The following is a 72,089-nucleotide window of genomic DNA, read 5'->3' as shown; positions in this document are numbered from 1 at the left end:
CAATTGCAAACCAATGGTTTTAAGAGGGAGACATGAAAAACATTGGAGATGCGCATAGCAGGAGGAAGGTCAAGAGCGTAGGCCACAGGATTAACCCGTCAGAATATTCGAAAAAGGACCAACATAATGGGGAGCAAATTTATTGGAAGGCACATGAAGGTTCAAGTTGCGGGAGGACAGCCAAACTCTCTCACCAACCTGGTAGGAAGGTGCGGGCAGACGCCTGCGATCAGCCTGGAACTTTTGGCGCTGCATAGAACGATGAAGGCAATCCTGAATCTGCACCCACGTGGATCGGAGTTGCCGGAGATGCTCCTCCAAAGCCGGAATACCCTGAGACATGAATGAATCGGGCAACAAGGATGGTTGAAACCCATAATTCGCCATGAACGGGGATATCTTGGAGGAAGCATTAATAGCACTGTTAAGAGCAAACTCTGCCCAAGGTAACAGTTCAGACCAATTATTGTGGTGATCTGAGATATAGCTACGGAGGAACTGTTCCAGAGCTTGATTAGACCATTCTGCAGCCCCATTGGATTGAGGGTGATATGCCGAGGAGAAGGAAAGCTGGTTTTAGGATACAGTGGAAAGTATATCCTTAGTTGCAGGACCACTCAGTCTCACACCAAACCTTAGGTTCATAAGATTTAACAAGAACCCAGTTTTTGCTCATAGATCTGAGGGTCACTGCTGCATGGATACAGAGTGAGGAATATTTTATAGTTACTTTCTGTGGAGAGTATAAGTAGCAACAATGAAGTGTGTGTATACACAGCTTTAAAGCATTAAACTGCACAAGGTCAGAGCTGGAACATAGACAATTAATAACAGTCGCTGGGTGATATGAATTGCATGCCGAAATGTTTCTCAGAGAATAAGGCAGACAATGATATAGGCAAATCAGAAACAGTTCATCAACAAATGAGGATATGAAGAGTTCAGACAAACACTTGTAAGTTTGCAGTTAAGTAGTGGCCAGGGAAGCATATGTTAAAGAAAAGCACAAGTTCAAACTGGCAGTGCAGCAGAGGTCAATCAGAGCGTGCAGCGCAGTATGGAGGACATAGAATATTAACAAGCAGGGAGAAACATATTTCATATTTAAGAGTTCAGTAATGATATCAGCTGTGAGTATGAGGAAGTTACAGGACTTAGTACATTATGTTACCAACTTGACAGTCCTGATCAAGTAAAGGATACGGAGCTTGAAGGAGAGGTGCAACGGTAAGTCAGTGCTGTTCTTCTGCTCTGTGTGAGCTCGAGGTCTGGAGAGAGAGGGATGACGTCAGACGCCGCTCACAGCTGTAGAGTGAATCAGCTGAAGGCGTCTCAGCAACGCGTGCCTGAATTGCATAGAAGGTATGAGAACGGATCCACAGAAATTCAAGTAAGGTTAGAGAAACCAGAGTAGGCAGTAGCGTCAGGATACTTAGAAGCGGAACAATGAAATCCGGGTTCAAGGATAGCAGCTAGGTGTCTTTGCAAGTGCTCAGCATAACACTGAGTGAACACAAATTACCAAGCATAGGTAGGAAGAAGGAGGGGCCTTAAATAGGGATGCCACAAGCAAGGCAAGTGCTGTTAAAGGTACAGAAACGTAACAGCTGGATCCCCATTTGAGCACAAAAGGAACGCCAAAATCTGGAGACAAACTGGCTACCCCGGTCTGACACTATCTCCTTGGGTAACCCATGTAAACGGAAGACCTCCCGGGCAAAAATTGAAGCAAGCTCCTGAGCAGTAGGCAGCTTCATTAAGGGAATGCAATGTGACATTTTAGAAAAACAGTCAACCACCATAAGGATAGCAGTATTCCCATTGGAAACAGGGAGCTCGACAATGAAGTCCATGGAAAGATGTGTCCAAGGACGCTCACCATTAGCAATAGGTTGAAGAAGACCCACAGGAAGATGTCGAGGAGTCTTATTCTGTGCACAAACTGAGCAGGAGGCAACATACGCAGCAACATCAGAACGAAGACCTGGCCACCAGAATTGTTGAGTGACAGACCAAATAATTTGGTTCTTGCCTGGGTGACCTGCAGCTTTAGGATAGTGGTAAGTGTGAAAAAGTTTAGTTCGAAGATTCTCAGGAACAAAACACTTACCACTAGGTTTCTCTGGAGGTGCATTGGTTTGTGCAGCCAGGATTTCCTCCCCCAAGGGAGAAGTCAAATTAGTACGTATGGTAGCCAAAATATGGTCAGGAGGTATAACAGGAGTAGGTACAGACTCCTCTTTGGGCAGAGGCGAAAATTGTCGAGAGAGGGCATCAGCCCTAACATTCTTACTACCAGGCAGGTAGGAGACCACATAATTAAACCAAGACAAAAATAGCACCCATCTAGCCTGTCGGGGTGACAAACGTTTTGCTTCAGATAGATAAGCTAAATTCTTGTGGTCAGTAAGAATGAGCACTGGCATGCTAGTACCCTTGAGAAGATGCCTCCATTCCTTAAGTGCCAAAATTATGGCCAGTAATTCCCTGTCGCCAATTTCATAATTGCACTCCGCTGGATACAATTTCTTACAGAAGAAACCAAACTGATGCAAGGAACCACCAGGCTTAGGACGTTGAGACAAGAGGGCACCTACTCCAATCTCAGACGCATCGACCTCAAGAACGAAAGGCAGGACAGGGTTAGGATGAGCCAGAACTGGAGCGGCAGCAAAGGCAGTCTTAAGACTATCAAAGGCCTTAATGGCAGTAGGTGACCAATGGAGTGGATCATTCTCTTTACGGGTCATGTCTGTGATAGGTTTGACAAAGGAAGAAAAGTTTTTAATAAACTTTCTATAGTAATTGGCGAACCACAAAAAACATTGAATAGACCGAAGACCAACTGGGTGAGGCCACTGCAGAACTGCAGATAACTTGTCAGGATCCATGGAGAACCCTGCAACGGAGATAACATAAGCTAGGAAGGTTACTTGAGTCTGATGGAACTCACATTTCTTGAGTTTACAAAACAGGCCATTCTCACTTAGTCTCTGAAGAACCCGTGTAACATCAGAACGATAAACCTCAAGTGTGGGTGAGTGTATGAGGATGTCGTCTAAGTACACCACAACACACTGTTGCAACATATCTCGTAGGACATCATTAATAAATTCCTGAAAAACAGCAGGAGCATTACATAGGCCAAAGGGCATTACAAGATACTCATAATGCCCGCTCCTGTTGTTAAATGCTGTTTTTCATTCGTGGCCCTCCTTAATCCTAACGAGATTGTACGCTCTTCTCAAATCAAGTTTAGTAAAGACCGTAGTTCCCTTGAGGCGGTCAAAGAGTTCCGTAATAAGCGGAATAGGGTAAGCATTCTTAATGGTAAGACGATTAAGACCCCTATAATTGATACATGGTCTTAACTCACCACCCTTTTTCTTCACAAAGAAGAAGCCAGCCTCTGCAGGAGAGCAGGATTTGCGGATGATCCCCCACGACAGAGCATCGACAACATACTCCTCCATAGCACAATTCTCTGCAACAGACAGAGGGTACACCTGGCCCCGAGGAGGAATGGCTCCGGGTTTCAGGTCTATGGCACAATCGTAAGACCGGTGAGGAGGCAACGTACCAGCACGCACCTTGTCAAACACGTCTAGGAACTCTCGGTACTCCTCTGGCAATTGAGAACCGAAGAAGTGCACAAGACTTTAACTGGTTTCCGAAGACAAGTGGAAATACATTGCGGGGACCACGACAAAATTTCGGACCTGCGCCAGTCGAGACTTGGATTGTGCTTTTGGAGCCAGGGATAACCCAGAACAACAGGAAAATGCGGAGAGTTTATCACCTGGAACTGGAGGGTTTCAAAATGGAGAGCCCCAACAGCCATGGACAATGGAGCAGTTTCGAGAGTAATGAGTGCAGGCTGAAGGGGCCTGCCATCAATGGCCTCAATAGCAAGCGGAACGGACCGAGGCAAAACAGGAATGGAGTGCTTTGATACAAAAGCACTGTCAATGAAATAGCCCGCAGCACCAGAGTCAACAAGAGCCTGGGTGACTATGGAGGAGTCCACCCAGGAAAGGACAACTTTGACCAAAGGTTTCTCCTTAAGCAGTTCCGGGGACGAGGATAAACCACCCAAGGTCTGCCCCTGACAGGACCTTAGGTGTGAGCGTTTCCCGGCCGTGTAGGACAAGACTTCAAAAGGTGGCTCTGTAACCCACAATAGAGGCAGAGCCCCTCCCTCCTCCTAAAGGCCCTCTCCGCCATGGAGAGGCACGTGAATCCCATGTGCATCGGCTCAGCAGTACCTGGTGACTCGGGACCAGGAGGCATGGGAGGAGAGGGAGGCATGGGTGGGAACAAACACGTAGGAGACAACGGAACAGGAGGCTTCTGCAAGCGCTCCTTGAAAGAGGATCTCTCTCTGAGTCTGAGGTCAATTAGGATCAAAAAAGACACCAATGCCTCGAGATCCTCTGGTAAATCTCTGGCAGCAACTTCGTCTTTAATCGCATCAGAGAGCCCATGAAAGAAGGCAGCAACAAGGGCTTCATTGTTCCAACCTACCTCTGCGGCAAGCGTATGGAACTCAATAGCATACTGAGCAACAGATCTTGTACCTTGCGGAATGGACATGAGTCATTTAGCAGCAGAGGAGGAGTGAAATGGAACATCAAATACCCTTCTAAAGGAGGCCACAAATTCAGGGTAATTTGGAATCACAGGTTTATTAGTCTCCTACAAGGGATTAGCCCAGGCAAGAGCTGTGTCAGAGAGTAACGAGATGAGAAATCCCACCTTAGCTCTGTGAGAGGGAAACGCCTGAGGTAACATCTCAAAGTAAATGCCCACCTGGTTCAAAAACCCTCTGCACTGAATAGGATCTCCTCCATATCGCTGAGGTAGAGGTGCAGAACCGGACATGCTCCTGGTAGGCACAGGAGCAGCCATAACTTGCGGGACACTTTGGTCCAAATGTGCAGTGCGAGTGAGCAGGGTTTGCAGGGCTAGTGCAAATTGATCCAAGCGGTGATCCTGTACATCCATCCTGGAAATGATGGCAGGTAAAGGTGGATTATTAGTACCATCAGGATTCATGGCCTTTGCATAATGTCAGGGTGCCAGGAATCAGACTGAGATGAGAAGTGCAAAAATAATCACACCTTTATTAATAGCAAAAAATAATAAAAAGTCCACAAGTCAAATAACAAGCCAGGAATCAAAACCAGAGCTGGTAGTCAGACAAGCCGAGTCAGGAGCCAAAGCGAATAGTCAGACGAGCCGGAATCAGCAACAAGGAAAACAGCAGAGTCAGGAACAAGCCAGGGATCAGGAACCAGGAAGGATGTCAGGCAGACAGGTAATACACAGGAACTCTCACAAACAGGTCTGAGACAACGCAAAGGCAAAGCATACTGAACAGAGGCTCTTTAAATAATAAGTGATGACATCACAATTCTGAGACTGCATCCTGTCTCACATGGATGATGCACACCAGTCTGGCCATAAAAGGAAGTGCAGGAATTGAGCAGCATCCCCCACAGTGGCAGCACATGGCAAACACAACAAGGAAAAAACCCTGACATTCTGTGACAAGCACCACTGTTTAAGCTAGTGACTATAAAGAGTTGTTAAGATAAGTTCTTATGTGCATTCATTTGCTAGAACGGCTCACACCTGCACTCGCCTCTATATAAGGAGAGTTAAACCCCATGGCGGTAACTATGACTACGGGTTCTTCACCTGAAACGCGTCAGTGACGTCATCGGGCCCAGGTTGTAGCCGTTCTATCATTTTACACTCTGTAGCTGTTTTGGTATGCATTACCGCTGTTTTATCTGGTGTGTCTCAACGTTTTAAATTTCTCTAATAAAGTTGCTCCTTTTATCTATACGTTTGGTGCCGGTCTGGGTATTTTTGGATTATCATTCTGTGACAAGGACAGGTTTAAAACAATGACGATTAAATGAATGTATCACTCTGGGCACCAGGGACCTTGCTAGGTAGCTTTAGCCCAAGGATATATTTGATACCCCACACAACTTTTCCCCTCTCCGAAAACTCCACTATCAACCATACCTATTTCCAAACCATCACATAGAGTCACATACACAGAAAAACTCAGAAACATTCTCTCACTTATACTCACATAGAGAGACACTCACACACATACAGGAATAATTACTCACAAAAACTCTCTCTGTCTCACACACGCACATTTATACACTCAATCAAACACACAGGGGTCCATTTATCATTGTGTAGACGGACATGATCCGCTATAGCGAACCATGTCTGCCGCACATCGATAAATGCCGAAAGCATACGCTGCCCCCTGCAGATTCGCGGCCAATTGGCCGCTAGCAGGGGATGTCAATCAGCCCGATCATACATGATCTGGCGGATTGCTATACGCCGCCTCAGAGACGGCGTATGAGTTTAAGAGCAGCGGTCTTAAGACCGCTGCTTCTTAACTCTTGTTTCTGGAGAGCCTGAAGGCTCGCATGGAAACAAGGGGAACAGGGGCCATTCGGCCCTTGTTAAATAGACCCCACAGTCTCTCTCTATCACGCACACAGTAATACTGACATATAAACCCTCTGACTTGTACACTTTCACAGAAAAACATTCACTAACATACACAGAAACCCTCTCACACAAAAACACCAACACACACAGAGGAAACCTTCACTTACTCGCTCAAACACTCACGCACACAGAAACCCTCTTACTTAAACACTCACATACAAGGAAACCCTCTCACACATTCCCACACACACAGAAACCATCTTTTTTACACACACGTATAGACATAAACCTCTTATTTACACTCACACACTAACAAAAACCTTCTCACTTACACACACACACACATAGAAACCTTCTCACTTACACACTCACAAACACCAAAACCCTCTGACTTACACACCCACAATCACATAGAGAAACACTCTCATGCAGAGAAGCACTCTCACACACACACAGAAAAATATTCACACAGAAACCCTCTCACTTACACACTTTCACAGAGAAACTCTTGCAATCACAGAAACCCTCTCTCACACAAAAAACTTGCTCACACAGAAACCCTCTCACTAGCGCACTCACACACACAAAACCCCTCTCATTTACACACTACGTCATACATAAATCAACTCACACACACAGAGAAACCCAGAAACCCTGTCACACACACACTCACACACACAGAAACCCTCATATACACACACACAAACACTCGTGTACACCAAAATCCTCTCTCTCTCACACACACAGTATCTCTCTTGCACACAATTATATAGGTTGCACATATAAGCAGTAGCCAATTATTGTTGTTTTGACCTAGACTGGGTAAAAGGAAAACAATGCACATCTTAAAATATGATGACAATGACAACAAAGAATTAACCAGGGCATTCAAATCCTTGACTTTAATTACCAGTTGCAAGCACTGTAATTAACAGTAGAAAATTAAAATGCAAACCATGTGGCCTAAAATACAAATGCATAGTATAGCATATGCAAATCACCCCACATCATGCATCATTAGACACAAGTATATGTAATCTAGTTGCCTAACAGCTAAAACACACACACACACACACACATATATATATATATATATATATATATATATATATATATATATATATATATATATATAGCCATGGCCAAAAATATTGGCACCCCTGCAGTTCTGTCAGATAATGCACCACTTCGCCCAGAAAATTGTTGCAATTACAAATGTTTAGGCATTCTCATGTTTATTTATTTTGTTTGTATTGGTATGACACAAAAAAAGCCAAATCTGACACATTCCACGCAAAACTCCAAATATTAACTGGGCAAAATTATTGGCACCCTCAATTTAATATTTGGTAGCTCACCCCTTAGAAAAAATAACTGAAATCAATCTCTTCCTGTGACCATCTATGAGTTTCTTACACCTCTCTACTGGAATTTTGGACAACTCTTCTTTCGCCAACTGCTCCAGATCTCTCAGATTGGAAGGGTTCCTTTTCCCAACTGCTGTTTTGAGATCTCTCCACAGATGCACTTTGGGATTGAGATCTGGACTCATTGCTGGCCACTTCCGTACCCTCCAGCACTTTGTCTTAAACCATTTCTGGGTGCTTTTTGATGTGTACTTTGGGTCATTGTCCTACTGTAAGACCCATGACCTGTAATGGAGACCCAACTTTCTGACACTGGGCCCTACATTGCACCACAGAATTCTTTGGTAGTATTCAGATTTCATAATGCATAGTATAGCATATACAAACCACCTCACATCATGCATCATTAGACACAAGTATATGTAATCTATGTAATCTACAATAAATACTAGTTGCCTAACAGCAACATGTATATATATTAGGGCTGAAACAACTAATCGACTTAATCGATAATAATCGATAATGAAAATCGTTGTCAATGATTTTCATTATCGATTAGTTGGTCAGTCGATGAGTTGGGCTGCTTGCAACACGCAGCATGCATGTGTGTAGAGTGAGGAAGACGCGGCGTGGGACAGTTCACTTCGCTCACAACAGTTCACTTGAGCGGAGAGAGAGGTTGAACTTGAAACCAGTCCACATCTGCTCTAATAATATTTTTATTAATTTTTTGTGTTTTTTTATAAAAAAATGTTTTAACCGATTAATCAATTAATCGAAAAAATCATCAACCAACTAATCGATTATGAAAATAATCGTTAGTTGCAGACCTAATATATATATATATATAAATATATCAGAAGTCCCTCTAATGGCTCATGCACTCACCCATATCAGTTTAGGCATTTCTGCATATCAAGTCATGCATGAGCATCCCTTGCCTCCTTGTTGTACTCTATAAGCATTTTCTGAACCAGCTCCTGTTCTCCAGTCTTTAGCTTGTCCAGTAGGGTTGCCAGAACCATGTCTCACAGTTGGAGTGATACACATGACTCTGAGCAGCCTGCCCTAAGAACTGACACTATGTTTTATAGGAAGTGCGCCAACTTCTCCTACAGCTGCTTTTCCTTTTGTCATCGACAATTTGATGTCACAGGATAGAGGAGTCCTGCCAAGGACTTGGCTTGCTTTCACAGGGAAGGCTTAAGGTACCAACAGTGATATGAACTCCCTATAACAAAATTAGGGGGCGCAATAACTTACACACAGAAATAGATATATTATAGCAAAAAATAACAAATAGTAAATGTCCCAATCAAATTAATCTATATCGGTATTTCGAATATTGGTGACAGTGAGGTGTTCCAATGAATGAACTCTTCAAATAGAGGGTAAGACAATCTCAAAATCCCAAAATTCAAACAGAAGCAGCGGCAGATCTTATAATTCTCCACTGATATCTCTCACTCTGTTAATAAAATACAAATCAGAAGGCACACAGTGTGTTTACACAAGTGTACTCACAAAAGCTACAGCACCAAAATGTGCTGAGTAGAGCAGACTGGAATCTCTCAGTGTCCCAGCTCACTACCAGATGATGTGAGGTTGTCAAACCCCTGCTACTCTGATATAGGATGTATGTATTTACTCGTGCTTCAGAGTGGTAATATAATAAAATTTACTGTACAAAAAAGTTAAAAAACATTGACATACAATTTGTCATAGGTATTAAAACAAACCGCTATGCGTTTCTCAGCTACTAGAACAATTTCCTCAGGCGTGTACTGTTTACTTAAAAACACAAGCTTTTGTATTACATATATCCAATCACATCTCAAGTTGAATACACACCCCCTTGAAGGTGTTAAGTTTCAATAAAATGCATTTACTAATAGTGTATCAATATGTTACTTAACGGGACAGTCTACAATATAATTTTTATTGTTATAAAAGATAGATAATCCCTTTATTACCTTTTCCCCAGTTTTACATAACCAACACTGTTTTTACTTTTTACCTCTGTGATTACTTTGTATCTAAACATCTTCTGACAGCCCCCTGATCACATGACTTTTTATTTATTATCTATTGACTTGCATTTTAGCTGATTAGTGCTATTTTGTGCTGGCTCTTAAATAACTCCACAGGCATGAACACAATGTTATCTATATGTCCCACATGAACTAGCAATCGCCTGTTGTGAAAAGCGAAAAAAAAAGCTTGTGATAAGAGGCTCTCTGTAATTGCTTAAAAACAGGCAGAAATTTAAAGGTTTAAATGTTATAAAGTAAATAAATATAACAACGTTGGCTGTGTAAAGCTGGGGAATGGGTAGTAAAGGCGTTATCTATCTTTTTAAACAATAACAATTTTAGTCTTGACTGTCCCTTTAACCAAATACACAAGAAATATTGTCTCCAATGAATGTCTCCAATGAATGTCTCCAATGAATGAATCAATCTAATCCGCTGTAATATTATTGTGCTATAATTCGCATTCTTATGAGATACCACTTATCCTTCATAAATTTAGTTTTCTTAAATACTTTATCTTAATTATGGCGATTCTCTTTAGCTCCTGTATGTGCACAATATGGCAGGAAGCATATCACCCATAGGTCCTCCTTCTATTTCTACCTCTGTGTGTTGTGTAGTAAATATTGTATGACAATCCTATAAAGACTCCTCATACTTACTGCTCGTCATAGAGATGTCAGCTTGTTAATATGCTGATGTCTCAAACAATCACCATTGTGATACCATCCCTATATATCCTACACAAACTTACTTGTGATTCACCATGATGACAAAGAAATATTTACACGCAAATGGCTCACAAATTAACAAGTCATTTTGTTCCCCATTAATCAACATCCTTATACTATTCTTAAAAATTGCATAATATTGTCAGCCCACAATTTTATCTATTCAAATGTGCTGGCCGACCAGCCCCATTGTAACCATAGCCCCTTTGTTATCATGATTGCTCAGATGATTAGATGTTGGTTTATCTGATAGTTTATATATTGTCAGACTGACTTAATATTATATATTGCATATGCACAAGCCTAAAGTGTTATTTAAGAGTATTAAATATGTGCCTATAATATCCTATTTTCCTATTCACCTTGCCTAATTATACAATCTCCCTACCTCTTAACTTCACCATATATAATGATATAAAGCTAATAGTGCTTATCCCAACACTTGCTAATAAATATGTGTTCATCATATCTATATATAGATATATATAATACAAGATAATAGATAGACGTGCCTGTGTGTGATTCTCTTAACTAGTTCAATTTACTGACCAACAATCTTTGATTTAATTAATTTAGTGTCTATAATTGTTCATCATATCTATATATAGTGATACATATACTAGAAAATTATAAATAAATTTACCTATGTGTGATTGACTAGTCTAATTTACTAACTAATAATCTTTAAATAAATTAATATGGTATATCTAATTAAATATGTTGTGCTATTTGTACATCTAATTACTTATTATAAGTTTTTTATAGATTGTTGATTTCTTAATAAATCTCCCAAGTGATAACTATAACTGTATAATTCTACCTAAACCCCTCATAGTACATATACCTCTGACAATACAAATAATATCTAAAGCTAATATATATATACACTTCCAACAATATAAATAATATATGATACAGATCACATCACAGATTCATTAATTCAAGCTCATATAGGGCAAGATTGCAAGTCAGTTGCGAAAACTCTGTGGGCATTATGGGGTTTTTTCGCATTTGGGGTTGCGCAGGAATTACAAGTTGCAAAATAACTTATTTTCCATGTGCATTAAGTATACAGACAAATCGCATGCACGTTCACATATTCCCTATAGAAGTCAATGGAGAAGACAAATAGAAAAAAACAAAAAACACCAAAACCCTAATCTGTTGCGCAAAGCCATTTACGTATTCTCCTCAAAAAGTGTACATGAAAAGGTGAACATTTCATATTGCGAAAATGTTTTCATAACAGAATATGTTCTATTTATTTCTAAATAAATATTTCTCTATATATGTGATGACTTTTGGACAGATATAGCTATTTATAGCGAGATGTATATGAATATATATATATGTTTAGATATCTTGAGATCTATATGCGAATATCTCTTTGACAATCCCTCTGAGATATTGTTTAATGTGCATAAGATTGTAATGTGAAATATTTACATTATCTTCATAGTTAAACATATCTCTATACATATAAATCCATGTTTCTCTATGTATATGTATGTATGTCAATGTAAAATCCCTGCGTCGGCTTTTTATTCTAACACCCGAGATCTCGTATCTTTGAGCCCTTATAACTTTGTGTGCAGTATTTGAAAAAAATTATTTTAATTAGACAGTCAGCCAGATTACGAGTTTTGAGCACTATAGGGAAATTAACGTCTGCCACAAAGCGTAGTTATTTCACTCCCCTGTAGCGCTGCTATTACAAGTTTGAAAAAAGCAGGTTTGTGCGGGCGATATGGTGGCGTTGAGATCCATGCTTCACCCAAATACAAGCTCTGCTTTGACGTGCTCGTGCACTATTTCCCCATAAACATCAATGGGGAGAGCTGGCAAAAAAAAAGCCTAACACCTGCGATCAAGGAAACAAAAGCTCCATAACGCAGCCCCATTGATGTCTATGGGGAAAGAAAAAGTTATGTTTAAACCTAACACCGTATCATAAAAACCATGTCTAAACACCACTAATCTGCCGCCCCTGACATCGCCGCAACCTACATTACAGTTATTAACCCCTAAGCTGCAGCCCTTAACATCGCCCCCACCTAAATAAAACTATTAACCCCTAATCTGCCGCTCCCGATGTCGCCGCCACCTACATACAGTTATTAACCCCTAATCTGCTGCCCCTAACATCGCCGCCACCTACATTACAGTTATTAACCCCTAATCTGCCACCTCTAATGTTGCCGCCACTATACTAAAGTTATAACCCCTAAACCTCTGGCCTACAACATCACTAACACTAAATAAATATATTAACCCCTAAACCTAACACTAACGTAACCCTAATACCCCCTAACTTAAATATAATTAAAATAAATCTAAATAAAACTTACAATTATTACCTAAATAATTCCTATTTAAAACTAAATACTTACCTATAAAATAAAACCTAAGCTAGGTACAATATATCTAATAGTTACATTGTATCTATCTTAGGTTTTATTTTTATTTCACATGTAAGTTTGTATTTATTTTAACTAGGTAGACCAGTTAGTAAATAGTTATTAACTATTTACTAGCTACCTAGTTAAAATAAATACAAATTTACCTGTAAAATAAAACCTAACCTGCCTTACACTAAAACCTAACATTACAATAAAATTAAATAAATTAAATTAATCAAATACAATTATCTAAATTACAAAAAAAATAAACACTAAATTACACAAAATAAAAAATGAAATGATCAAAAATAAAAACGAATTACTCCTAATCTAATAGCCCTATAAAATAAAAAAGCCCCCCCAAAATATAAAAAAACCATAGCCTACACTAAACTGCTAATGGCCCTTAAAAAGGCCTTTAGCGGGGCATTGCCCCAAAGAAATCAGCTCTTTTACCTGTAAAAAAAAAATACAACCCCCAACAGTAAAACCCACCACCCACACAACCAAACCCCCCAAATAAAAACCTATCTAAATAAACCTAAGCTAACCATTGCCCTGCTCTTTTACTGCCCAAACCCTAAGCTAAAAATAAAACCCACCCAATAAACCCTTAAAAAAAGCTAACACTAACCCCTGACGATCCACTTACAGTTTTTCGAAGACCGGACATCCATCCTCATCCAAGCGGCAGAAGTCCTCATCGAAGCCGGCAGAAGTCTTCATCCAAGCAGGCCAAAGTCCTCATCGAAGCCGGCAGAAGTCTTCATCCAAGCGGGACGTAGTCCTCATCAAAGCCGGCAGAAGTCTTCATCCAGATAGCATCTTCTATATTCATCCATCCGGGGCAGAGCGGGTCCATCTTCAAGACATCCGGCGCGGAGCATCCTCTTCTTCCGTTGGTCAACGTAGAATTAAGTTTCCCTTTAAGGTACGTCATACTATTCTTAAAAATTGCATAATATTGTCAGCCCACAATTTTATCTATTCAAATGTGCCGGCTGACCAGCCCCATTGTAACCATAGCCCCTTTGTTATCATGATTGCTCAGATGGTTAGATGTTGGTTTATCTGATAGTTTATATATTGACAGACTGACTTAATATTATATATTGCATATGCACAAGCCTAAAGTGCTATTTAAGAGTATTAAATATGTGCCTATAATATCCTATTTTCCTATTCACTGTGCCTAATTATACAATCTCCCTACCTCTTAACTTCACCATATACAATGATATAAAGCTAATAGTGCTTATCCCAACACTTGCTAATAATTATGTGTTCATCATATCTATATATAGATATATATAATAAAAGATTATAGATAGATGTTCCTGTGTGTGATTCTCTTAACTAGTTCAATTTACTGACCAACAATCTTTGATTTAATTAATTTAGGCCTAGATTTGGAGTTCGGCGGTAAAAGGGCTGTTAACGCTCCGCAGGCTTTTTTCTGGCCGCACCATGAATTTAACTCTGGTATCGAGAGTTTAATCAAATGCTGCGTTAGGCTCCAAAAAAGGAGCGTAGAGCATTTTTACCGCAAATGCAACTCTCGATACCAGAGTTGCTTACGGACGCGGCCGGCCTCAAAAACGTGCTCGTGCACGATTCTCCCATAGGAAACAATGGGGCTGTTTGAGCTGAAAAAAAACCTAACACCTGCAAAAAAGCAGCGTTCAGCTCCTAACGCAGCCCCATTGTTTCCTATGGGGAAACACTTCCTACGTCTGCACCTAACACCCTAACATGTACCCCGAGTCTAAACACCCCTAACCTTACACTTATTAACCCCTAATCTGCCGCCCCCGCTATCGCTGACCCCTGCATATTTTTTTAACCCCTAATCTGCCGCTCCGTAAACCGCCGCAACCTACGTTATCCCTATGTACCCCTAATCTGCTGCCCTAACATCGCCGACCCCTATATTATATTTATTAACCCCTAATCTGCCCCCCTCAACGTCGCCGACACCTGCCTACACTTATTAACCCCTAATCTGCCGAGCGGACCTGAGCGCTACTATAATAAAGTTATTAACCCCTAATCCGCCTCACTAACCCTATCATAAATAGTATTAACCCCTAATCTGCCCTCCCTAACATCGCCGACACCTACCTTCAATTATTAACCCCTAATCTGCCGAGCGGACCTCACCGCTACTATAATAAATGTATTAACCCCTAAAGCTAAGTCTAACCCTAATACTAACACCCCCCTAATTTAAATATAATTTACATCTAACGAAATAAATTTAACTTATTAAATAACTTATTCCTATTTAAAGCTAAATACTTACCTGTAAAATAAATCCTAATATAGCTACAATATAAATTATAATTATATTATAGCTATTTTAGGATTAATATTTATTTTACAGGCAACTTTGTAATTATTTTAACCAGGTACAATAGCTATTAAATAGTTAAGAACTATTTAATAGTTACCTAGTTAAAATAATAACAAATTTACCTGTAAAATAAATCCTAACCTAAGATATAATTAAACCTAACACTACCCTATCAATAAAATAATTAAATAAACTACCTACAATTACCTACAATTAACCTAACACTACACTATCAATAAATTAATTAAACACAATTGCTACAAATAAATACAATTAAATAAACTAGCTAAAGTACAAAAAATAAAAAAGAACTAAGTTACAAAAAATAATAAAATATTTACAAACATAAGAAAAATCTTACAACAATTTTAAACTAATTACACCTACTCTAAGCCCCCTAATAAAATAACAAAGCCCCCCAAAATAAAAAATGCCCTACCCTATTCTAAATTTAAAAAGTTACAAGCTCTTTTACCTTACCAGCCCTGAACAGGGCCCTTTGCGGGGCATGCCCCAAGGATTTCAGCTCTTTTGCCTGTAGAAAAAAACGTACCATACCCCCCCCCAACATTACAACCCACCACCCACATACCCCTAATCTAACCCAAACCCCCCTTAAATAAACCTAACACTAAGCCCCTGAAGATCTTCCTACCTTGTCTTCACCATACCAGGTTCACCGATCCGTCCTGGCTCCAACATCTTCATCCAACCCAAGCGGGGGTTGGCGATCCATCATCCGGTGCTGAAGAGGTCCAGAAGAGGCTCCAAAGTCTTCCTCCGATCAGCCAATAGAATGCGAGCTCAATCTGATTGGCTTATTGGATCAGCCAATCGGATTGAACTTGATTCTGATTGGCTGATTCCATCAGCCAATCAGAAAATTCCTACCTTAATTCCGATTGGCTGATAGAATCCTATCAGCCAATCGGAATTCGAGGGACGCCATCTTGGATGACGTCCCTTAAAGGAACCGTCATTCGTCGGGAGACAACGGAAGAAGAGGATGGATCCGCGTCGCCTGCTTCAAGATGGACCCGCTCCGCACCGGATGGAAGAAGATTGAAGATGCCGCTTGGAGAAGATGTTTGCCGGTCCGGATGTCCTCTTCTTGCCGGATAGGAGGAAGACTTTGGAGCCTCTTCTGGACCTCTTCAGCACCGGATGATGGATCGCCAACCCCCGCTTGGGTTGGATGAAGATGTTGGAGCCAGGACGGATCGGTGAACCTGGTATGGTGAAGACAAGGTAGGTAGATCTTCAGGGGCTTAGTGTTAGGTTTATTTAAGGGGGGTTTGGGTTAGATTAGGGGTATGTGGGTGGTGGGTTGTAATGTTGGGGGGGGGGGTATGGTATGTTTTTTTTTACCGGCAAAAGAGCTGAAATCCTTGGGGCATGCCCCGCAAAGGGCCCTGTTCAGGGCTTGTAAGGTAAAAGAGCTTGTAACTTTTTTAATTTAGAATAGGGTAGGGCATTTTTTATTTTGGGGGGCTTTGTTATTTTATTAGGGGGCTTAGAGTAGGTGTAATTAGTTTAAAATTGTTGTAAGATTTTTCTTATGTTTGTAAATATTTTATTATTTTTTGTAACTTAGTTCTTTTTTATTTTTTGTACTTTAGCTAGTTTATTTAATTGTATTTATTTGTAGCAATTGTGTTTAATTAATTTATTGATAGTGTAGTGTTAGGTTAATTGTAGGTAATTGTAGGTAGTTTATTTAATTATTTTATTGATAGGGTAGTGTTAGGTTTAATTATATCTTAGGTTAGGATTTATTTTACAGGTAAATTTGTTATTATTTTAACTAGGTAACTATTAAATAGTTCTTAACTATTTAATAGCTATTGTACCTGGTTAAAATAATTACAAAGTTGCCTGTAAAATAAATATTAATCCTAAAATAGCTATAATATAATTATAATTTATATTGTAGCTATATTAGGATTTATTTTACAGGTAAGTATTTAGCTTTAAATAGGAATAAGTTATTTAATAAGAGTTAATTTATTTCGTTAGATGTAAATTATATTTAAATTAGGGGGGTGTTAGTATTAGGGTTAGACTTAGCTTTAGGGGTTAATACATTTATTATAGTAGCGGTGAGGTCCGCTCGGCAGATTAGGGGTTAATAATTGAAGGTAGGTGTCGGCGATGTTAGGGAGGGCAGATTAGGGGTTAATACTATTTATGATAGGGTTAGTGAGGCGGATTAGGGGTTAATAACTTTATTATAGTAGCGCTCAGGTCCGCTTGGCAGATTAGGGGTTAATAAGTGTAGGCAGGTGTCGGCGACGTTGAGGGGGGCAGATTAGGGGTTAATAAATATAATATAGGGGTCGGCGGTGTTAGGGGTAGCAGATTAGGGGTACATAGGGATAACGTAGGTGGCGGCGCTTTGCGGTCGGAAGATTAGGGGTTAATTATTTTAAGTAGCTGGCGGCGACGTTGTGGGGGGCAGGTTAGGGGTTAATAAATGTAATACAGGGGTCGGCGGGGTTAGGGGCAGCAGATTAGGGGTACATAAGTATAACGTAGGTGGCGGTCGGCAGATTAGGGGTTAAAAATTTTAATCGAGTGGCGGCGGTGTGGGGGGACCTCGGTTTAGGGGTACATAGGTAGTTTATGGGTGTTAGTGTACTTTAGGGTACAGTAGTTAAGAGTTTTATGAACCGGCGTTAGCCAGAAAACTCTTAACTCCTGCTATTTTCAGGCGGCTCACTTCAGAAACGACTCTAAATACCAGCGTTAGAAAGATCCCATTGAAAAGATAGGCTACGCAAATGGCGTAGGGGGATCTGCGGTATGGAAAAGTCGCGGCTGAAAAGTGAGCGTTAGACCCTTTAATCACTGACTCCAAATACCAGCGGGCGGCCAAAACCAGCGTTAGGAGCCTCTAACGCTGGTTTTGATGGCTACCGCCGAACTCCAAATCTAGGCCTTAGTGTCTATAATTGTTCATCATATCTTTATATAGTGTTACATATACTAAAAAAATAAATACATTTACCTATGTGTGATTGACTAGTCTAATTTACTATATATATATATATATATATTAGCTTTAGATATTTATATATATTAGCTTTTAAAATTATTTCGGGGGTTTGGTTGGGTGGGTGGTGGGTTTTACTGTTAGGGGGTTATTTGTATTTTTTTTTACAGGTAAAAGAGCTGATTTCTTTGGGGCAATGCCCCGCAAACGTCCCTTTTAAGGGCCATTGGTAGTGTAGTGTAGGCTAGGGGTTTTTTTTATTTGGGGGGCTTTTTTATTTTGATAGGGCTATTAGATTAGGAGTAAATCGTTTTTATTTTTGATAATTTTGGTTTTATTTTGTGTAATTTAGTGTTTATTTTTTTGTAATTTAGATAAATGTATTTGATTAATTTAATTTATTTTATTTTATTGTAATGTTAGGTTTTATTGTAAGGCAGGTTAGGTTTTATTTCACAGGTAAGTTTGTATTTATTTTAACTAGGTAGCTAGTAAATAGTTAATAACTATTTACTAACTATTCTACCTGGTTAAAATAAATACAAACTTACCTGTGAAATAAAAATAAAACCTAAAATAGCTACAATGTAACTATTAGTTATATTGTAGCTAGCTTAGGTTTTATTTTACAGGTAAGTTTGTATTTAGTTTTAAATAGGAATTATTTAGGTAATAATAGTAAGTTTTATTTAGATTTATTTTAATTATATTTAAGTTAGGGGGTGTTAGGTTTACGTTAGGGTTAGGATTACGTTTAGGGGTTAATAGGTTTATTATAGAGGCGGTGTGGGCAGACTGCAGATTAGGGGTTAATAATCTTTAAATAGTGTTTGCGATGCGGGAGGGCAGCTGTTTAGGGGTTAATAATTTTATTATAGTGGGACAATGTCGGGAAGCAGCAGAATAGGGGTTAATATATTTTTAAAGTGGCAGCAATGTCCGGAGGGGCAGATTAGGGGTTAATAATTTTATTTTAGTGTTTGTCATGCGGGAGGGCCTCGGTTTCGGGGTTAATAGGTAGTTTATGGGTGTTTAGTGTACTTTGAGACAGTTTAGTTATGAGTTTTATGTTACAGCTTTGTAACATAAAACGCATAACTACTGACTTTAGATGGCGGTACGAATCTTGTCATTTTAGGCTGTGCCGCTCACTTTTTGGCCTCACAGCAAAACTTGTAATACCGGCGCTATGGAAGTCCCATTGAAAAAGGACTTTTCTTAAAGTGCGGTACTGACGTTGCGTGATGGCCAAATAGGTGTGTGGTGCAGCTATTCTGACAAGACTTGTAATACCGGCGTTAGTGAAAAAGCATTGTTATGAAGCATAACGATGCTTTTTCACTCATAACACAAAACTCGTAATCTGGCTGAGTGTTAATATGAGTGTAACTGTACTTTGTTATGTATTTTTGAAGTGTTTCATGAAACCTTTATGTTGCAGAAAACTATTAGCTACAGCTCTTTGAGTGCGGAAAGGATTGTTGTTTAAAAGGTGATTGCGCGCGCGCAATCACGATTTCTCAAGACTTGCAATACCTGAGCAATTGATTGCGAAAAGACCATATCTCGTGCGGAAAACCAATACCACACAAGTTGTAATCTTGCCCAAAGGTATTATCCAATCAGTTAAAAGTTCTCATATCCAAATTTTCATTTAGCCCTGCCGGAAGAAGGGTACCAAGTTTATAAATCCAATAGGTTTCCCGCTGGTGCCTTTAATACTGGAAACTTTTTCAAGAGGGGTTATACGAAATTTACAATTCCTATATGGGTGACACTGGATATGATGTCTAGTTACACTATGTTTATTAAAGTTGTGTATAATATTCCTATAGGGTTTGTGCGCCCCAAATATTGTATTCCACATTCACATGTGAAAATATATATGACATACCGGGAACTGCAATTCAGTCTGTCCTTTTTTTTAAAGTTTCCCTTTTTTGTGGCTTTATTTGTAAGAAGATTACAAGTTATTTTAGAAGTAGTATACAGGTATATAATGGGAGATTTTGCCTAAAGGGCTTAAATTGTAGGGGAGGTTTAATAAGAAATTGCCCATGGATCTTACAGTTTAGAGGTGTGTGTGAACATTTATTTTGGAAATGCCATAAAAAATTTCACATTACTCCCTGACCAAAACATATTATGGCCAAAGAAGGCCTAAAACATTGGGGGGGAGGGCAGCAGAGTTTTGAGCGCCTAGGGTAGCACAAAACCTAAATACGCCACTGGCCTGTGGTCTTCCATTTCCTCACTATGTTCCTCACAGTGGACACTGACAGCTCAATCTCTTCGATAGCTTTTTGTAGCCTTCCCCTAAACCATAATGTTGAACAATCTTTGTTTTCAGGTCATTTGTGAGTTGTTTTAAGGCCCCCATGTTGTCACTCTTCAGAGGAGAGTCAAAGAGAACAACAACTTGCAATTGGCCACCTTAAATACATTTTCTCATGATTGGATACATCTGTCTATGAAGTTCAAGGCTTTATGGGCTCACCAAACCAATTGTGTGTTCCAATTAATCAGTGCTAGGTAGTTACAGGTATTCAAATCAACAAAATGATAAGGGTGCCCAAATTTATGCACCTGTCTAATTTCATTTTGATGCATATTACACATTTTCTGTTAATCCAATAAACCTCATTTCACTACTGAAATATTACTGTGTCATTCAGTTATTTGATAGATCAAAATGAAATTGCTGATCCAAACACCCAATTATTTATAAATAAAAATCATGGAAATTGTCAGGGGTGCCTAAACATTTTCATATAACTGTGTATGTATATATATATATATATATATATATATATACACACACACTGTATACACACATTTATATGTATTTATTTTAAAATCCTAAATCTGCTTGTTTCCATATAGTTGTTTCTTCAGTTTGTCTTTCATACACTGAAAGGGTTAATCCCAGCAGTATTTTCAACTATGGTTTCTACACATTAATAGCTTTTATTCCTCACTCCTAATTGTTCTGATTCTATTTAATTAATTGCGTTTTGGTTCTGAGTGTCCTAGAGGAGCCTGATCTCTCTCACTAATTGGACAGCCTTGACACTACTTTGCATCGAGGTGGGTTATGTGATTGCATATTAAGGAGGGAGAGCTAGCTGGTCTCTTCTAATACTCTTACAGACCTTTTTTTTTCTGCAAACTGTGTCTTTCTTATACCACTCTTATACTCTCTTATACCACTCTTATACTCTCTTATACCACTCTTATACTCTCTTATACTCTCTTATACCACTCTTATTCTTTCTTATACTCTCTTATACCACTCTTATACTCTCTTATACCACTCTTATACTTTCTTATACTCTAGTATACTCTCTTATAGTCTCTTATACCACTCTTATACTCTCTTATACCACTCTTATACTCTCTTATACTCTCTTATACTCTCTTATACCACTCTTATACTCTCTTATACCACTCTTATACTCTCTTATACCACTCTTATACTTTCTTATACTCTCTTATACCACTCTTATACTCTCTTATACCACTCTTATACTTTCTTATACTCTCGTATACTCTCTTATAGTCTCTTATACCACCCTTATACTTTCTTATACTCTCTTATAACACTCTTATACTCTCTTATATTCTCTTATACCACTCTTATACTCTCTTATACCACTCCCTCTGTTTGCTAAATGGTTACAGAAGTATGGAGCAGCACAAGCAGAGAAGGAGATTGTATTAGAAAGAGTAAGCAGTTACTAGAAGAAATGAAGAAAAACTAACAGTGAAGTGTGTGGAGAGAGAGATAGATAGACAGACTGACAGACGGACAGACAGATAAAAGATAGATAGATTGATAAACAGGGTATCTCTATTTATAGGGTACTTAATAAGTAATTTATACATCTTTAATTTGTTTATGATTTTACATTTGTTTTGGTTATTCTGGTCATAAAATAAAAAGATAGAAGATAGATAGATAGATAATAGATAATAGATAATAGATAGAAGATAGATAGATAGATAGATAGATAGATAGATAGATAGATAGATAGATAGACAGACAGACAAATATATAGGCCAAGATTACGTAGTGTAAAAATGGTTGCCCTCAAGTGAAAGCCTCGGGTGCTCTAACATCTTAAGGTTGGTCGCCCTAAATCACTCACCTAACAGACTTCTATGGGCACGCTAAAAAAGGTCTAAAACTATTTTTAATTTTAATATATATATTTGTGAAATACTTTATTTTATTATATTACACATGTCTTTTGCTATACTTCTATTATTCTAGCCCTAACATTTTACTACTCCAGGCACGCAAATTATTTCATCGCTACTATGTGTTGCACTCGCGTTTTACACATAACTCACTAATATGAGCAATGTTATTGCAGTTGGCGTTATCCTCTGAAATTTTAGGACAGACTAAAAAAGTATTAGCTGCAACAACATTCTCTGTAAAAACTATTTTACCAGTGATTTGTAATACCATAATGTGTGCTATTCCAAGCGTAGGGCCATGATATGGATAGTGCACACCGCCCTATCAGTAGTGCTCCACTTGTAATCTAGGCCTTTTATATATATATATATATATATATATATATATATATATATATATATATATATACAGATAGGAATGGAAGACACATATTAAAAGAAGAAAGGAATACATTAATGAAAGAGGCAGAAAATTATAGGAAATTATAGGTTTAAAGAAAGGGCAAATGAAACAGGTTTAATGAGAGAGGAAAGAAAAAGAGAATTGGAAATAAATAAAATGAAAAGGATAAAAGAGCATATAGGGAAGGGGACATACCCCTACATTTAACAATCCCCAGGGCAGACACAGGTGGACATCTCTACCCTTATCTGCCGGCTTTGCAGCAAGCGTGCAGCAATATGTTGCCTGCATTATTAATTGCACAAGTCTCTATCAATCACTCCGGTCGGAGAAGTCAGAAGGAATAGAGGAACACCACATTATAGTTGGTGTAAAAGGTTAAGAAGTAGCGGTCTGATAACTATTGGCTGCAGCCAAAGGCACTTCAAATCTGCATTTGCGGCTTCTTAAATGGAGTCCATAGTGTCTGGAATTTAGAAAGAGAATGATGAGAAAAAGAGGGTGGGGGAAATTAAGCAAAAAAAGATTTATTGAAAACAAAGGGGAAAGAGGAAATGTTGAAAAAGGGGACAGAAAGGTGTGTTTAGTTTAAATATATAGAGAGATAAATGCTAGATGACAAAAAGAATCTAGGCAAGAAGGAAAAAGAAAGGCAAAGATTATGATAGTACTATTGATTTTTGAGCGACCTGAGACAAATCTCTTCTTTACTTATTGTTTTAGTGTGTCTTTAAAGCCTCTCTCTCACTTCAATGAATCCACTCAATAACATAACACAAGAGTTGGAAAATACAGATTTTTTAAAAATGTATTTGTTAAGAACGTTAGTGGGAAAAGGAGACAAATGGAGAACAAAAGAAGTTATTTGTTGTGCTGTAAAGGGTTGATAAAGTCATTGTATACATGCATAGAATGTCTTAGCAATTAAAGGAACATGAAACACAAATTTTTCTCTCTCTTGAGTAAGACAAAGCATGGCATTTTGAAAAGGTTTCCAATTTACTTCTCTTTTCAAATTTGCTTTGTGTGCACATGACTGGAGCACTACATGACAGGAAATATTGCTGCTAGTGATGTCGCGAATAGTTCCCGGCGAACATAGCATGTTCGCGTTCGCCGCGGCGGGCGAACATATGCGATGTTCGATCCGCCCCCTATTCATCATCATTGAGTAAACTTTGACCCTGTACCTTACAGTCAGCAGGCACATTCCAGCCAATCAGCAGCAGACACTTCCTCCCAGACCCTCCCACCTCCTGGACAGCATCCATTTTAGATTCAATCGGAAGCTGCATTCTTAGTGAGAGGAGGGACAGTGTAGCTGCTGCTGATTTAATAGGGAAATCGATAGCTAGGCTAGTGTATTCAGTGTCCACTACAGTCCTGAAGGACTCATCTGATTTCTGCTGTAAGGACAGCACCCCAAAAAGCCCTTTTTAGGGCTAGAACATCAGTCTGCTTTTTTTTTTTTTTTCCTGTGTAATCTAATTGCAGTTGCCTGCCTGCCTGCCAGCGTGTGTGTCAGGCTCACAGCGTATAGCTGTGCCCACTTGCCCAGTGCCACCACTCATATCTGGTGTAACAGTAGTGTACATTTAAAAAAAACAACACTTTTTTGACTGTGAAATAATAGCAGACAACTGCCAGTACCCAAGATGGCCGCCAATAAGGCAGATGGGGAGGGTTAGAGAGCTGTTTTGGGGGGGATAAGGGAGGTTGGGGCTAAGGGGGGATGATACACCACAGCATATGTAAATATGCTATAAAAATTTCTGCCAGTACTTAAGATGGCAGGGACAATTGTGGGATGGGGGAGGGAAGGGAGCTGTTTGGGAGGGATCAGGGGGTCTGATGTGTCAGGTGGGAGGCTGATCTCTACACTAAATCTAAAATTAACCCTGCAAGCTCCCTACAAACTACCTAATAAACCCCTTCACTGCTAGCCATAATACATGTGTGATGCGCAGCAGCATTTAGCGGCCTTCTAATTACCAGAAAGCAACGCCAAAGTCATATATGTCTGCTATTTCTGAACAAAGGGGATCCCAGAGAAGCATTTACAACCATTTGTGCCATAATTGCACAAGCTGTTTGTAAATAATTTCTGTGAGAAACCTAAAATTGCGAAAAAATGTAAGTTTTTTTTAAATTTGATCGCATTTGGCGGTGAAATGGTGGCATAAAATATACCAAAATGGGCCTAGATCAATACTTTGGGTTGTCTACTACACTACACTTAAGCTAAAATTAACTCTACAAGCTCCCTACATGCTCCCTAATTAACCCCTTCACTGCTGGGCATAAAACACGTGTGGTGCGCACTGATGCTGATTGGCTGTTATTTATTTTTTTACTATTCAGATGAAATTAAAGAGAGTAGCTGAAGAATAACTACTTACAGAGCCCTCTGATGAGGTGAATACATTTTTGAGGTAAAATATCTTCCTTTTTCTACATTATTATTATTATCATCACTTATTTGTAGAGTGCCACCAGATTCCGCAGTGTCTTACCTTTTGCACATTTGCTGTATCAATTTCAAGTTATTTAGCACATGGATAAGATCCCCCTTTAATGTACTGTAAAAGCAGGTAAAATGAATATACGACATATAATTAAACATTTAGGAGGAATTACAATTTGAGCGTAGCATTTTTTATTTTACATCCTTATGCATGTGCAAATGCATTTCATCCAGTAGAAAATTAATTTATCTCTTTGTACCTCTGCTTTAGTGAGTGAAAATGATGTGAAAAGTGTAGGCGCTCTATAACAACACATCCGTTTTACTGAGCTGATGCTGTAGGAAGCTGGAATTCTGAGAGATGTAAAGCTTGTATGAATGATCTAGAGAGACGGTCTGACAAGAAAGAAAAACAACAGACAGTGGGGAATAGACATTATTGAGACAGATGTGAATATGAGTGTGAGAGAGAAAGAGACAGAAAGGGAAAAAGGTGTGAGATTTAACAAGATGTAGCCTTACCAACAGCTTTTAATTGCCACCAGAAGCTGTGTATCAAAGTGAATTAATTCAGTGATACCTCAACAGTTATCATGGGGTGGGAGACATAAAAAGCATAGTTAATATTTCATTCACTGCTTAATCAGCTGGAGAGGAGTGGGAAGCTATGTGTTAACCTATCAGCATCAGGGGAATTGTTAAATATGAAGCCAAATATACAAATCCACTCAGAAATATACAGTATTCATGGCGGATGAATGACTAATTAAAGAGGCACACCTAGGGAACAATTTAAAGTAGGGCCTACAGTAAAAAATGGACATGAATATGTACTGTATCTATACAGTAGGGTCCAAAAGTCACAACCACAACTCACTTGTTTGACAAAAATATAGTATTTCTCGATTTTCTTCATTATTGCTAATAACAGTAAAAATATATTTGTTGTTACCTGCTAAAAATTCTAAATATTTGGTATGATGACACTTTTCTTTAAAAGACCAGTAAATACAGTAGATTTGCATAATGAACAAATGCATGATAAAAAGACAATGCAATAGCACTTAGGGCTCAATTTATTAAAGACCGGGCGGACATGATTTGCTGACGCTGTTGGCATTTAACATTGCACAAGCATTTCACAAGAAATACTTGTGCAGTACCGCCCCCTGCACATTTGCGGCCAATCGGCCACTAGCAGGGGGTGTCAATCATCCCGATCGTATCTAATCGGGATGATTGCAGTCCAGCACTAATTTATGGAAATATGTCCTGTTAGTGTTAGTGGTACTGAGGACTGATGTTGAGAAATACTGATCTGTTGGGAGGAGATGATACTGAGATCTGGTAAACAGCTGGATACAATCCATTAAATATATTTTGACAGTTGAAGCATTTCACTAGAATCTACACAAATATTTTTACCACATCTTTGTGAGTGAGCAGTTTAAAGTGCCTGTTGTAGCCAGAGCTCTAGCATTCTGGGACTTTTACTGAGGCTTGTGTTTGGATTGAGGCCTCTCATGAAATGCTATATAATGCTCTGTTATGTATTTCAGGTATCTATTAGGAGAACTGTTGTATTTCGAATATTGTGTTAAAGGGTTAATCTGCCAATTTGTTTTTAACCAATGGTTGTTCTGCTTGTATTTTAAATAGTGCAGTTGTGTTGTAAACCAGCAAGCTATGATTACGGCTGAGGATGAAACGCTTAAAGGGACATGAAACCCAAAAATTCTTTCATGATTCAGATAGCGAATACAACTTTTTAATTTACTTCTTTTATCTAATTTGTTTCATTCTCTTGGTATCATTGATTGAAGGAGCAGCAATGCACTACTGGTTTCTAACTGAACACATGGGTGAGCCAATGACAATCGGTATATATATTCAGCCACCAATCAGCAGCTAGAACCTAGGTTCTTTGCTGCTTCCGATCTTTCCTAGATAAACCTTTCAGCAAAGGATAACAAGAGAAGGAAGCAGATTAAATAATAGAAGTAAATTTAAAAGTTGTTTTAAAGTGTATTCTCTATCTGATTAATGAAAGGAAATTTGGGAGTTTCATGTCCCTTTAAGCTTTCATGGCAGTATTCCAATATATAAGCTTTCCATGTTGTGATCATTTTATCTATTCACTTTAATAAAAGTTATGTTTTATTCTATGGATATCTGGCTTACACTATCTTCAATTTGAAATGAAACGCCCCACTAGAATTCTCATATGCCATAAGGTACTGTATACGCTAGTATATTTTTTTCTGAAAGTGACTGGCACATCCACCCTGAAGTTTGCACTCTCAGCTGCAGTTTACTGTTATTTCTTAAAACTGTGGTTGGCACTGATTGAGCTAGAAGAGGCTGTAATGTCTGCTTGCAACTGTAACTAAATATAGATGGCTATTTATCAACTTCTCAGTATTACTTGTTCTCTATGTATATTGTTGGATTAAGAAAATAAAGTTGTAAAATGATTTATTAATTTATGAATCTGTGACACTGTTAAAAATGTATTTGCTACTTCTGTACATAACTTATGAGATTTAAGAGACAGCAAGATGGTAAATAGATACGTTTAATGGGTTGTTGTCTAGCCGTTGTACAATTTGCTCTCCCTGAATTTTCCACAAATTACTGTGGAAGAGGTACTACTGTGTATAGTTTTTTTGAAAAATAATTTATATCCCTAGCTGTTATGTTATCCTGATCCCTGTGACAAGGCAATCCTAAATAGATTGTTTAAGGCTGCCAGATAACCATAATAATACTAAATACATTAAAGGTCAACTGATAAATTACCTGATTACTGAATTACTGTGTTATTGACTAATTATTCTCATAGCCTACCATAGGTAAGATGGACAGTTAATTGATCAATGCCTCAATATGATGGCAGTGCAAGATGCACTTTTTGTCTAACAACTATTTAATATTTACCTAATACTTAAAATGTATTAATTAATCTTAAAATGTGCTTGCCATTAAAGGAACAGTAAACACAAAATGCCTAGATCTAAGTGGAGTGCTATTGATAGCGCACGGTGCTCTATCAATATCTTGGGCCTGCGCTAAGAATATCTCACACTCTGGTATTACAAGTCCATGGTAAAAAATATTACCAGAGAATTTTTAGCACGGTCAACATTTTTTTTAAGAACTTCATATATTTTCAAAGGATAGTGCAGCCACGATAAACATAGTTCAAATTACAAGTAGTGAGTTATGTGTTGTGCTCGATCATATCCCTCTAAAGCACAGTTACCCCAGTTTTATTCCATATGGATGGATAGATAGATAGATAGACAGACAAATATATAGGCCAAGATTACGTAAAAATGGTAGCCCTCAAGAGAAAGCCTCTGGACCGCTAACATCTGAAGGCTGGCCTCTCTAATGGATGTATGGATGAATAGATAGTTTAATATTGTGTGAAGAACAAACCTGTTTCTCTTTTTAGCGCACCTTCAGGTCAAGACTAGAGTTTTTTAACTCACCCAATAGAGTTCTATTAGGTGAGGGATTTAGCTTAGCTGCGCTATCCCGCCTCTAGATGTCAGCATGTCGGAGGCTTTCGCTCAAGCGGTTACAATATTACTTGTAATTTGTAATATGAGCGCAACGAATAAGACCACTATTGATTTGACTTGAGTGGTGTTATCACTTAGTAGAGGTAATATTGTAAGCTTCACTTGTAATCTATATCTTGATACATTTCATGCACCTCCCTTAAATTATGGGTAATGCCACTTTGGAACCTAGATTTTAGCATGGTGGCACTATTTTCTTATTGTACTATATAAAGTACTTTTATTGTAGCCACACTGTAACAAACCTGTTAGTAATATAGAGCAGGTTTGGTATAGTGCGTTCGTTATATTAAAACTAAAACTTGTACAGGGCAGTGAAATCAGCCAATAGGATTTAAGTAGCTCTCATCCTATTAGCTGATTTGAATTTGAAGACTCAAATCATCCAATAGGAATGCAAGGTACCCCATATTTAAATGTGTACCTTGAATGCAATGCTCAGTGTGCGGCGGTGATTGTACAAAGAGGATCTTGACGCTCCATGGCTCCGCGGGCACCGGTCTTCAGTTCCGCCATCACCGGTCTTCAGTTCTGCAGTCACCGGTCTTCAGTTCCGCATTCCGCTCTGCTTGTTCCTGGAAGAAGATAGAAGATATCGTCGCTTGGAAGAAGACTTCACCGCTGGACTTCAGGAACCGTGAGTACCTATCTATTGCAGGGGGTTACGGGGCTCACATACTCAGCACAAGTCTTGCTGCACCTACCTATGTGTGGTGAGGTGAAAATGGAGTAAAAAGTCCTTGCGCTGAATATGTGATACCGATTTGTGACACGGTTCTATGTTAGCTTATGGGGGTCAAAATTGTGGGCGACGGGTGAAATATACGCGCCGCAGGCTTTTGCGGGCGACGCCATATATGTCATCTTGCCCATTTTGTGTAGCGTCAGCAGGCTCAAAAGAAGCATAAGCCATGTAAAGCACAGGTCACTTGACTGCAACGGTGTAGTCAAGAAAAAAAGTGGGCAGTGGGAGGTCCTCCTTTTAAAATAATGCAACCAATGGGAGGAGATGCTGTTAAAAATGATGACACCAGAGGCAGTCACGGGAACTAAGTATGGCATAGATACTGATGATCCATCCACCCTCAGAAGATCTAGTTATTTAGAGAGAAGTAATAGAAATGTATACAAACATATACATCTTATACACATCACTAAAACAAACAACCCAGCCATGCACAGTTATACACTAAACAATAGAGCATTTTTTTTTTTAAAGTTTCCAATTTACTTCTATTATGAAATTTGCTTCATTCTCATGCTTTATTCTTCATTATTTGTTGAAGAGACACCTAGGCAGGTGTCTGGAGCACTACATGGCAGGAAAACATTCTTGCAAAACTGTTGCCATATAATGATCTAAAAATAAGCAGGCTCCTAAGCTTATATATTGAGTTTTATCATACGGTGCTAAGGACTTTTTTTAATTAAAGGACCAGTCAACACATTAGATTTGCATAATCAACAAATGCAAGATAACAAGACAATGCAATAGCACTTAGTCTGAACTTCCAATGAGTAGTAGATTTTTTTATAACAAATTTCAAAGTTATGTATATTTCCACTCCCCTTGTACCATGTGATAGCAATCAGCCAATCACAAATGCATATACGTATAGTCTGTGAATTCTTGCACATGCTCAGTAGGATCTGGTGACTCAAAAATTGTAAATATAAAGGACTGTGCACATTTTTTTTAATGGAAGTAAATTGGAAAGTTGTTTAAAATTACATGCTCTATCTGAATCATGAAAATTTGATTTAACCTGAGTGTCCCTTTAAAGGGACTAAACCCATTTTTTTTCTTTGATCATTCAGATAGAGCATGCAATTTTATATATTATTTATTTATAACCAACATCGTGTACAAAATAAGTTCAATCTCTTTGTGCCTCGCAGGGCCAAAAAAAAAAAAAAAGAGAAAAAAAAAGAAAAAAAAGAGAAAAACATAATATATTGGAAAACAAAACAGTTTTAAATCAGGAATTTCACGGTCCAGTTTGCTGGTCCCCTTAAATTGAATATTTGTACACCTAGTTGGGGTTTTTCTAGTTTTAAACATAATAAAATAAAATAAAGAATAAAAACAACAAAACAAAAAAAAAAAAAAAGAAAAAGAGGGGAAAGGAAAGAGGGAAGGGGAGGGAGAGGGGTGATTACCTCTGATTACCTAATACCTAGTAAGATTAATTCTGTATCTCTAAACGGGTAGATTATATATTCAATTTCACTCTCAGGTAGAGATTTTATAAATATAGACCAATTTAAGAAGAATCTCTTTACATCTTCTTCATTTTGTAAGTCAGTATCCACTTGCTCAATAATACACTGTTTCTTTAAACAATTTTTAATTTCTTTTACACTCGGGATTGTTCTTGTTTTCCATTTCTTTAAGATTAAATATCTACCAGCCAGAATAGTCAAGTTAATGATTTTAAGCTCCTTAAAGGATAGACCCTCATCCTGACTAAGTAAAACTACATTTGTGGGAGAGAGAGACAGAGAGGGAAGGCCTAGGCTAGTGTTTAACCAGTACTGTGTCTTAAGCCAGAATTTTCGCATTTTCGGGCATTCCCATAACATGTGCAATAAACTAGCTGAAGGAAAAAGGCATTTTGGGCACTTTTTAAAACTGGCCTGGCACTGTGCGCCTTTTTTCGGTGTGAAGTGTGACATATGCAGAATCTTAATATGCGATTCCCTCCAGGTTGTAGATAAGGTTACCTGATGAACCTTTTGTATTGAGAGAGTAAGTGTACTGAGAGTGAGAGATTCTTGTCTTAGCATTTCAGCCCATTTATGCCTAATTTTTTCCAGTGTCTCTGAACCTTTAAGTGAGATTAATATTTTATAGATATAGGAAATTGAGGTGAGCCCGTTCTTTGCTAAAAGAATCCAATTATCAATACTCCCAAGTGACCATTCCCAGCCAAATTCACTTGTTAGCTTGGTAGCAGGGTTACTAACCAGAACCTTTACAATAAGAGAATGTAGCTAGAGGTTAAAGGGACACTGAACCCAAATTTTTTCTTTTGTAATTCAGATAGAGCATGCAATTTTAAGCAACTTTCTAATTTACTCCTATTATCAATTTTTCTACATTCTTTTGCTATCTTTATTTGAAATGCAGGAATGTAAAGCTTAGGAGCCAGCCCATTTTTGGTTCAGCACCTGGGAAGCCCTTGCTGATTGGTGGTTAAAATGTAGCCACCAATAAACAAGCACTATCCAGGGTGCTGGATCTAAAATGGGCCGGCGCCTAAGCTTTACATTCCTGATTTTCAAATAAAGATAGCAAGAGAATGTAGAAAAATTGATAATAGGAGTAAATTAGAAAGTTGTATAAAATGATATGCTCTGTCTGAATCATAAAAAAACTTTTGTGTTTCATATCCCTTTAAATAAAAATTCTCACAACATAAATAAATGTCATACTTATGCATTCTTTCCTCTGTTCTTTGTATTTTATGTTCCAAAATGACAGAGAGGTGCAGGCCATACAGACTTAATTTACACAAAAATATGTAAGTACCTACTGAGAGAAAAAAACAAAACAAGGCAAGCTTCAGTGTTCCTAGAAGAGAGGGCAAGAGAAGTTCCCATGCCAACATGTCATACTTACATATTCTTTCCTTTCTACAATGTATTTTAGATTCAGAAACGTCAGAAAGGGACACGTCACCCTCACTACAGTTAGCCAAAATATATGTAAGTACCTACTAAGATAAAAACAAGGCAAGCTTTAGTGTTGGTAAGAAAAACACATAAGAGAAGTCTCGATGCCAACATCTCATACTTTCTTTCCTCTTTTCCATTGCTTTCAGACTCCAAAATGTCAGAGAGGGACAGGTCACCCCGACTACAGTCAACCAGTCAAAATATTTAAAGGGACAGTCAAGTCAAAATTAAACTTTCATGAGTCAGATAGGGCATTTTAAACAACTTTCCAATTCACTTTTATCATCAAAGTTGCTTTGATCTCTTGGCATTCTTCTTTGAAAGTTAAACCTATGTAGGCTCATATGCTAATTTCTAAGCCCTTGAAGGCTGCCTCTTATCTCAGTGCATTTTGACAGTTTTTCACAGTTAGATAGTGCTAGTTCATGTGTGTCACATAGATAACATTGTGCTCACTCCCGTTGCGTTATTTATAAGTCAGCACTGATTTGCTAAAATGCAATCTGTCAAAAGAACCAAAATAAGGGGGCAGTCTACAGAGGCTTAGATACAAGGTAATCACAGAGGTAAAATGTATATTAATATAACAGTGATGGTTATGCAAAACTGGGGAATGGATAATAAAGGGATTACCTATTTTTAAACAATAACATTTTTCAAGTAGAGTGTCCTTTTAAGTGACTACTGAGAAGAAAGACAAGGCAAGCTTCAGTGTTGCTAGGGGATATGTTTAAGAGAAGTTTCCATGGCAACATTCCATACTTACACATTCTTTCCTCTGTTCCATGTCATTCAGATTCCAAAACATCAGAGAGGGACAGGTCACCTAGTGTACAAAACATAAAGAAAGAGATATCAACTATTCGTGACAACCAAATATTTAACATCTCCTTAAAAATGATAGCCCACTCAGGGCTGGATTACATGTGGAGTGGTATTTAGCGCTCCCGCTCGAGTGTAAACACCACTAGAAGTAATCTTTTTGCACGTGCAGGATAGCGAGCGTATTACAAGTTGAAAGTAAAACTTTGATGAGTGAAAACCTATGCGTGCTAACTTCAGGATCTCGGATATTGCAACATTATTAGAAATACATATATAGAAATATATATTTAATAATACAAATTACATTGTTTTCTATGTGAAGAACATTGAAATGTAAAATATGCGTAATAGGCTTCAGGTTTTGTGCTTTAGGTCTAACGTTGTGTCAGGGTAGCGCACATGAAGAATTGGTTATCTTAAGGCACGTTATGTAAATATTAAAAAAATTATAATTATAATAGATACTGTTAATATATATATATATATAGAATTATAAATATATATATATATAAATATATATATATATTTATTATTATTTTTTCCTATGGATTTTTTTAGAATTTTTTAGTACATCTATAATAATTTTTTACAGTCATTTTTAATATTTTTCAATATTTTATATACATAACGGACCTTAAGATAACTCATGTTGGGCTAGCGCACATGAAGAATTAGTGTACTCCTGTCGGGTTTGCGCCCATAAAACCAGTTTTACAGGTTTTAAAAAATATCAATGCCATTAAGGAACACCTGTAACAGGACACAGCATCTCCCTCCACCTAGTGAGTATGTGAACTCACTATATGGATAAAATTCAAGAATCAGCCCCTGAATGGTCCACAGCATTTAATTAGAAAAAAATAACATTGCTGTCAATAAAGCTAGCTCCCCAGATATATAGCCGTCAGATGCATCTATACATATTTTAAAGTTGTCCACCTTGTCTATATCACCAATGAACTATACAGTCTAAATAAAAATAGCGGTTGATGTATTAACAACAAAACCTGCAGGTCATGTTTACTTTGCATACTATACTGTGATTAAATGCATCGCTATTTAACAGCATGATGTATCACATGTAATTTATGAACTTTAGTGTTTAAAGGGATATGAAACATAAAAACTTTCTTTTGTGATTCAGAGTATACAATTTTAAAAAAGTTTTCAATTTAATTCTGTGATCAAATTTACTTCTTTCTCGTGGTATTCTTTCTTGAAGAAATACCTAAATAAGTAGTGTGTACATTTCTGGAGCAGTACATGAGAGGAAACACTGCCACCTACTGTTTCTGCAAATGTACAGCAGTTATAAAACTGCTGCCATAGATTGCTTCAGTCACTTGCTCACTCCTCCTACTCCTTTCTGCCTGTTTTGCCACAAAGGATGCCAAGAGAATTAAGTAAATATGATAATAGAAGTAAATTGTAAATTTTTTTTAAAAATGTTTCACTCTATCTTAATCAATGTTTTGGGTTTTATGTTCCTTTAAAGGATAATAAACCCAATTTTTTTCTTTCATGATTCAGATAGAGCATACAATTTTAAGCAACTTTCTAATTTACTCTTATTATTAATTTTTCTTCATTCTCTTGCTATTTTTATTTGAAAAGCAAGAATGTAAGATTAGGAGCCGGTCCATTTTTGGTTCAGCACCTGGGTTGCGCTTGCTGATTGGTGGCTAAATGGTCCAGCTCCTTAGATTAGATTCCTGCTTTTTCAAATAAAGATACAAAGAGAATAGGGGAAAAAAATTGATAATAGAAGTAAATTAAAAAGTTGCTTTAAATTGCATGCCCTAACTGAATCATAAAAGAAAAAAATTGGGTCTAGTGTCCCATTAAGTGCAACGAGCGAGTGCCTCCTTACCAAACTAACAATTGGAAAAAATATAACAGTATAGTGATAAATCTTATCACTGCTATCCTAAAACATTCAAACAAGCATCTTGTACTTAAAAACAGTGCTGATAGGATCAAACTAACATGTTTTTTGTTTAAAAATAGATGGTTTTATTCCCTTAAAACTATAATATTATAATATATCTAATATGACAATAAACACAAAACTGCTTGCCTGGCCAGACAGCAAACAACTCCATAAATTATAATATCTCTGTTTTAATTGTCAGCATTGGGAAGATTTGAGTGTTAAACACATGATGTTTCTATTTAATATATTGTAATATCAAAGTTTTAAGGGAATAATAAAACAATCTATTTTTTAAATAATGTTAGTTTGATTCTGTCAGCTTTGTCCTTGAAGGGAAAGTCTACACCAGAATTGTTATTGTTTAAAAAGATAGATAATCCCTTTATTACCCATTCCCTAGTTTTGCATAACCAGCACAATTATATTAATATACTTTTTACCTCTTTGATTATCTGGAATCTACATTTGTGCAGACTGCCCCCTTATTTCAAGTCTTTTGACAGACTTGCATTTTAGCCAATCGATTCTGATTCTTAAATAACTCCACGGGTGTGAGCACAATATTATCTATATGGCACACACCAACTAGCACTTTCTAGCCGTGAAAAACGGTCTAAAGGCGGAGTTCAATGGCTTAGAAATTAGCATATGAGCCTACCTAGGTTTAGCTTTCAACAAAGAATACCAAGAGAACAAAGCAAATTTGATGATAAAATTAAATTGGAAAGTTGTTTATAATTGCATGCCCTATCTGAATAATAAAATTTGTATTTTTACTAGACTGTCCCTTTAAGTACAATATTCTAATTTATAAATTTACTATTGACATTTTCACAATGCACTGCTTTACATTTTTCTTTTTCATCTATTGCAAATTCAGTTATTACCCATGGCCAAAAAAAACAACACAAGGAATTCAGTCCACAACAGTCACCATATATAATTTCAGCAGATTTTGCTGAATCTACAGATTCCAATCCAATCAATCAAAAAATGTATGTGAGGATGACACTTTTTTTAATAATGCATGACTGATTATGACATGCCATCAACTCCATTGGTTAAATTTTTCCCAGTCCAGACTAACTCTGATGTAGTCAGTGTCCTAGGTTAGTCTACCTGTGGACTGGCTAATCAAAATGTTATGTCTAGTCAGTCTGCTGATGCAACACACGCTAACTTCTGTGTCAGTGGCCACTGTTGCTTTAACATATATTCAGAATTCTTCTGCTGGTAGAGCAGCAAATTAAGGGATCTGCAACAAACAGTAACCACTTTCCTGTCCGAGCACGCGTCTTCTCATTATTAGGTGGAGTGATGTTGTTTTGAATGTAACAAACTGGAATCAATGGCTGAGTGGCTAGCTCACCACAAGCCCTTACTGACGCACTGAACATTAACACACGCCTAGATTACGAGTTTTGTCGGTAAAAACTTGCGGGGCTAACAAGCCTTTTTTTTCCCAGCGCTCCCTTAAGCCAACGCTGGTATTACGAGTTTTCTGAATGGCTGCGTTAGCCTCAGAAAAGTGAGCGTTGAGCCAAATTTAGCTCCACTTCAACCCTCAATACCAGCGTTGCTTGCGGTAAGATGGAAAAACGTGCTCGTGCACGATTTCCCCATAGGATACAATGGGGCTGAGCTGGCTGAAAAAAAAACTAACACCTGCAAAAAAGCAGCGTTCAGCTCCTAACGCAGCCCCATTGTTTCCTATGGGGAAACACTTTCTAAGTCTAATCCTAACACCCTAACATAAACCCTGAGTCTAAACACCCCTAATCTTACACTTATTAAACCCTAATCTGCCGCCCCCGCTATCGCTGACACCTGCATTATACTATTAACCCCTAATATGCTGCTCCGGACACCGCTGCCACCTACATTATCCCTATGAACCCCTAATCTGCTGCCCTCAACATCGCCGACACCTATATTATATTTATTAACCCCTAATCTGCCGCCCCCAACGTCGCCGCCACCTACCTACACTTATTAACCCCTAATCTGCCGACTGGACATCGCCGCCACTATAATAAATGTATTAACCCCTAAAACGCTGCACTCCCGCCTCGCAAACACTATAATAAATTTTATTAACCCCTAATCTGCCCTCCCTAACATCGCCGCAACCTACCTGCAATTATTAACCCCTAATCTCCCGACCCAACGTCGCCGCTACTATAATAAAGTTATTAACCCCTAAACCTAAGTCTAACCCTAACCCTAACACCCCCCTAAGTTAAATATAATTTAAATAAAATGAAATAAATTTACTATAATTAAAAAAATTATTCCTATTTAAAAATAAATACTTACCTATAAAATAAACCATAAGATAGCTACAATATAACTAATAGTTACATTGTAGCTATTTTAGGATTTATATTTATTTTACAGGCAACTTTGTATTTATTTTAACTAGGTACAATAGCTATTAAATAGTTAATAACTATTTAATAGCTACCTAGTTAAAATAATTACAAAATTACCTGTAAAATAAATCCTAACCTAAGTTACAAATACACCTAACACTACACTATCAATAAATTAATTAAATAAATTAACTACAATTATCTAAACTAAAATACAATTAAATAAACTAAACTACAGTACAAAAAAACACACTAAATTACAAAAAATAAAAAAATATTACAAGAATTTTAATCTAATTACACCTAATCTAAGCCCCCTAATAAAATAAAAAAGCCCCCCAAAATAATAAAATTCCCTACCCTATACTAAATTACAAAAGTAATCAGCTCTTTTACCAGCCCTTAAAAGGGCTTTTTGCGGGGCATTGCCCCAAAGTAATCGGCTCTTTTACCTGTAAAATAAAATACAAGACCCCCCCAACATTACAACCCACCACCCACACACCCCTACTCTAAAACCCACCCGATCCCCCCTTAAAAAAACCTAACACTACCCCATTGAAGATCACCCTACCTTGAGCAGTGTTCACAGAGCCGGGCACCGATGGGCCAAAAGAGGACATCCGGAGCGGCAGAAGTCTTCATCCGATCGGGGCAGAAGAGGTCCTCCATCCAGCAGAAGTCTTCATCCAAGCGGCATCGTCTATCTTCATCCATCCGGCGCGGAGCGGGTCCATCTTCAAGACATCCGACGCGGAGCATCCTCTTCTTCCCGACGACTAACGACGAATGAAGGTTCCTTTAAATGACGTCATCCAAGATGGCGTCCCTCCAATTCCGATTGGCTGATAGGATTCTATCAGCCAATCGGAATTAAGGTAGGAAAAATCTGATTGGCTGATGTAATCAGCCAATCGGATTGAAGTTCAATTCGATTGGCTGATTGGATCAGCCAATAGAATTGACCTCGCATTCTATTGGCTGATCCTCGCATTATTTTACAGGTAAAAGAGCTGATTACTTTGGGGCAATGCCCCGCAAAAAGCCCTTTTAGGGGCTGGTAAAAGAGCTGATTACTTTTGTAATTTAGTATTGGGTAGGGAATTTTATTATTTTGGGGGGCTTTTTTATTTTATTAGGGGACTTAGATTAGGTGTAATTAGATTAAAATTCTTGTAATATTTTTTTATTTTTTGTAATTTAGTGTTTGTTTGTTTTTGTACTATAATTTAGTTTATTTAATTGTATTTTTTTTTAATTAATTTATTGATAGTGTAGTGTTAGGTGTATTTGTAACTTAGGTTAGGATTTATTTTACTGGTAATTTTATAATTATTTTAACTAGGTAGCTATTAAATAATTATTAACTATTTAATAGCTATTGTACATCGTTAAAATAAATACAAAGTTGCCTGTAAAATAAATATAAATCCTAAAATAGCTACAATGTAACTATTAGTTATATTGTAGCTATCTTATGGTTTATTTTATAGGTAATTATTTATTTTTAAATAGGAATAATTTATTTAATTATAGTAAATTTATTTTGTTTTATTTAAATTATATTTAACTTATTGGGGTGTTAGGGTTAGACTTAGGTTTAGGGGTTAGTAACTTTATTATAGTAGCGGCGACTTGGGGGCGGGAGATTAGGGGTTAATAATTGTAGGTAGGTAGCGGTAACGTTGGGGGGGGCAGATTAGGGGTTAATATAATTTATTATAGTGTTTGCGAGGCGGGATTGTGGCGGTTTAGGGGTTAATACATTTATTATAGTGGCGGATTAGGGGTTAATAAGTGTAGGTAGGTGGCGGCGACGTTGGGAGGGGGGAGATTAGGGCTTAATAAATATAATATAGGTGTCGGCGATGTTAGGGACAGCAGTTTAGGGGTTCATAGCTATAATGTAGGTGGCGGCGGTGTCCAGTCGGCAGATTAGGGGTTAAATAATTGTATTATAGTGTTTGCGATGTGGGGGGGGGGGTGCCCGGTTTAGGGGTTCATAAGTAGTTTATGGGTGTTAGTGTACTTGTTAGCAATTTAGTTAAGAGCCCATAAAACTCTTAACTACTGACTTTTAAATGCGGTAGGAGTCTTGGAGGTAGAGGCTGTACCGCTCACTTCTTCCAAGACTCGTAATACCGGTGTTAGGCAAATCCCATTAAAAAGATAGGATACGCAATTGACGTAAGGGGATTTGCGGTAGCCAAAAGTCGTGAAAGAAAAGTGAGCGGTACACCTGTACCTGCCATACTAGTAATACCAGCAGGCGTTAAAAAGCAGCGTTAGGACCCCTTAACGCTGCTTTTTAAGGCTAACGCAGAACTGGTAATCTAGATGACAGTGTTTAAACAGAGGCCAGGGGTAAGATGGCAATGAGAATAAACTTAGTAGATGAACTTTCTCAAGTACTTTAATCAGTTCCTAAAAAATAAACAACAATTAAGTACTAGGAAGTAACTGTGAGTTTGTAAATTCAAATATCAAATAAAGACATACGTAAAAAGTTTAGTCTCACTATCCAGACGAATATAAACTCATGCAAGTTACTTTACGCAGATCTTCTGATAGCAGAGGTTTCCAGGGTAAAGTTAATCTGAGTCAGACAGTCCAAATCAAAGCCTCACAGGGAACAGCAGTACAAATCGTTAAAAAAAAAAAGTCCACAAACAAGCTAAAGTCATATACCAAGTCAGTCGAAACAAAGGGTTAAACAGAAGCATAGTCAGGGGAAGCAGAAGTCAAACCAGAATATATGAGTAGTAATTGCAATAGCAGAGGTAAACTCAATACACAAGCAACCACATGCTACAAACACAGAGCTAATATAGACAACTGCAATTAAGGCATAATTGATCTTTTAGGTCTCTTTAAATGTACAGTACGCCTAACTGCAGCAGGAACAGAAATCACTCAGGCCAATCATTACACATGTGTGTTTCGTTCCAAATCGAAATTCGAATGAATTCGCCAAATTCGGAGATTCAAATCAATTTGAATTCCCGAATTACCCTAGCAACGAAACTAAACTAATCCGAATGCATTTGTAACGATTAAATCCGAATTAGGCCAGCAGGGGGTGTAAATCAACCCAATGGTATCTGATCGAGTTGATTGCTGTTTGCGGCCTCAGAACTGGCGGACAGGTTATGGAGCAGCGGTCTTTAGACCGCTGCTTCATAACTTGTGTTTCTGGCGAATCATTTGTATTTTTAAATGTCTGTGTAAGTTTGATTTTAAGTATCCTAATAAAGGCTATGTTTTATTCTTTTAATTTTGCTCTTCCACTACATCTCCTTGCTCTATATATTTAAGTCGCTAAGGAATGTGAGTGCTACCCTTGTGTACACTATTATTAGTTTTGTCCTGATTAAATTTGGCTCACCGTTTTGTACATAGCACCCCCACCAAGTACATTTAAATCTGCAGTATATGATATATAATTATTGATTTCTAAGCAGACGCATAGGTTGTATTTAAGGTTATTCCTGAATTGATACCATAGTAGTGCCATTAGTACCCCGTTTTCTCTATATTTACAGTCGTGTAGTGCTCCAGACATCTACCTAGGTATCTCTTCAACAAAGAATACCATGGGAACAAAGCACATTTTATAAAAAAAGATGGAATTGTTATTTTTTAATTGTATGCTCTGTCTGAATCACAAACTATGTTTTGGTGGCCTCATAATATCCCTTTAAAGATTCAATAGTACATTATAGGGCTCATTACAATAAGCTGAGGATTTCTCTCCATGCTGGCATGTTTTGTGACAATCAGGCCCTAAACAAAAATGTTTTGAAATATATTACAGTGCCCCCCCCCTCCCCGAAAAAATAAAAATAGATGTTCCTGTTCTAAATAAACTATTTTTATTTTATTTTTTATTTATTTTATTTTTTAGGGGGGGGTAGTTGTCCCTAGTACCAGCCCAGGACTTAGTTATTCATTATCATGCACGCTCTATCAATTTTACTAAAAAATATTTGTTTAACTGGTGTTTTTTCCTATGTATTATGGAATAAAGTAATAGGTCCTTTCAAGTGTCTGACCAAGTGTAATTTAAAAGATCTTAAAGCTTTAGTATAATGGACATACATTTGCTACATCGTGACAGTATAATAAAGTGTAAGAGTTTTTTTTAAAGAGGCAATTCTCTCCCACACTTGGTCTGGAGTAGTGTTTCACGTTTCTTATTTAAGTTCAATTCCCCCTCCTTTTATTTGAAAAATATTTAATATAAGCAACAATGCGTTGTCCTGGTAGCTACCAAAGAACAGTCTTTGTTGTTTAAGCAATGCGTAACGTGTGACATTGCTGCCACCTGCTGGCTTCAGTGCTTTAACACACGCTTTTAATTGTTATAGTTTTGGAACGCTAGCAATTTAGGATGGGGTGTGCTTTACGGCACCCTCTACTCGAGTGAATTAGTTTTACTGCAAGATGGCAGCGTCCGTGCGGTGTAGTGGAACCGTGTGCAGGTGAAGTGTAATTTCTTGTGTCGTTGACATTTTTCGCTTATGTATTCAATAGCAATTACATAATTTACATGTCGTAGACTTATTTTAGGGCTCTTGGTTGGTTATAACACGTTTTGGTGTAAAAAGACCAGGTGTCTGAACAGTGCTAAGATTATTAGGTAAAATCTGAGTTCATTATTATTTTGTATTCATGTCATTAGCCAGCAATGAGTTGGCAATATATTGGGGTTTACTATAATTGGTTTTGGGTGCATATACTCAGCTGTGTTTTGATTGTAAGATCCGTTTGAGTATATTATGAGCTGCTCCGTGGGTGAAGCAAAGCCTTTATTAGTTGTAGGAAGTTTAAACTATTAAATGTTACTCATTTACAATATGCAGCCCCATATTACATAAATGTTAACCTAACAATTTAGAATTCTATATAAGGTTTCAATCCGTTAGTGGTGCACCCAGCAGATTATGTTGTTTCACCTGGGTAATATTGGTGCCACTTAGTGACAGTCTACACCAGAATTTTTATTGTTAATCCCTTTATTACCCACTAGGCGTGGCGATAAGCCTGCCCAGAGGGCAGTCTATGTTTAAAAAAATACAAACAGTAAAATTACATAAAAAAAATAAACAAAGTTATCTAAAATAAAAAATTTAAACCTAAACTTTTATACCAGAATAAAAAAATATCCCTTAAAAAAAAAAAAACCCTAATCTAATACTAAACCACCAATAGCCATTAAAAGGGCCTTAGTTAAAGTGAAGGTTAACTTTCAAAACTTGCTCAATTGTATTCAATGTATTATTTAAATTGAGTGTGAGGTTCATTCATGAATTCGCTAACTTTTTTTTCAAATTGAAGTATTTCTATATTTTTATCCGCTTATTGCTTGCGGCAAAATCAACCCGTTTTTCGTCTCCTATTTTACATCCTCATCACGTGGCAATACCCTCCAATTGAGATTCTGGCCGATAGGCGGCCGTGACACTACGTCATTTACTTAACATTCGATTTGCACATGCGTAACTTGTTTTCGGCATCCCCGACAGCTTGATGCTCGTGGCCGATTCGCGCATGCGCACTTCAGTACTTAATGCGCATTGTAGCCCAGTCAATCGCATGCGCATTGCGGGTAATATGCGGACATCGCGCATGCGCAAATGGACTGGATCATTGTGAACGCGCAAGAGAAGTGACGTATAGAGCGGGTGGGAACGCTCTATACGTAGAGAGTGAAAATCCAGGAAGAAGAAGATGGGAGGAGTCGAAAATCAAACGGATGCATAAAACGTTAGTGAATAAAAATACAAAATAAGATATTTTTAGCAAAAAAAACTTGGCGATTATGTTAATATACATGTGTATTATGCAATGCTATGTTTTCATTTGTGTAAATTAACTTTCACTTTAAAGGATCACTGAACCCAATTTTTTTTCTTTTGTGAGTCAGAGCATGCAATTTTAAGCAACTTTCTAATTTACTCATTTTATCACATTTTTTTTCGTTCTCTTGCTATTTTTATTTGAAAAAGGCATCTAAGCTTTTTTTCTTGGTTCAGAACTCTGGACAGCACTTTTTATTGGTGGATGAATTTATCCATCAATCAGCAAGGACAACCCAGGTTGTTCACCAAAAATGGGCCGGTAAGGACTGCTGTGCTTACGCGTTTCGGCTCTAGTGGCCGTAATCGTAGCTGCAATCACTTGCCCCAATTGACCTTTTATATTCAATGGAGCCAGTTAATAGGTTAAAACCAAATTTACCTCTCAATTACTTGAGGCGGAACACACACACATCATAAAAGAGACTAATATTATGATATAACAAAGCTAAAGCTGTCAAATATTTTACATAAGTATTACTGTAGTAACACAACTCATACCATATCATCCTCTAGCTTCATTAGCTCAATAACTCACTTATGAAATATAAAATATAAACAATTGATCACTGTAGTAATAACAAACGTTCTCTTAATACCTTTTATCCCTTTGTTACTTTGTCAATGTTACGTGTAACCTAATGACTATTGTTATAATACGATAACAAATCTCATTGATAGCTGTATGTACATATAAAATAAGAATAAACTCATTGTCCAATTAATGTGAAAACATATATAAAGACTGGATTCTAATCTTAGAATTCGATTTCTTGATTACTTACTATGCAAAATTACAAATATGCAAATGAGATTATTTATAGAAACAGTAATAATCCTAATCCTAGGCGAATAGGTAGTATTATTTACTGCTGCTTATACAGATTAGGACATAGGGAATCCAGAAGTGTACTCAAAATGGGGAGATATGAGCATAAACAGTACTGATATATAGGTTAACGCAAAATATATGTATTCCCATACATGATTTTGTCAAGTAAAACAAAGGTAACCCTTGACATATCCTTTATAATGGTGATACTTGAGTTTAAATGATATACATAATTAAACAGCACTGTTGTGTTATTGTTGTATTTGTATATGTATGTGTGTGTGTGTATATATATATATATATATATATATATATATATATATATATATATATATATATGTGTGTATTCTGGTTATTGAACATTAAACATCAAATTTTAAACGTCAAACATTACATAAAAATAAACTGTATTATGCTTAACATAAAAATAAACTGTATTATGCTTAACATAAAAATAAACTGTATTATGCATTAATAATCCTCTGGATACACAGGCCCAGAAACACTACTCCCAAAAGTTTATAATATCATATTCGGAATTTAATCCATATGGGACTCTTGTTCTGAGCCTGTGTATCCAGAATGCTTCTCTTTTTGCCAGTAACTTCCCCCTATCACCACCTCTTGGTTTGCATTTAACCAACTCCACAATTGTCCATCTAAGGGACCTTGCATTCTCACCATGTATCTGTTTGAAATGCTCTATTAGTGGTGTGGTTAATTTCCCTGATTTTATATTGGTTAAATGCTCCCTTATCCTCTCTCTGATCTCTCTTGTTGTGAGGCCTGTGTATTGTAACCCACATTCAACACAGGTGAGTAGGTATACAACAAACATGATCTACAATTAAAACAGGAAAAATGCTTAAAGGATTACTTTCTGTTATAATTTTTAAGCTAAACAACTAACGTATTAAAGTTAATAAACATTAATTAAAACCTACTGACCTATATTTTCTCCAAAATGAAGTTTCATAACGTTCTAAAAGTTATATCTTTTATTTGCAGATGATGTCACATTATCCTGCCCACTATTTTCAGCACTGCATGTTCAAAATACTTAAACCAATCACTTTGTGTTTAGAGCGCCATTTTGAAACCTAGGTATTGTAAACGGATTGGTACAGAGCAAAGGATACCCACGGAGTGGGTTTGGAAAACAATTACATTTGCAGACAAGATTTCTGATATACGGTAGAGATATGTTAATGAAATGCTATTGATAAAAAGCGTATTTGGGGTAGTTAGTTAGTAACAGGCATAGAAAATATTTACTTACAGTGGCCCTTTAAATTTCTCCCCTGTCGCAGTGCTCGTAAAACCATCTCCTTGTTGCAAAAAGCTACAAGCTGTACATTGTGAATAACTACATTTGTAAGTACCCTTACAACTGAGCCAAGATGAAATGTTAGAAGTTTCAGTCTTGAGTTGTGTGGGTGCTAGTATATTACCTAAACTCATACCTTTCCTGAAAGCAAACCTACATCCTTTTGATAATACATTGGTTAAACCATCATCCGCTTTGAGCATGGAAAAATGTTTCCTAACAATGTTACAGATTTGGTGGTACTGTATGCTGTTATAAAAGATACACCCTCAAACCTGTCATTGGTTACATTCTTTGGTTTGAGCAAATCCTTTCTTTTATAGCCCCTCTGGAGAAATCAAAGCCACAAGAGAGAAAATTGCAAATGCTAACAGAAAGGATTTGCTCAAACCAAAGAATGTAACCAATGACAGGTTGAACAGCAAACAGTACCACCATATCTGTAACATTGTAAGGAAACATTTTTCCATGCTCAAAGCGGATGATGGTTTATCAAAAGGATGTAGGTTTGCTTTCAGGAAAGGTATGAGTTTAGGTAATATACTAGCACCCACACAACTCAAGACTGAAACTTCTAACATTTCATCTTGGCTCAGTTGTAAGGGTACTTACAAATGTAGTTATTCACAATGTACAGCTTGTAGCTTTTTGCAACAAGGAGATGGTTTTACGAGCACTGTGACAGGGGAGAAATGTAAGCATTTTTCCTGTTTTAATTGTAGATCATGTTTGTTGTATACCTACTCACCTGTGTTGAATGTGGGTTACAATACACAGGCCTCACAACAAGAGAGATCAGAGAGAGGATAAGGGAGCATTTAACCAATATAAAATCAGGGAAATTAACCACACCACTGATAGAGCATTTCAAACAGATACATGGTGGGAATGCAAGGTCCCTTAGATCAGTGTTTTTCAACCAGTGTGCCATGGTACACTAGTGTGCCGTGAGAGATCCTCAGGCAGACTGACAACAGTGCGGGGGTGTCCCTCTTTCAAATTTTGAAATATTGGGAGGTATGTGACAGGCTCATCAGGCATCATTTACAACCATGACATTGACATTCATTCACAGACAATCATTATGATTGTTTGTGAATGAATGTCAATATGTCACGTATAGTTTGTAGGAGGCATGGCATGACAGCACAGTATAGTGTGTGTGTGTGTATATATATATATATATATATATATACACTGTGTATATATATATATATATATATATATATATATATATATATATATATATATATATATATATATATATATATATATATATATCTATATATATATATATATATCTCCTGTATTAGGCTACAATGTGTGATTTTGTAAAATTTTGGGATGGTGGTGTGCCGCAGGATTTTTTAATGTAAAAAAGTGTGCCACGGCAAAAAAAAGATTGCAAATCACTGCCTTAGATGGACAATTGTGGAGTTGGTTAAATGCAAACCAAGAGGTGGTGATAGGGGGAAGTTACTGGCAAAAAGAGAAGCTTTCTGGATACACAGGCTCAGAACAAGAGTCCCATATGGATTTAATTTCCGAATATGATATTATAAACTTTTGGGAGTAGTGTTTCTGGGCCTGTGTATCCAGAGGATGCATAATACAGTTTATTTTTATGTGATGTTTGACGTTTAAAATTTGATGTTTAATGTTCAATAACCAGAATATATATATATATATATATATATATATATATATATATATATATATATATATATATATATATATATATATATATATATTCATTAGCAAAGATGTGCACTCTCACTTAATCACAACTGCCAGGGTGCTAGTGGAGTTAGATATACAGCAATAAAGAAAACTTGCACTCACTGGACTTTTAACACAACTTTACTTGGCAAAGATAGTGACGTTTCGGGGACAGTGTATCCCCTTCCTCAGACAGTGATTGCATCAAACAATGGTGAATTTATACATTCAAACAAACAAACCCCTCCCCCCAATTAGCACAAAAAAACGCCAAATCATGTTGCTATGGTGACCATAAGTCACAAAGTAAACACTATAGTGTTGATCTAATACTTAAAGTGTAATGTGAGCCATCACGGCTCTTAAACAAATTGTTACTGTGCAAATGCTAATTTAAAAATCTGTAGCAGTACTGGACACCGATGTGAAACATACATGACACAACTATTTGTGGGGTTTGTTTGTTTGAATGTATACATTCACCATTGTTTGATGCAATCACTGTCTGAGGAAGGGGATACACTGTCCCCGAAACGTCACTATCTTTGCCAAGTAAAGTTGTGTTAAAAGTCCAGTGAGTGCAAGTTTTCTTTATTGCTGTATGTATATATGTGTATATATATGTATATATGTGTGTATGTGTGTATATATATATATATATATATATATATATATATATATACATACATACATACATACATACATACATACATACATACATACATACATACATACATACATACATACAGCCCTCAGTTTACGCCGGGGTTAGGTTCTAGAAGGAATGGTTGTAAATCGAAACCATTGTAAATTGAAACCCAGTTTGTAATGTAAGTCAATGGGAAGTGAGGGGGAGAGGTTCCAAGCCCCTCTCAAAATTGTCATAACTAACACCTAAAACATTATTTTTAAAGCTTTAAAATGAAGACTTTAAATGCTAAACAGCATGATAAACCTAATAATAACCACACAACACAGACTTCACTTGCATTTTTCTGCAAACAGTTCTTTCTATGCATTCTAATCTGGACTGATTTATAGACTGGAAGATCTTGTTCCTTTGAAATCTGCTCGATAGCTCAGGTCTGGTTAAACTGATTAATTTCAGCTTGCTTGGCTTTGCTGCAACACAAGCGGACAGCTCAACCTACTGGCTATTTTAATCAATGCACTGCTTCCTAATGCTTTTCAATAGCAGTCACATGACTGGAAAAAAAGGTTGTTATTCTGAAACGGTGTAAATTGAACCGTTGTAAAACGAGGGCCACCTGTACATACAATTACACAACAGTGCTGTTTAATTATGTATATCATTTAAACTCAAGTATCACCATTATAAAGGATATGTCAAGGGTTACCTTTGTTTTGTTTTACTTGACAAAATCATGTATGGGAATACATATATTTTGCGTTAACCTATATATCAGTACTGTTTATGCTCATATCTCCCCATTTTGAGTACACTTCTGGATTCCCTATGTCCTAATCTGTATAAGCAGCAGTAAATAATACTACCTATTCGCTTAGGATTATTGCTATTTCTATAAATAATCTCATTTGCATATTGGTAATTTTGCATAGTAAGTAATCAAGAAATCGAATTCTAAGATTAGAATCCAGTCTTTATATATGTTTTCACATTAATTGGACAATGATTTTATTCTTATCTTATATGTAGATACAGCTAGTAATGAGATTTGTTATCGTATTATAACAATAGTCATTGGGTTACACGTAACATTGACAAAGTAACAAAGGGATAAAAGGTATTAAGAGAACGTTTGTTATTACTACAGTGATCAATTGTTTATATTTCATAAGTGAGTTATTGAGCTAATGAAGCTAGAGGATGATATGATATGAGTTGTGTTACTACGGTAATACTTATGTAAAATATTTGACAGCTTTAGCTTTGTTATATCATAATATTAGTCTCTTTTATGATGTGTGTGTGTTCCGCCTCAAGTAATTGAGAGGTAAATTTGGTTTTAACCTAGTAACTGGCTCCATTGAATATAAAAGGTCAATTGGGGCAAGTGATTGCAGCTACGATTATGGCCACTAGAGCCGAAACGCGTCAGCACAGCAGTCCTTGAGGTGGAACACACTCCACTCACCTATCCTTGGGATACGTTTCCTATTTTGCAATTTGTATGCAATTTTAAAGAATTCTTCAAATAAAGTTTACTCTGTTTATCCTACCGGACTCCAGTGCACCTGTGATTTTAGTTGGATGAGTATTGACAATATAACCAAGGTTTGCACGTTGTAATCCGGGTGGGATTCCTGCCTGCACCAGTCCACTCACCTCTTACAGTTCTAGAGAGAGACGGGAAGCTAAAGGTGCGTGATGATGACGTCAGACGCCGAGAACCTTTGCAGCCAGAAGGGCAATGGAGTTTGGTGAGTCACTAACAAGATCTTTCTCCTATTAAGGTTAAGGTATCTTGTAAAATTTAGTGTGAAGTAACTCGCAACCTTGAGAGGTACATTTAAGCAAACTCCGGCAGAAATCGAGCACTCGAGCACCCGCAAACAGCTAGAGGTGAGTGGTGAAGAAGCGGACATTCTGTTCATAGTCCGATTATATTCTTATGTAAAGAAGTTATCTCTTCATTGAGAGCGTATAAGTATTGTTTGCAAATTGTGACCTTACAGTGACTACAGGTGCCTCACCTTTTTGGTTTTAAATTTACTAAAAAAAACTAAGCTACCCATTGCCCCTAAAGGGGTATTTGTATGGGCATTGCCCTTAAAAGGGCATTCAACTCTTTTACTGTCCTTAAAAGGGTAATCGGCTCTTTTACAGCCCATTAAATCCCTAATCTAAAAAATAAAAATCCTAAAACTAAGCCCCAAATAGGTACTCACCGTTCCTGAAGTCCGCATTGAAGGTATTCTTCCAGGGGGCTCCATCATCTTCTATCTTCATCCGGAGCGAAGGCGCGGATCGGTCTTCCCCGATGCACAGATCTGGAGTTGCGGTCTTCTGCGGCGTGGAGGCTCCTATTTATCCGATCTCCGGCGTACACTGAAAATTGAATGCAAGGTACCGCATTCAATTTGGGGTAACTTGCATTTCTATTGGCTGACATTTTGAAATCAGCCAATAGGATTAGAGCTACTGAAATCCTATTGGCTGTTCAAATCAGCCAGTAAGATTTCAGTAGCTCTCATCCTATTGGCTGACTTCAAAATTTCAGCCATTAGGAATGCAAGGTACCCCAATAAATATGGGGTACCGTGCATTTGATCTTCAGTGTGCGGTGGACGATTGCATGAAGAGGAGCCTCCACGCCGCTTTGGACCACCGGCACTGAGGATCTGTGCATCGGGGAAGCCAGCTCCTCACCTCCGATCCGCGCCGCCATCGCCCCGGATGAAGATAGAAGATGATGGAACCTTCTGGAAGAAGACCTTCTCTTCCAGACTTCAGGAACAGTGAGTACCTATTTGGGGGTTAGAGTTTTTTATTTTTAAAATTAGGGCTTTAAAGGGATACTAAACCCAATTTTTTTTTTTCTTGATTCAGATAGAGCATGCAATTTTAAGCAACGTTCTGATTTACACCTATTATCATTTTTTCTTTGTTCTCTTAGTATATTTATTTAAAAAAGCAGGAATGGAAGCTTAAGAGCCTGCCCATTTTTGGTTAAGCATCTGGGTAGCACTTGCTGATTGGTGGCTAAATGTAGCAAACCAATCAACAAGAGCTACCCAGGTGCTGAACCAAAAATAGGCCAGCTTCTAACCTTACATTCCTACATTTTCAAATAAAGATAGCAAGATAATGAAGAAAAATTAATAATAGGAGTAAATTAGGATGTTTCTTAAAATTATATACTCTATCTGAATCATGAAAGAAAAAAATTGGGGTTAGTATTCCTTTAATGGGGTTGTAAAATAGCTGAATGCCCATACAAATGCCCCTTTAGGGTCAATGGGTAGTTTAGTTTTTTTATTTTGGGCGGTTTGGTGGGTGGGTTTTTTTTACTGTTAGGGGGGACTTAGTATTTTTTAAACGTCAAAGAACTGTTTAACTTAGGGCAATGCCCTACAAAAGTCCCTTTTAAGGGTTATTGGTGTTTTTATTTGGGGGGGGGGGCTTTTTATTTTCATAGGGATTAGGCTTAATTCTATAATGTTAGATTAATATTTTGTAATTTAATGTTAGGATTTTTTATCTTAATTGTAATTTAGTAGTAATTGAGGTTAATTTAGGGGGCTTAGTAATTTTAAATTAGTTATTTACATTGTTGGGGGGGTGGTTTGCGGTTTAGGGGTTAATAGTTTAATTAGGTTTATTGCGATGTGGGGGTTTGTCGGTTTAGGGGTTAATAGTATTAGTTTGAGGGTTTAAGGGTTAATATTGTAATTTTATTTATTTGGCGTTGTGGGGGTTTCACGGTTTAAGGGTTAGGTAGTTTGTGTTGTGGGGGTTTGGCAGTTTAAGGGTTCGTTTTTTTTTGTTAATACTTTGTGCGGGCAGGTCATTTTTTTTTTTTTCTTTTCTTAATACTTCATGCGGGTGGTTCGTTTTTTTTTTGTTTTTTTATTATTATTTCTTGTGGGCGGTTATTTTCGTTATTTCGTGCAGTTGCATTTTTTTTTTTTTTAGGTTTCGTTTGCCTACGCTGCATCCAGGTGGATTCCGGGTTGCGAAAGAACATTCCTTTTGAGGATGTGTGCGCTACTGGAGACGGACGCGTTACAAATGCGATTTATAGTATAGATTCCCCAGTTTTGCATAACAAACACGGTTATATTAATATACGTTTTACTTCTGTGATTATCTTGTATCTAAGCCTCTACAGACTGCCCCCTTATTTCAGTTTTTTTGACCGACTTGCTTTTTAGCCAATCGGTGCTGACTCCTAGTTAGCTCAACGTGCATAAGCACAATGTTATCTAGAAATATATATATATATATATATATATATATATATATCTCACACATGAAAGTTGTTTAAAATAATATGCCTTTTCTGAATCATGACAGTTTAATTTTGACTAGACTGTCCCTTTAAATATAAAAATGGATATTGAAAACAAATTCTTTTAATCATGCATATGACACAGCATTTAAGGCAGTTTAAACATTGTTATTGTTGTATGAAAAGGGACATATGCTGTCAAGTGTTTAACTTTTTCCCAACTTTATTTATAAGACGCAGGCACCACATACAGAGTTAGCTTTAAAGCAAATCAAGTACAATACACAATCAGGAATTCAAAAAGAAATGACCCTGCATCATCTGCATGTTCACATTTTTAACACAGAGCAAACAAAAAATCTAAAGTAACCCTAACAAAATAAAATAAAAATCCCTAATGATAACATTACTAGCCTATACTAATACATATTACACAAGAATACACTAATATAATAGCATACTACTATAATACACCTGCAGAGGGCAAACCATAGTTCCACCATTTAGTGTGCTGACTTCAAAACCCCAAATAATGGAATTTTGTCTATATTCCTATATAGTTTATCAGGCACTGTTAGCCTCTTTCATAAAAGTAGGAGTTATGAATGTTGTGGTGTTGGTTAAGAATGATATCATATTCAAGTGGCCTCCATTAGACATCTTTCTCATGTTTAAAAGACGAGTAAATACAGTAGATTTGCATAATTAACAAATACAGGGTAAAAAGACAATGCAATAGCACTTAATCTGAACTTCAAATGAGAAGTATAATTTTTTTTCTGACAAATTTTAAAGTTATGTATATTGCCACTCCTCTTGTACCATGTGACAGCCATCTGCCAATCACAAATGCATACACGTACCACGTGAATCACAAATGCATACACGTACCATGTGACAGCCATCAGCCAATCACAAATGCATACACGTTTATTCTGTGAATTCTTGCACATGTTCAGTAGGACCTGTTGACTCAAAAAGTGTAAATATAAAAAGACTGCACATTTTGTTAATGGAAGTAAATTGGATAGTTGTTTAAAATTGCATGTTCTATCTGAATCATTAAAGTTTAATTTTGACTTCAGTGACACTGCACTGACCTATCAATATAGCACCTTCCTGTACAAGCAGTTATCTTTGGTGATATCCACTGCCCATATCATTGCCACTTCCAGTCATTTCTGAAGCAATACAGACAAAATTCATTGACGTTTGGTTTTTAAAGTTCCAGTAAACCTAGGAAATAATGTTATATAATTCTGCACATAGTGCAGAATTATATAACATTAGCTTAGCTCCAGATTTCTAAAGTGAATAGTTAAAGGACCAGTCAACACTGTAGATTTGTATAATCAACAAATGCAAGATAATAGCACTTAGTCTGAACTTCAAATAAGTAGTAGATTTTTTTTCTGACAATTTTAAAAGTTATGTCTTTTTCCACTCCCCCTGTACCATGTGACAGCCATCAGCCAATCACAAATGCATACACGTACCATGTGACAGCAATCAGCCATTCACAAATGCATACACACTTATTCTTGCACATGCTCAGTAGGAGCTGGTGACTCAAAAAGTTTAAATATATAAAGACTGTGCACATTTTGTTAATGGAAGTAAATTGGAAAGTTGTTTAAAATGGCATGCTCTATCTGAATAATGAAAGTTTAATTTTGATTGAGTGTCCCTTTAAATAGATATCACGCAAAGAAAACAGAACGCTGCTCCTGGCTCTACTGAGAGGGTCTGTTTTCTTTTGCTAAGCATCACGGGCATGCTGTCTATTCACAGTGCGCCCAAACGCGCTATTAAAATCAATGTAGCTCACTTCCGCTCTGGTCTGGTAGCGGGAGCGAGCTACATTGATTTTAATAGCGCGATCGGGCCGGCTGTGAATAGACAGCGTGCCTGTGATGCGCTTAGCAGAAGAAAACAGACCCGCTCAGTAGAGCCAGGAGCGGCGTTCTGTTTTCTTTGCGTGATATCTATTTATTCACTTTAGAAATCTGGAGCTGAGCTAATGTTATATAATTCTGCACTATGTGCAGAATTATAAAACATTATTTCCTAGGTTTACTGGCCCTTTAAGCATTTGCGTCATTGATGGCCAACTTCCTAACATATGGGGGCTACAGATCACTTTTAGAAGTCCTTAAAGGGATACTGAACCCAAATTTGTTCTTTCATGATTCAGATAGAGCATGCAATTTTAAGCAACTTTCTAATTTACTCCTAATATCAAATTTTCTTCGTTCTCTTGGTATCTTTATTTGAAAAAAGCAGGAATGTAAGCTTAGGAACAGTCCCATCTTTGGTTCACCACCTGGGTAGCGCTTGCTAATTGGTGGCTTCATGTATGTGTATAATAGTATAGGAGAAGTAACATTGCTACTGTAGTTGTACTCCGTGATTTAACGTCCCTTTAATTACCACATTGCCAAATGTCTGTATACAAAGTATCCACAACAGCAAGGGTCCACAGCACCAAATAACGAGGAGAAGTTCTTGTCTTTATGTCATTTAACTTTTAGCTTACAAAAAGCATGTAGGCACACAGCAGCAAACAAAAAGCAACGTTTCGGGTTATTCACCCTTAATCATGCTTGATTCTCGTTATTTGGTGCTGTGGACCCTTGCTGTTGTGGATACATTGAGAGGTCTTTGCAGTGGCCCTCTACCACCTGCACCAGGTAGTGTGCTGTTTGTCTATTCTGAACTTCTGTATACAAAGTAAATGTTTTAAAGGAAGACTAAAGTTAAAATTAAACTTTCATGATACAAACAGAGCACACAATTTAATCAACTTCCCAATTCACTTCCATTATCAAAATGTGCACAATAAAAAGAAAAAGAGAGAAGAGCTCAACCTGGGAACCTACAATAGCATAATAGCTTGTTCTATGGCTAGTTACCACCCAAGAAGCAGCCTCTTTTTGCTCAACATGTGCTTTTCAAAGAGAAGAACTTTCCTGAAGCATATCAGTCTGATCCTGACTTCACAGTACAGTCCAGCCCCGAAATACCAGGCAATCCCTCTCTGAACGAGAGAAACAGCAAAACCCCAGACGTACGTTTCGGCCTATTGTGGGCCTCGTTAGTGAGGTGCAGCCATATCCCTCTAGGCACACTGAGCAACGGGTCCACTGGTCTAAAAGAGGCTGCTTCTGGGTGGTAAATCGCCATGGAACTAGCTGATGAGCTGTTGTTTGTTCCTGGTAGAGCGCTTCTCTCTTTGCAAATTAATATGACCCTGGGGAAGTCTCCCTATGGGTGATGGGGGAAACCAGACGTGGACTCCTTGCCCAGTGTGCTTAGAGGAATGTGGCTGCACCTTACTGACGAGGCCCATAGGAGGCCGAAACGATTGTCTGGGGTTGTCATGTTCCTTGTTCAGGGAAGAATTGCCTGGTATTTCGGGGCTGGACTGATATACTTCAGGAAAGTTTTCCTTTGTGAAAAGCACACTGGTCTAAAAGAGACTGCTTCCGGGTGGTAAATCGCCATAGAACTAGCTGATGAGTTGTTGTTCGTTCCTGGTAGAGCGCTTCTCTCTTTGTATGCAATATTTTTATATGCACAATTTCTAAGGCTCCAGCTCCTACTGAGCATGTGCAAGAAATAAAAAATGGGTTTATGTCCCTTTTAAGTTTTCAGTGAAACTATCTGGAAGTGAATGTATACAATACACAACAAATACTGCTGGATTAATTCACATTGGTTTATAGCAGTGGTCTCAAAGTACAGGCCCCAGGGCCAAATGCGGCACTCAAAATTAATCTGGTCCTCCCTTGTTTAAAAGGTTCTAAGAGGTGTAACTAGTTGATGATCTATATAGGCACTATAAAAACAAATATAAAGACAAGCATCAAGTGTAGACTCCCATCACACGCACTGCGTTGGGTAAATGTCACTTTTTACGTTGCTATACAGTTTCAAAATGATCACTTCACTTGGCACTCACAAGATAAATATAGACCACTGTGTATGTCTATTGTGGGCTACAACTCCCACCATGCACTACTACTTGGCTAAATGTCACTTCCATTTCCTAGTATATCCAGTTTCGGAGCACTTACTCAGTTGAAGTGGCCCCCCAGATACTTTGAGTTTGATACCCCTGGCTTATAGGGACGACTCCCGAAGTGCTTGTTCCTGAATAATCTTTCTCTTAAGTCTAAGAAAAAAATACAATTTATACTGAAACAGGATAAGAATGTAAAACATTGCATGTTTTAGGTTTGTCTGTTTAGAAATATGTATTTGCTGCAAGTGATGATAGATTATTTTTTTTTATTTATTTTTTTTTAAATTTGCTTTCAGTCCTAGTGAACCACAAATCCATGGGGGGCGGGGGGGGCTCATTTGAAGGCTGAACACCCTTAGTTTAGATGCTCATACATTATCAAGCAGTCCACTGGGAGGCAGGTAAATAAATCCTAATGAAGCATTGTTCTCTCCATGTTTTGCATGATCATTTATTATAAATCAAGCTTCACTTTTTAGCCTCTCAGTGTGAGCTATAGAGCCTCATGATTCCTTCTAGGCTCTGATTACTAAGAGGTATTCTATTGTTACGGTGGCGTCAAATCTCAGGAGTCACAACGGTAAGGCTAGTTTATCGCTCCCTAGGCATTTCTACTCAATGTAAAGCTGTTGCATTAGAATAAAGTATGCTCAGTTTCTTTCAGTCCATAAACACTCACTATAGTTCTTTTTATCTGCAGGGTTAGTTCTGTTCTCAATAGAGATATCAAACAGTTTGGCAAACAGTTTCTCTTTGATGGCAGAGAGGAGACCTGCTGGCATTCAGATCAGGTGATTCGAAAAAAAAGTGCATTCTGACCATGTTCAGTTGTATAGTCAATGGACCACTTCATTCTCAACTGAAGAGTGGGGGGCTGATTTTATTACTGTATTTTCATTTTCACTTCCTTTACTTCTGAATATTAAAGATTGTTTCTCTCAGTACAGCAAAATTCTAGTTTCAAATATTGACTTTGTTTTGGAACTTATTTTTTTAAAGGGATATAAAACTTTTTTTCTTTCAAGATTCAGATAGAGCATGTCATTTTAAGCAACTTTCTAATTTACTTCTATTATAATTTTTTTTATTTTTTTTTACCAATCAGCAAGCATTCCCCAGGGTGCTTACATTCCTGCTTTTCAAATAAAGATACCAAGAAAACAAAGAAATTGATAATAGGAGTAAATTAGAAAGTTGCTTAAAAATGCATGCTCTATCTGAATCATGAAAGAAAAACGTTGGGTTTCCATATCCCTTTAACCCCTTAAGGACCAAGGATGTTCAGGGTACGTCCTACAAAAACTGTCACTTAATGACCAAGGACGTACCCTGTACGTCCTCAGGGTTTTCAAGCGCTGGAAGCGATCGTGATTGCTTCCAGACTCTTTCATGTTATTGCAGTGATGCCTCGATATTTAGGCATCCTCCAATAAAAAAATATAGGCATCCAATGCAGAGAGAGACATTCTGTGTAAGTCTCTGCATCGGCCAGCTATGGTGCCGATCATTGATGGGTGGGAGCCATAGCAGGGAGGCGGGTGGGCCGCCCATCGTTGTAATATATCTGGATACTGTCCCCTGGAGCGTGCAAGGAGGCGGGGGGGGGGGCAAATGTTGGGAAAGCGATCGGGGAGGGGGGTAGAGTATTGTGGGGGGCTGCTACACTATAGAAAAAAGGCAACATTTTTTTCTGCCAGTACTTAAAGTGAATGTAAATTTTGATGAACCAGTGCCCGGTTTTTAAACATCCTATTAAAAACAGGGGCACTTTCATTCATCAAACTTTACATTTCACTGGTTTTGCTAAAATACTTACTTTTTCTTCGTGAAAGCCACTCCAGCGCTTCCCCCGCCCTTCACAAGCCTCTTCCTACTTTAGAAATGACGATTTCATAACCACCATAAAAAGGGTGGGTCTCATGGACTCTTGCCAATATGAAAGAAATGAATTTATCAGGTAAATTCTTACACAAATTATGTTTTCTTTCATGTAATTGGCAAGAATCCATGAGCTAGTGACGTATGGGATAGCAAATACCCAAGATGTGGCACTCCACGCAAGAGTCACTAGAGAGGGAGGGATAAAAATAAAGACGGCCAATTCCGCTGAAAAAATAATCCACAACCCAAATCAAATGTTTTAATCCATATAATGAAAAAAACTGAAAATATAAGCATAAGAATCAAACTGAAACAGCTGCCTGAAGTATTTTTTTTACCAAAAACTGCTTCAAAATGGTAGAATTTAGGAAAAAGTAAGCAAAGAATACCAAGTTGCTGCTTTGCAAATCTGATCAACAGAAGCTTCATTCTTAAAAACCCAGGAAGTGGAAACTGACCTAGGAGAATGAGCCGTAATCCTCTGAGGCGGGGAATTACCCGACTCCAAATAAACATGATGAATCAAAAAAGCTTTAACCAAGATGCCAAAGAAATGGCAGAAGCCTTCTGACTTTTCCTAGAACTGGAAAAGATAGCAAATAGACTAGAAGTCTTCCTGAAAACTTTAGCAGCTTCAACATAATATTTCGAAGCTCTTACCACATCCAAAGAATGTAGGGATCTCTCCAGAGAATTCTTAGGATTAGGACACAAAGAAGGGACAACAATTTCTCTACTAATGTTGTTAGAGTTCACAACTTTAGGTAAAAATTTAAACGAAGTCCGCAAAAACCGACTTATCCTGATGAAAAATCAGAAAAGGAGACTCACAAGAAAGAGCAGATAAAACGGAAAACTCTTCTAGCAGAAGAGATGGCCAAAAGGAACAACACTTTCCAAGAAAGTAATTTAATGTCCAGAAAATGCATAGGCTCAAACGGAGGAGCCTGTAAAGCCTTCAAAACCAAATTAAGACTCCAAGGAGAAATTGATTTAATGACAGGCTTGATACGAGCCAAAGCCTGTACAAAACAATGAATATCAGGAAGTTTAGCATTTTTTCTGTGGAACAGAACAGAAAGAGCAGAGATTTGTCCTTTCAAAGAACTTGCAGACAAACCCTTATCTAAACCATCCTGAAGAAACTGTAAAATTCTAGGAATTCTAAAAGAATGCCAAGAGAATTTATGAGAACACCATGAAATGTAAGTCTTCCAAACTCAATAATAAATCTTTCTAGACACAGATTTACAAGCCTGCAATATAGTATTAATCACTGAGTCAGAGAAACCTCTATGACTAAGCATTCAATATCCATATCATCAAATTTAATGATTTGAGATCTTAATGGAAAAACAAACCTTGAGATATAAGGTCTGGCCTTAATGGAAATGGCCAAGGTTGGCAACTGAACATCCGAACAAGATCCACATACCAAAACCTGAGCGGCCATGCTGGAGCCACCAGCAGCACAAACAATTCTTGGAAGAAGAACTAGAGGCGGAAAAATATAGGCAGGTTGATAACTCCAAGGAAGTGTCAATGCATACACTGCTTCCGCCTGAGTATTCCTGGACCTGGATAGATACCTGGGAAGTTTCTTGTTTAGATGAGATGCCATCAGATCTATTTCTGGAAGCCTGCACATTCTCCCGAATGTAAAGCTTGATGACAAAGATAATCCGCTTCCCAATTGTCTATACCTGGGATATGGACCGCAGAAATTAGACAGGAGCTGGATTTTGCCCAAGCAAGTATCCGAAATACTTCTTTCATAGCCTGAGGACTGAGAGTCCCACCCTAATTATTGACATACCCCACAGTTGTGACATTGTCTGTCTGAAAACCAATAAACGTCTCTCTTGAAATAGAAGCCAAAACTGAAGAACTCTGAGAATCGCACATAGTTCCCAAATATTGATAGGTAATCTCGCCTCTTGAGATTTCCAAACCCCTTGTGCTGTCAGAGATACCCAGACAGCTTCCCAACCTAAAAGACTTGCATCTGTTGTGATCACGGTCCAGGTTTGATGAACCAAAGAGACCCATAGAACTATATGATGGTGATCTAACCACCAAGTCAGAGATAGTTGAATATTGGGATTCAAGGATATTAAATGTGATATCCTAGAATAATCCCTGCACCATTAATTCAGCATTAAAAACTAGAGAGGTTTCATATGAAAATGAGCAAAGGGAATCAAATCCAATGCTGCAGTCAGGAGACCTAAAACTTCCATGCATATAGCTACTGAAGGAAATAATAGAGACTAAAGGTTCCGACAAACTGAAACCAATAAAAATTGTCTCTTGTCTGTTGGAGACAAAGACATTGACACAATCTATCTGGAAACCTAAAAAAAGGTGACCCTTGTCTTTGAGGAATCAAGGAACTTTTGGTAAAAATGATCCTCCAACCATGTCCTTGAAGAAACAACAGAAGTTGAAATGTATGAGATTCTGCAGAACGAAAAGACTGAGCAAATACCATGATATCGTCCAAATAAGGAAACACTGAGAACCTTTGAAAAGATTCCTAGAGCTGTCGCTAGGCCAGAAAGGAAAAGCAACAAATTGGTAATGCTTGTCTAAAAAAGAGAATCTCAGAAAATGAAAATAATCTGAATGAAAACAGAATATGAAGATGTTAAAAGAATAGCAATAGACAATGCATTAATACTGAGCCATTTTTTCTGCATGTAAAAGTTTATCATGATAACTTATTACAAACAATAGCTAAAGATAAAAATTAATAACATTAAAATAAATTAACTTACCTTTGGTAGGACTGATATCAGTCAGCAGGAATCCAACACTGTTTTCTGATACAGGAACAGTTTTTGAGATATCTTGCAAATGTAAGAGAAAAAAACATATAAAGCAATATATCAATTTCCTTATATGATAGTTTCAGGAATGGGAAAAAATGCAAACAAAATAAGCTTCTGAAAACCAGAAGCAAAAAGAAATAAAGACTTAAATAATGTCAGAAATCTGGCGCCAAGTATGACGCCCACAACTGACAAAATATTTTTTGGCGCCAAGAACGTCTGCAACAAACACAAGCGTCATAGATGACGCAATTACGTGAAAATTCTCGCCGTCAACTAAGACGCCGGAAATGACGAAAATACGTCAACAAACGTAATTCTCGCACCAAAAAAGTCTTGCGCCAAGAATGACGCAATAAATTAAAGCATTTTGCGCACCCGCGAGCCTAACAGCCCGCAATTTAGAAAGAAAGTCAATTTGAAAATTTCAGGTAAGAAATTTTTTTTTTTTATTATTATTTTTTTTTTTTTTATGCATTTCCCAAAATGAAACTGACAGTCTGCAAGAAGGAAATATACTGATAAACCTGAATCATGGCAAATATAAGTACAAACATTATATTTAGAACTTTACAAATAAAGTGCCAAACCATAGCTGAGAGTGTCTAAATAAAGGAAAACATACTTACCAAAACACACTCATCTACATAAAGTAGATAGCCAAACCAGTACTGAAACGAGAATCAGTAGAGGTAATGGTATATAAGAGTATATCGTCGATCTGAAAAGGGAGGTAGGAGATGAATCTCTACGACCGATAACAGAGAACCTATGAAATAGATCCCCGTTAGGATGACCATTGCATTCAATAGGTAATACTCCCATCACATCCCTCTGTCATTCACTACACTCTGAGAGGAACCGGGCTTCAGCATGCTGAGAAGCGCATATCAACGTAGAAATCTAGCACAAACTTACTTCACCACCTCCATAGGAGGCAAAGTTTGTAAAACTGAATTGTGGGTGTGGTGGGGTGTATTTATAGGCATTTTGAGGTTTGGGAAACGTTGCCCCTCCTGGTAGGAATGTATATCCCATACGTCACTAGCTCATGGACTCTTGCCAATTACATGAAAGAAATATACATGTGAAGGGTGAAGGTATCAGTGTTACAATGTAACTATCGCTAATTTTGGGGGGAAATGGTTTGGAAATAGCAAAGTGCTACTTGTACTTACTGCCCTATAACTTGCAAAACAAGCATAGAACATGTAAGCATTGGGTATTTCTAAACTCTGGACAAAATTTTGAAACTATTTAGTATGGGTGTTTTTGGTGGTTGTAGATGTGTAGCAAATTTTGGGGGTCAAAGTTAGAAAAAGTATGTTTTTTTCCCCCCATTTTATTTCATCATATTTTATAAAAAAAATGTATATGATAAAAATAATGGTATCTTTATAAAGTCTATTTAATGGCGAGAAAAACAGTATATAATATGTGTGGGTACAGTAAATGAGTAAGAGGAAAATTACAGCTGAACATAAACACAGCAGAAATGTAAAAATAGCCCTGGTCCTTAAGGGTAAGACAATTGAAAAATGGTCTGGTCACTAGGGGGGTTAATGAGCTATATTTTAGAATCTACAAACTTAAAGGGCCATAATACCCAAATGTTTAAACACTTGAAAGTGATGCAGCATAGCTGTAAAAAGCTGACTAGAAAATATCACATGAACCTCTCTATGTAAAAAAGAAAGATATTTTACCTCAAAAGTTCCTCAGTAGCCACCTCCCATTGTAAAGGATTTCTAAGCAGCATATTAGTATGTCTGTCCTGGGACATTTGAAGGGATGAGCATCGTGCACTCTCATCTTATTTCACCAATCAGGTAAAGGAAGTTTACAATGAAATCTCATGAGAGTCAAGTCAAATCTCATGAGATCACAGTAAAAGTTCATGACCTCAGCACTGCTGATGCTGATTGGCTGCTGTTCATTTCTTTTTAATTTTTTTACCTGCAGCTGGGAGCAGTTGAGTATAACTTTTTACACAGAACTTACTCTGCTGAGCTGAGGAGAGTGTGAGGTAAAATATCTTCCTTTTTTACATAGAGATGCTCAGGTGATATTTTCTTGTCAGCTTTTTACAGTTATACTGCATCAGTTTCAAGTGATTTAGCATATGAGTATTATGTCCCTTTAATAGGACATTTTAATGCACAAAAAAATGCTCTAATTTATTGTGGGAAAAGATAACTTTGTTTAACCCCCACAAGAGTATTAAACATCTAGGTAAAGCCTTACTTGGGAACAAGCAAGCTGCTCAGCCAACTAGGAGTTGCATAATTAGAGCATATCATTTTTGTATTAGAATGACCCTTTAAGAAGCTGCGGAAATCTCACAGGATGAAAAATTATTTTGAATTTGTAAAACACATTTTATTAAAACATTTGTACCCAACAGCTTAGCATTGAGATCACCATATAAAGGTCTGTAATCCATTAGAGCATTGTAAGGTAACATTTTCTCCCCTTTAATGTGCTCACAATCATCCTTTTTACCTGCTGAAGAGTTTTAAATTGTTTACAATTAGCTCATGTACCTTTTTTTTATTGTGTCATTTTAAATGTCTGCTTTTGCCTTTTAAAACCAATGTCTGTACTAAAAATGAAAATACTGAATTATTGTCTGTTTACAGCTATGTAAACAAAAGGCACTAGGAGAAATCAACCTCCCAGTGGGAGTGAGCGGGAGAGAAACCAGCCCATTTGAAAGGGTGTTCCTGCGACCAGCCCATTTGAAAGGGTGTTCCTGCAGATGCTTTGAATATGATGACCACCTATCAGTTGCTTTCCTAATTACATTGACTTTAAGCACTAAGCCTACATTTGTTTATATGAGTGGACAGTTTGAAATCAAGGTTCTCTGATTTCTTGACTTTAGAGAATAAAAAGAAATCACTTATATGGTGGGGAAAAGGTTTCTCATTCTTCCACAGTTACTGAATAATTTTTCATCCTGTGAGATTTCAGCAGCTTCTTAAAGGGTCATACTAAAATGATATGCGCTAATTATGTCACTCCTAGACCTAGATTTGGAGTTTGGCGGTAGCCGTGAAAACCAGCGTTAGAGGCTCCTAACGCTGGTTTTAGGCTACCGCCGGTATTTGGGGTCACTCAAAATAGGGTCTAACGCTCACTTTTCATCCGCGACTTTTCCATACCGCAGATCCCCTTACGTAAATTGCGTATCCTATCTTTTCAATGGGATCTTTCTAACTCCGGTATTTAGAGTCGTTTCTGAAGTGAGCGTTAGACATCTAACGACAAAACTCCAGCCGCAGGAAAAAAGTCAGTAGTTAAGAGCTTTCTGGGCTAACGCCGGTTTATAAAGCTCTTAACTACTGTACTCTAAAGTACACTAACACCCATAAACTACTTATGTACCCCTAAACCGAGGTCCCCCCACATCGCCGACACTCGAATAATTTTTTTTTAACCCCTAATCTGCCGACCGCCACCTACGTTATCCTTATGTACCCCTAATCTGCTGCCCCTAACACCGCCGACCCCTGTATTATATTTATTAATCCCTAATCTGCCCCCCACAACGTCGCCTCCACCTGCCTACACTTATTAACCCCTAATCTGCCGACTGGAGCTCACCGCTATTCTAATAAATGTATTAACCCCTAAAGCTAAGTCTAACCCTAACACTAACACCCCCCTAAGTTAAATATAATTTACATCTAACAAAATTAATTAACTCTTATTAAATAAATTATTCCTATTTAAAGATAAATACTTACCTGTAAAATAAATCCTAATATAGCTACAATATAAATTATAATTATATTATAGCTATTTTAGGATTTATATTTATTTTACAGGTAACTTTGTATTTATTTTAACCAGGTACAATAGCTTAAGAACTATTTAATAGCTAAAATAGTTAAAATAATTACAAATTTACCTGTAAAATAAATCCTAAACTAAGTTACAATTAAACCTAACACTACACTATCAATAAATTAATTAAATAAACTACCTACAATTACCTACAATTAACCTAACACTACACTATCAATAAATTAATTAAATACAATTCCTACAAATAAATACAATTAAATAAACTAGCTTAAGTACATAAAATAAAAAAGAACTAAGTTACAAAAAATAAAAAAATATTTACAAACATAAGAAAAATATTACAACAATTTTAAACTAATTACACCTACTCTAAGCCCCCTAATAAAATAACAAAGCCCCCCAAAATAAAAAAATGCCCTACCCTATTCTAAATTACAAAAGTTCAAAGCTCTTTTACCTTACCAGCCCTGAACAGGGCCCTTTGCGGGGCATGCCCCAAAGAATTCAGCTCTTTTGCCTGTAAAAAAAAAAACATACAATACCCCCCCCCCCAACATTACAACCCACCACCCACATACCCCTAATCTAACCCAAACCCCCCTTAAATAAACCTAACACTAAGCCCCTGAAGATCTTCCTACCTTATCTTCACCCTGCCAGGTTCACCGATCCGTCCTGAAGAGCTCCTCCGATGTCCTGATCCAAGCCCAAGCGGGGGGCTGAAGAGGTCCATGATCCGGCTGAAGTCTTCATCCAAGCGGGAGCTGAAGACGTCCATGATCCGGCTGAAGTCTTCTATCAACGGCATCTTCAATCTTCTTTCTTCCGGATCCATCTTGCAGACCTCCGACGCGGAACATCCTCTTCTCCCGACGCCTACTAGCCGAATGACGGTTCCTTTAAGGGACGTCATCCAAGATGGCGTCCCTCGAATTCCGATTGGCTGATAGGATTCTATCAGCCAATCGGAATTAAGGTAGGAAAATTCTGATTGGCTGATGGAATCAGCCAATCAGATTGAGCTCGCATTCTATTGGCTGATCGGAACACCCAATAGAATGCGAGCTCAATCTGATTGGCTGATTTGATCAGCCAATCGGATTGAACTTGATTCTGATTGGCTGATTCAATCAGCCAATCAGAATATTCCTACCTTAATTCCGATTGGCTGATAGAATCCTATCAGCCAATCGGAATTCGAGGGACGCCATCTTGGATGACGTCCCTTAAAGGAACCGTCATTCGGCTAGTAGGCGTCGGGAGAAGAGGATGTTCCGCGTCGGAGGTCTGCAAGATGGATCCGGAAGAAAGAAGATTGAAGATTCCGTTGATAGAAGACTTCATCCGGATCATGGACCTCTTCAGCTCCCGCTTGGATGAAGACTTCAGCCGGATCATGGACCTCTTCAGCCCCCCGCTTGGGCTTGGATCAGCACATCGGAGGAGCTCTTCAGGACGGATTGGTGAACCTGGCAGGGTGAAGATAAGGTAGGAAGATCTTCAGGGGCTTAGTGTTAGGTTTATTTAAGGGGGGTTTGGGTTAGATTAGGGGTATGTGGGTGGTGGGTTGTAATGTTGGGGGGGGGGGTATTGTATGGTTTTTTTTACAGGCAAAAGAGCTGAATTCTTTGGGGCATGCCCCGCAAAGGGCCCTGTTCAGGGCTGGTAAGGTAAAAGAGCTTTGAACTTTTGTAATTTAGAATAGGGTAGGGCATTTTTTTTATTTTGGGGGGCTTTGTTATTTTATTAGGGGGCTTAGAGTAGGTGTAATTAGTTTAAAATTGTTGTAATATTTTTCTTATGTTTGTAAATATTTTTTTATTTTTTGTAACTTAGTTCTTTTTTATTTTATGTACTTTAGCTAGTTTATTTAATTGTATTTATTTGTAGGAATTGTATTTAATTTATTGATAGTGTAGTGTTAGGTTAATTGTAGGTAGTTTAATTAATTTATTGATAGTGTAGTGTTAGGTTTAATTGTAACTTAGGTTAGGATTTATTTTACAGGTAAATTTGTAATTATTTTAACTATTTTAGCTATTAAATAGTTCTTAACTATTTAATAGCTATTGTACCTGGTTAAAATAAATACAAAGTTACCTGTAAAATAAATATAAATCCTAAAATAGCTATAATATAATTATAATTTATATTGTAGCTATATTAGGATTTATTTTACAGGTAAGTATTTATCTTTAAATAGGAATAATTTATTTAATAAGAGTTAATTAATTTCGTTAGATGTAAATTATATTTAATTTAGGGGGGTGTTAGTGTTAGGGTTAGACTTAGCTTTAGGGGTTAATACATTTATTAGAATAGCGGTGAGCTCCAGTCGGCAGATTAGGGGTTAATACTATTTATTATAAGGTTAGTGAGGCGGATTAGGGGTTAATAACTTTATTATAGTAGCGCTCAGGTCCGCTCGGCAGATTAGGGGTTAATAAATTAGGCAGGTGGGGGCGACGTTGTGGGGGGCAGATTAGGGGTTAATAATAATATGCAGGGGTCAGCGATAGCGGGGGCGGCAGATTAGGGGTTAATAAGTGTAAGGTTAGGGGTGTTTAGACTCGGGGTACATGTTAGAGTGTTAAGTGCAGACGTAGGAAGGGTTACCGCATAGCAAACAATGGGGCTGCGTTAGGAGCTGAACGCGGCTTTTTTGCAGGTGTTTGGTTTTTTTCAGCTCAAACAGCTCCATTGTTTCCTATGGGGGAATCGTGCACGAGCACGTTTTTGAGGCTGGCCGCTTGCGTAAGCAACTCTGGTATCGAGAGTTGAAGCTGCGTTAAAAATGCTCTACGTTCCTTTTTTGGAGCCTAACGCAGCCATTCTGTGGACTCTCAATACCAGAGTTATTTTTATGGTGCGGCCAGAAAAAAGCCGGCGTTAGTTTTTCGTGTCGTTACCGACAAAACTCCAAATCTAGCCGCTAGTTTGCTGAGCAGCTTGCAGTTCCCAAGTGAGACTTTGTCTAGGTGTTTAATACTCTTGTGGGGCCTTCAAGGGTTAAGAAATTAGCATATAAACCTACCTAGGTTTAGCTTTCAACTAGGAATAACAAGAGAACTAAGCAAAATTGATGATAAATGTAAATTGGAAAGTTGTTTAAAATGACATGCCCTATCCGATTCATGAAAGTTTATTTTTGACTAGACTGTCCCTCTAATGGTTTATGTGATTATTATCTCATGTTTGCATTACTGTTCTGTTGTACGATAAGGTAGAGCTTAAGGAGATGTTATTATTTTGTGTTTAGGGATCATCACAGTGGATTCTTTTGGAATTCCCACAACCTGTCTTGGTTACCCAAGTGAGCATCCAGTTCCAAGGTGGATTTTCAAGTAAAACCTGCACATTAGAAGGTGAGGTATGGGTGGTTTGTATTGTGGTAATGTTGTTATATTGCACTAACCAGTACTGCCTCCATCCTAGGCATTCTCCCATCATGCACTGAAGAAGTTCAAGCATAATTATATGTGGCAATAGGATAGGTTATATCCGTATATAAGTGGGGTTGAAAGACTAAATTATGTGGGCTTATATGTGTATATCGGGAATTATTTAAAGGGATATAAGGTATTATTGAGAGACTGCAGTGATATATTCTAAGTACAGGGGAACATAAGTGACTGGCTATCCATTATGATCACGTTGACTTAGTGCTCATATACCAACTTTTCAACATTTTATTGCAGGCTGCCAGAAAGAAGAAGAATTAAAAAGGATATCAGAGTTCTACCCAGAAGACTCCAATACACTTCAAATATCCTTTTTTGGGTAGTCCAGAGAAGTTGGGAGTAAATCATTGGTACTGTAGGTCTTGTATAGTGGGGGGATGGGAACTTGGCACTCGATCTCCTGTTGCTGGCAACAGCTTCTGGCCGCTCACCGGCTTGTCCCAAGACATATGGGAGCTAACCCCACATTTAGTGTCAGGGAGTTGCCTTTGGTAAGGAAATAATAGCCTACTTTTATTGTAATCTTTGATCATCCTCTTTATTGACTTAGGATAAGTCCAGGCTTCAAGTTTATTCTTTAGAAAAAGTAGTATTAAATGCCTTACCTTAAATTCCATATATTCAGTTGTAATATATTATCCCTTAACTCCCTCTATATACATATTCAATTTTCCAGCACATACCATTCACAAGCTAAGGATATCTTTCCAAAACAGCGCTGATTTCTTTGGGAGAATAGTAATTTACCACCTGGATGTTCTCGGCCAGAAGCAATAGCATGTATACAAGAAGAGCTGTTATCTGAGTCCAGAAGAGCAAAATCTACATTTTTTATATGTTTGTACATGAGAAACATAACTGATGAACACTGCATTTGATACGAGTCTTGGTCCATCTGTCATACAATACACAACTTTTTGCAAAAAAGCCTTACATTTGCCTTTGTACTGGGCTTGGATATTATATTTTATATTATATGGTTTTTAAAGTGTTTCCTGCTTATCACCCCCCCCCCCCTTGCATACATTGAATGTATAATACGCTGACACAAAAGTCAGTGTTCAAAGTAGTGCCATTAAAAGATGTGCTCATGTTAACAAACGTGGCATATAAAGTGTTAAATCATTTTATTAAAATGGAGCCAGTACTGGGCAGAAGAGAGTGGTAAATAGTCTGGGTCAGTAGGTGGTAACATTCGGGAGGAGATATACTATAATAGCAGTAATAAGCGTTCTGATCTTGATACAGCATATACAATGTAAAAAACGAAATTAATTCTAAAGCTGGATCACTTCAGAAAATTACTTTGTGTGTGGATTTTCACCAAGCAGTTACATACTTTACCATTTGAAGTATATATATATATATATATATTACAATATCTTGAGCCAGCCCAGGCTAAAAACATTTGATGGCAATGTGACCCACTCAGTAAATTATTTACTAAGTTAAAGGAATAGTGTACTCCATTTAATGTGTTCCCAATGATTTGTTTTAAATGCTGGAGTGTATTAAATTGTTTACAAAGGACTCTTTTTTTATTTTGTTGTTCAAAATAGTTGATGTTTCTGTTAAAAATATATATATATATATAGTATGAAAAGAAATTAACCTTCCAGGGGAGGTGTAAAAAAGAGAACCCAGGCTTTTTTTTTTTTTTATAAGGGCTTTCCATCATCAGCTTTACATACAATTAACTCTTATCTATTGCATGCAAGTGGAGAACTATGTTGTTGTTTTTTTTAAATTTTGGTGTTAATTTTTATTGATTAGAATTACAAACAAAGGCATAAACACTGATTGGTATAAAATACAGTAATTACAATGTACTTGTATAAGTGCCTTTAAGTCCAGAAACAGTTGCTTACAGTGGCTCATACAGTCCCCAATAAAGTTCCTTAGACCAGTTACTACCTTTAAAAGTTAATATGCTCATACATAACGGAATAGAATGTGCCATTAGATAAGTAATTAGAAAATAAAGGAGTGGGTAATAAAAAAAAAAAAAGGGGGCAAGGGATATATATATATATATATATATATATAAAGGGGGGACCCTCCCAACAAATGCCTTAAGGCATCCATGTTGTCCTCTACTGGCCAATTAAGACAGGGTTATGAGTGAGGATTTGTGCGTTTTTAATGCCTTTAAGGGCTCGATTTATCAAACTGGGGTGGACAGGGGCATACATCTTCGCCCCTGTCTTTCCCAGTTTGCCTGTGGCAGGCAGCAATCTGCTGCTGGAATTTAAGATTGCATATGAGCACTATTTTGCAGTAGCTGTCAATCTAAGAGGTGGAGAAGAGTCTAGGAAGCAGCAGTCTGATGACCGCTGCTTGATAAATACGGACTGCAGATTCTCTTGTGAGAACCTGCAGTCGTAGGCAGGTGAAGGGCTTGATAAATCAGGAGTCATCCCAATAAAATTTCATTTCCAAAAAGGATGCAGATTTATTATGTTTTAGGTACCCATATTCCTCTGAGTCCCTAGCTATCCACATATCCCTGGAGGAGGTCAACGCAGAATTAGGGATTTAGCTACATTCAGTCCTATATGTAATATAAGTAATCTAAGTTTGCATGAGAGATTGGGAAGGTTGTTCAACAAGGCTATTTTAGGAGTTTGAGAGAAATCATTTGCAAGGACTAAGCTCCTGCCAAAGAGGCATAATCTGTGTATAATACCATCACGTGTAGTAAACTATCGCACTCCCCACAGCCCCTCCAACATACCCAGGAGGGTCCTGGATAAATGACACTAAGCTGGAAAAGGGTCAAGTACCATCAGAATAGTATTTTAAAATGAAGTTCTAGAATCTGCGGGGAAATATAAGACTTACAAGTGTGTTTAAATATTCCGTCCCAGTCTCTCTAGATTAAGTACCAGTTCTCTATCTAATCTAGTAGTGTATGACTGTAAGGCGCTTGTAAAAGTCTGTGACACAGGACTCCTATTTACATCGCTGTTAGCGCACATACTTTCAAATGGGGTTAGTGGTATAAGGAGGTCTGATATACATACTGATGAGTAAATAAAGTGTGACAATTGTGCATATTAAAGCCATCCAGCAAAACTGCCAACTACTAGGTCTCTAAACTTGTCACTTTAAGTAGCTAACCATTGACTATGGATTTTTTTTTCCTGAGGAACCGTATAGTCTCTTTTATAACCACTATCAAACCCACCCACCATTTTAGCATTTAAAGGAATAGGGAATATAACTGATCGCTGAGTTGAGATATTTCTGCCCCAAGTGATGATCAAATTCTTATGTACTAAAAAGGTGTCTGTGTATCTAAGTGGAGACACTGATGTGGTCTGAGACTCTTGGGGAACCAGCACAGCGCACCCACTCTGGGAACTTCTGAAATGTACTTTTTAAAGTTTGTCCCCAGGCACTACTAACTTCGCTCCAGCGAGCTCCATTACTTTCAAGACATCTAGCCACTCACAGGGACTGCCCCTTTTTTTACTATAATTCCACCAGGACATCCCCTGCGAGGGTCGGCAAGGGAAAACTATGTCTGATCTGACGTTTAGATCATCGGGGTTTGGAGGAGGTTTTTTTTTTAGTGAATGTTGCA

At 37.6% G+C, this 72,089-nt stretch overlaps 1 protein-coding gene across 1 annotated transcript; it reads left to right on the top strand.

Moving 5' to 3' along the window:
- The first annotated feature begins 42,173 nt into the window (after positions 1-42,173).
- Positions 42,174-70,033, top strand: NR2C2AP (nuclear receptor 2C2 associated protein). Its single transcript, XM_053700696.1, has 5 exons — positions 42,174-42,307; positions 57,221-57,311; positions 68,302-68,407; positions 68,741-68,812; positions 69,168-70,033. The coding sequence occupies exons 1-5, from the start codon at positions 42,270-42,272 to the stop codon at positions 69,278-69,280; spliced, it is 420 nt and encodes a 139-aa protein (XP_053556671.1). The 5' UTR covers positions 42,174-42,269; the 3' UTR covers positions 69,281-70,033.
- The last annotated feature ends 2,056 nt before the right edge of the window (positions 70,034-72,089 follow it).

This window comes from Bombina bombina, chromosome 2 (assembly GCF_027579735.1).
Source record: "Bombina bombina isolate aBomBom1 chromosome 2, aBomBom1.pri, whole genome shotgun sequence".
NCBI lineage: Eukaryota > Metazoa > Chordata > Amphibia > Anura > Bombinatoridae > Bombina > Bombina bombina.
Note: the sequence above shows the minus strand (reverse complement) of the source record. Positions and strands in the feature narration are given on the sequence as shown.

Excerpts from the sequence above, each read along its gene's own strand:
- NR2C2AP (XM_053700696.1), top strand. The coding sequence starts at position 42,270 with ATGGCAGCGTCCGTGCGGTGTAGTGGAACCGTGTGCAG. Across the intron at positions 42,308-57,220 it reads TGTAGTGGAACCGTGTGCAG|GGTTAGTTCTGTTCTCAATA; the intron begins GTGAAGTGTAAT and ends TTTTATCTGCAG. Across the intron at positions 68,813-69,167 it reads CTCCAATACACTTCAAATAT|TCAATTTTCCAGCACATACC; the intron begins CCTTTTTTGGGT and ends CTATATACATAT.